Genomic DNA, 72089 nt, shown 5'->3' with positions numbered 1-72089 from the left:
ATTATTAACTTTACATGTAAAATAAACTATACTTGAATTTTCACTTTAAATTATATATGATGAGTACGAATTTCTTTCATTTTAATATTCAAAGAAAATCATTTGTGTTGTGTTCATAAAGAATCATAATCTTTTTTTTTTTAAAATAATGTATTAAAAATAAGTAATATTTTGTGTAAATAAAAGAATATTGTGTATAATCTCAAAGGACATTGTCGTAATTTAACCAGACAACTATTAAAAATATAGTTATTTAGTAAAGTTTACCTTGGGTTCCATGAACAGATTTTGAGAGTCATCGGCTGATGAATGATAAGTTATATAACTTAAATATTCTTATAATATTCATATCTAATGATTCCTTTTGCGCATGTTATTCTTGTTTAAAATAACCATAATTCTGTTTAGGCGCTTCGGATATTTGTTCGTTAGGAAGCAGCAATTAATTCTTAATTTTGGATTTACCTTTTTGTGGATAAAAAATTGGATATAAACTCGATTATATACATATTGTTTTTTAAAATATTGAACAAATACAAGGCACGGTACAAGAATTTTCTTCTTCTTCTTATTATTATTATTTATAGTAGAAAGAAAATACAAATACAAGGCACGGTATAAGAATTTTGTTAGATGATTGGGGCAAACCGAACCAATAGATTTTTCGAAGAAACGGTGGTGTGTATAGTTGTGTTATTTGTTAACATTGATTAGCACTTTTTCCCCTTTCATTTTTAAAATTTTGTTGCCTTGGAGTAACGTGATCGCTTGACGATGGGAACAATGTTGGTGAGGAACAAGGAAACCTAGCTAACTTCACATCAAAGTGATCCTGTTACTTGCAGGTTGGCAATGGCGGCAAATTGGCAATCATACACAAATTTAATATTTTGTTTATCTATTATCTCACTCATCTTTCGTAACCCAATGCAATTTTAGGTAGAGAGCCCTATTTTGGGCACGAGATCTGGACCAAAAGTTATAATATTCCTCATTATTATTAATCACCAATATTTTTTACTAGCTAACCGATTATTTTTCAGGAAAATATACTATTTGCATTTGTTTTAAAAAAAATTAATATTTGTACCACGTAATCCTATAAATTGGCCATCACAACCACCGTTTATATGATTTGTTATTTCTCTAATTTTATATAAACAATAGGACGGGAACATCGAAACAAAATCACAACTATGTAATCACTACTCTAGCATGGGTTGTTCCAACAAGGGATAGTGATATCAATAAATGTGTTATTGGCGTATTGCTAGATGCTACTCATATTTGTCTCATAAATTGGGTTAACAACTAACAGGTATCTCTTTATTGACTTATTGTTAGATGAAATATAATAATTATTTCATATAAATCCCATAATTTTATTAAATAATAAGGGAATAAATTAAAATTGACATGGACATGGATAGAATACAAAATGATTGCATAATAACCCAATTTAATTAATGTTTTGGTTAGACAATTAAAGTTAAATAATCTATAAACATTTAGCACAATTTAATGGTAAAAAAAGGTTGAATTATTAATATAGAAATCATATCGATTTAATAGAAAATGATATTTGCATATTTAAATAGATAAATGTTTTAATTTTGTACATTAAATTTACAACCATTAATTAAACGGTATATTTTTATTCACTTTTATTTATTTTATCTTTTTACTTCCAATTTAAGATAATATTTCAAATAAATAAACAAATTAATTAATAAGAGTATTGATGAAGATCATAATGTAACAAATCATAAAAATTGAATTGTCGTGCTCGCATATCAGATTTATTTTAAATACTATATTCATTCAATATTTACTTGTGTTTTAGTTTTGTTAACTATATTTTAATAAAAAATAAAAAATATTTTAAATATTTTAAATACATTTATATAAACAACATTATATTCATAAATTATATATATATATATATTAAAATAAAAAAAGTTTAACACAATAAAATAGAACAAAAAAATAAAAAATAATTACTGACAAATCAAAGTATAAAATAATTAAAAAATTTACTATTAATCTATTCATTAAAAAATGTAAAAAATTTGTTTATAATTTTTATCATATTTAAATTTTGATTTTTGAAGATTATATTTTTTTTTAGTTAAATTGTCTAAATAACAATAAAAAATCAATTAATTATTTTATTTATTTATTTATTTATTATTTATTTATTTTTTTTGTTAAAATATTCGTCTAATTTTTAAAGTGTTGCTTTAGTATATATTATTATAAACATTAAAAAAATTAATTTGACATTAAAATGAATGAAGTATCATAGATAAGTGTGTCATAGATAACATGTGGGTTCTCAATTTGGTATACAATTGGCTTGGCTGGTTGCAGGTGCCACTAGCCCACTATCCGTTATGCAAACTTTTTTCCTTTCTCCTTTTGTTTATTTATCATTGTTGATTTATTGTTAATGTTGATAAGTAAAACCGCCCCAAGTTGAAAGTGGACGATGATAGCGGGGCAAAACGGGAAATTCAGAGGGTAAAAAATTGGTGGAAGGAGCCGCCCAATCTGACCATGGTAGGTCGGTAGCTGCTCTCGTTTTCTCAGAGGTCATTTTCGTCAGCTCATGGTGACTGACACGTGTGCTTCCCACGCTTCAAGCACCTCCTCGCACAACTTGACCCTTTCGCATGGGGCCCACCCTATATGATTGTGATGGCAGTATATATAACCCTTTTTCTTTGTCTTATTATTCGTTTTTCTTCAAAATATTCCTTTTATTATTAGGTGCTTAATTGGAAATTGGTTCCTCCCAACAGTGGTATTTTTCTTTCATACATGTTAATTTTTAAGATCAAATATATGAGTCGCGTCAAAAAAGAAAAAATAAAATCTATTATTATTGTGTCTAAACAATTGGAAGTTTAACGTTATCATAACATAGGTTTAATTCGGCAAGGATGGGATAGATTTGAAAGTAATAATGTTAGAAGAATGATAAAATAATATTTTAATTACGTTTATATTTATAATATTTATTATTTGGGAATTTTATTATTTTAATTTAATGATAATTAATTGTATATATTTTTTTAAAATAATAATATAGTTTTAGAGAAGTCAGCTGTTTATTGTGATATGAACGAATGTTCATTTAGGCTGCGTTTGTTTTTAAAGACAGGACAAAACATGATACTAAAACAGAGACAATAGAACGAAACACTAAAAATTATCTTTTGTGTATTGTGTTTGGATACGATGGACAAGACACTAATGTAATGTTTAGTATTATGTTTGGATACACATAGACAAGACTAAAATATTATATGAAATGACTAAAATAGCCCTGTGATTCCAAATTTTCTACATCAATACAAATTAATTTAATAAAAAATAAGAGTATGTAAGAGTACAGACAGAACTTGAAAAAAATATTTGAAGAGGCAAAAAATTTTAATAACAAAATATATTAGTATTTATATTAAAATAAAATTTATAAATATAATTATTTTATTTTAAAATTTATTATTAATATATAGGAATACATATGGTTAAGATTAACAAAAAAAATAAATTTGAGTTTGATTAACAAAAAAATTTGTTTAAGTTAATAAGCCAAATTAATTTTAAATAAAAAATTAATTTAAAAAAATATATTTTTACATGAAAAAACAATTAGTTTTTGCATATAAAAATCTATTTTTATTTAAAAAAAACTAATTTTTTTATTTAAAAATTGAATTTTCTTTATAAAAAACTGATTTTTCTTTAAATTATATAAAATCAATTACAATTTATAAATTTTTTTTTAGTATTTTAAAATATCAATTTTACTTTTGATAATATTTATCTTTCAAAATTTTTAAGATTAATTATTTTTGTTATTATTTTTATTACAAATCAAATAATATAATATAAGGTTAAAATGGTATTGAAGTAAAACGATAAAAAGAAAAGAATTATCTACCCCCAATAAAAAATTCTATAGAAAGGAGAGAGTATATGGAAAAGAAAAAGATAGAAAAAGAACAAGAAGAAAAAAGTATCTCTGAACAACGCAATAGGAAAAATAAGAAGGGGGTAATAGTGGAAAAAAAGGAAAACAAAATTTATAAAATTGTCCGTGTCCATTCTTCTAAATCCCATATCCATCATTGTCCTTCGTGAAAGAGTGGACACAAAAGTATGAAAAACTGTCTCGGAGACAATATGTCTATTGTCCATGTCTCTGCTTCCAAACACTTTTTAAACAAGTGTTGTCCATGTCTCCGTGTCCTGCCCCCAAAAACAAATGCTACCTTAGTGACTTGTGATTACGAAAAATGGTTCAATTTTTTAATATTAACTAAACTTAATGAAGTTTAAAAAATAAATATTATACTTATATAAATAAAAAATATAGTTTAAGATACATATATATATATATATATATATATATATATATATATATGTATGTATGTATGTGTGTGTGTGTGTTTGTGTGTGTTACAATTAGGAATGATAAATGGGTCTAAATCTGTTAGGCTGACTCGAGTAACTTGCTAAAAAAGACGAGTCGAGTTAAAAAATTGGGACTGTTAAAGAGCAAAAATCCGTTTAACTCATACTGCTCGGGCTTTGGCAGGGCGGAGCGGCCTTCTCTGCCAAGCCTAATTTTTTTGACAAGGAGGTAATTTTGTAATTTTTTTTGCTAAAACTCAACTTCTTCTAACCTAACTTACAAGAGTATGAAAATGAAAATTGAGTGTTTTAGATTATGTTTATGTTGTTTTAGAAACAATATTTATAATTATGTTTTGGATTATGTTTATTTTACTTTAGAGACAATATTTATAATTATAAAAATTTTAATGTTTGTGAATATAAAAAATATAATTTTTTATGCATTTAGAAATTATATATATTATTTAGTGGTTAATAGTAAAAAAAAAAAGAATTTTGGCGGGTTTAGTCCGCCAGCCCACAGTTAGGCAGAGCGGAGGGGGATTATAGGACCATCTCACTAGGTGGGGCGGGGCAAAATTTTGGCGGGACAAGCCAGGCTACCCCGCTTGCCACCCCTAGATACAATATATAATATTAGTGAATTATTTTGATTATACAAAAATAATAATATTGGTGAATATTAATACTAAAATTTTTTATTTATATTTTTTATTTTATATTTATTTGTTTATTTATTTTACAATACGTTCTCAGTACAAGACTTTGATAAAAACTAAGAAATACACATATAATAAATTTTTATTATGTCAAAGTTTTTTCATAGTGAATTTAATGCTCTTGATATATCTAGAAATAACTATTTATCATGAATATTAGATGTCGAAATTCATCTTGATTCAATGAATTTTGGAGATACCATTAAGGGTGAAAATAAATCATCCTAAAAAGATAAAACCAAAGTCATGATTTTTTTTCATCATCATCTTGACGAAGAATTGAAAAATGAACATCTCACACTAAAAGATCTTACAGATTTGTGGAAGAACCTTAAAAAATGTATAATCATCAAAAGGCAGTAATACTTTCTCAAGTTCAATATGAGTGGACACATTTGCGTCTACAGGGTTTAAATGAATACAATTCAACAATGTTCTAAATTATCTCACGAATGAAATTATGTAGGAGAAATATAACTGATAATGACATGTTAAAAAAAATTTTCTCGACCTTCCATGTATCGAATGTGCTCCTGCCAGCAGTATCGAGAGAAAGAATTTAAAAAATACTCTGAGCTAATTTCTTACCTTCTTGTTGCTGAATGTAACAATGAATTACTTTTAAGAAATCATGAAGCGCGCCCAACTGACGCCGCCCCATTTTCTAAAGTAAATGCAGCAAATTATAATCCCAGAAGAGATAAATGGTAAGACTTTGGTAACAATAAAAAATATGGAAAAAAAAATTATTTTCACAAGAAATGATCTCACCAGAATGGGATAAAGAAAAAAATAATAGCAAAATAAATCAATAGAGGATAAATATTTCCGTTGTGGTGGAAAGAACCATTAATCGCTTACTTGTCGTACTCCAAGGCACTTAGTTGATCTTTGTCAAGCATACTTGAAAAAGGATTACCAAGAAAATGAGACACATTTTATTTTAAATAATGTTGAAAATTACACCACTCATTATGTAGTATCTGATTTCTTTAAAAATCTTAAAGAAAATATTGATGATTTGATCAACGCTAAAAAAGTTTAATATTTAGATTGTTAAGTTCTTATGTCAATAAATAACATAAAATTTTTTGTTAAGTTTTATCTTTTATGCATTTGAATTTCAAGTATGATGTATATAAATAATTTTCAATAAAATATTATTGTGTTTAATAAAATATTATTGCTTATGATTAAGAAATTTAAAACCATTAAATATATCAAGTTCTAAAATAATAACAATAACAATAGTAAAATTTTTAGTATATGATACTTTTTTTATATACAATTTTACTGCGCATATATTTTTACTTATTTTATGATATAATCTTATTATTATTATTTGTCTTTGAAGAAAATGACAAGTACATATAATGAAGATATTTGTCATGCGGATAGTACAAGTTCGCATACTATTCTCAAAAGTAATATATATTTTATTCATCTTGTACAAAAAAAATATGTTAATATAATTATCGGCTCAGGCAATGCGATAGAAGACTCCGAAAAAGCTATAATTTTGTTTATTGGATGAACCAAATTCATAATAAATAATGTACTATTGTCTATTAAGTCTCTAAGAAAATTGTTGAGTTTTAAAGATATTCGCAAAAATGGATATCATATTGAAATAATGAATCAAATGAGAAAAATTATGAGTACTTATATATCACAACTCATGATTCAAATAAAAATGTTATAATAGAAAAGTTATCCTCACTTTCTTCTGGATTATATTATACTAAAATTAGTGCAATTGAATCACATACCATTGTAAACAAGAAGTTTACTAGTCCAAATAAATTTATAATTTGGCATGATCGATTGGGTCATCTTAGAACAACCATGATGTGAAAAAATATTGAAAATTTCCATGGGCATTCACTAAAAAACTAAAAGATTCTTAAATTTAGTGAATTTTGTTGTGTTATATGTTCTCAAAAAAAGTTAATTTTAAAGTCATCACCAGTGAAGATTGAATTTGAGTCTCTTGAATTCTTAGAAAGGATTTAAGGTGATATATGTGGACTTATTCATCCACTATGCGGATCTTTTAGATATTTTATAGTCCTGTTAGACGCATATTCGAGATAGTCACATGTATACTTATTGTCTTTTCACAACCTAGTGTGTGTTTGGATTCACGTTGATCAAACTGGAGTTTGAATGAAAGTGATTTTGTAGAATTGATTTTAGGTAGAAGTGAGTTTGTGCCAACATTATTTATGTTTGACTATTTTTACTAAAATTGATTTTGATAAAATAAATATTGTTTGGATAATATTAGTTAAAATCACTTCTAGATAAATAATTAATTAATTACTAAAAAAATATAATATTAAATTATAATATTATTTTTTTAAGTATATTTAATTTTTTTATATTTTTTAGTATTTTTAATAATGTTTTTTCTATAATATTCTATTTTAGTATATTATGATTTTTATTATTATAATAAAAATTAATATTTATTTATGAAATTAAAAATAACATATAACAATTGACAACTTTTTAAGTATTTTTTTATAGTAAAAATTAATATTTATTTATTAAATTAAAAGTAATATATAAAATAACATTTTAGTACTATTTTTAAGTACTCTTTATAATCTTATTTTTATTATTATTTTAGTCTAATTTTTTATTAGTTATATTTTTGTTATTATTCATAATTAATTTTTTATTTAATTTATTATTTCTAATAGAAATAATAATACATATTATAAAAAATTAAAATAATAAACAAGGTACAAAAATTAGAATAATTATTTTAATACTTTCAGTATTTTTTATTTAGAAAAAATTATGAAAAAAATCAATAATAATTAGCAACAAACTCAAAAGTAAGTTGAGTAAACGCAGAAGTTATAATTTTTTGCTTCTAGTAAACGAGCTTTTGGGATGCAAAATCACGTTAGCGTTCACAGAAGAAAAGTTATCAAACATCAAAGAACAACGTTCAAAATATTTAAACGCACTTTTATTCTCTCCAACGTGTTTCACAAACACACCCCTAGTGTTTGCGAGATTACTTTCTCAAATTATTTGATTAAAATCACAATTTTCAAAAAATTCAATCAAAACAATTTGTCATGATAATACTGGTGAGTTCACCTTTCAAACTTTTGATGCTTATTGTATGGTCAATGATTTAAGTTTTGAACATCTAGTAGCTCGTGTTCATGCACAAAATGAACTAGCAGAGTCACTTATTAAATGAATCCATTTGATTGCTAGACTCTTACTTATGAGTACAAATCTCCCAATCTCTGCTTGAGTACTTGCCATTTTACATGCTGCTGTATTTATTCGTATAAGACCAATAAGTTACCTCCAATTTTCTCCTCTACAATTAGTTTTTGGCTAGCAGACAAATATTTTCCATTTAAGAATATTCGAATGTGTGATATATATTCTAATTTTTCTGCCTTATCGTATCAAAATGGGATCCCAAAGAAAATTAGAGATATATATGTTGGATATAATTCTTTCTCTATAGTGAGGTATCCAGAGATACAAACTAGAGATGTATTTAAAATCTGATTTACAGATTGTCATTTTGATTAATCAAAATTTTCAATATTAAGATGAGAGAATAAACTTCTTAAAAAGGAACTTAATTAGAATGCATAATCCTTGATGCATTTAGATTCTCAGTCAAGGCAATGTGAACTAGAAATTTAAAAGAATATACATTTGCAAATAATAGCAAATGAATTGCTTGATGCATTTTTTGATACAAAGATAATAACTAAATTCTATATACCAGTTGAAAATGTCCCAATTCGAATTGATGTCCCAACTAGACAAATAGTCACCGAGACAAATTCACGCCAGAAGTATGGTAGGCCTACGATTCCAAACACAAAATATCCTCGAAAAAGAAAAAAAGTAAATACTATTCCTGTTAAAAAATATAAAGATATAGTAAAGACATTTGTAATTGTCTAAAATTCTGATATAGTTTTGACGCCAGAAGACGTTCAGAAACTTGGAAATTCTGAAAATTGTGAAAATGATGAGATCCTAATAAATTATGTCTTTACAAGAGAAAAATAGAACCAAAATAAAAAAATTGTCAATAAAATATTTGCATATAATGTGACATTACACATTATGCATGAAAGTAAGGATCTTGAGTAAAAAATAGTCGAAGAATGTTGACAAAGAAATGATTGATTAAAATAAAAAGAAGTTATGAAAGCTAAGTTAGACTCACTTGCAAAACGTGAAGTCTTTGAATTTGTAGTATGTACACTAGAAGATGTAAAACATGTTGGATACATATGAGTATTTGTGAGAAAACGAAATGAGAAAAATGAAGTTGTACGCTACAAAGCTCGACTTGTGGCACAAGGTTTTTCACAAAGATCTAATATATATTATGAAGAAATATATTTCCCTGCATTAGATACAATAACATTGCATTATTTGATCAGTTTATCCACAAACCATAAACTACAAATACATTTAATGGATGTAGTGACAAATTATTTAAACGGATCATTAGATCGTAGTATCTAAATGAAAATTCCTGAAAGACTAAATCATCTAATAAATATTCGCACAGGTTATACCCGGTCAAATTGCAAAGATCTTTATATAGTCTAAAACAATCTTGATGAAATGTGGTATAATCGTCTTATTGAGTATCTAGCCAAAAGGCATTCAAAAATGATTATATTTGCCCATATAGTTTCATAAAGAAATATGGATCTTGATTCATTATAATTGTTGTTGTACGTTGATGACTTAAATATTATTAAAACCCCTTAAGAAATTTCAACAATTATAAAAGCTCTAAAAGAAGAGTTTGAAAAGAAAGAATTCGGAAGGACTAAATTTTGTGATAAAGAAATAAAATATAAATAAAAAGATAAGGATTAAAACTTAATAAAAAAAGATACATTGAAATTGAATAGATACAAAAAAGATAGATTGAAATTGAGTACAAAGATAATCACTCTACTTTTTACTCAATTTTTTGACGCAACAAGAAAGAGACTCATCAACCTAACTTGTCAACACCATAGTTTGGAAATTAAATCGAAGGGACTCCTCAACCTTCTATCCAATTTTCTGATGCAAAAAGAGAGAGACTCCTCAACCTCAATTGTCCACACCATGATTTCATCACGAAATCAAAAAAAAGTTTTCAAACCTTTAAATCATTCTATAATACTACTACCCTAGTTTATGAAGTATTTATAACCTCTTATTAGGTTAAAATATAGAAAACCTAAACCCACAAACGTAAGGTCCAATCTAGTAATTGAATAAACAAAATCAAAATGCATCAAATTAAAATATTCTAAAAATATAAACTAATATCTTCTAAATAACACTTGAACTCTTCATATCACGAACAATTGAAGCATGTATCATTTTCCTCCTCTTCAAAAATGATTCGTCCTCGAATCTTGTAGGTGAAAAAAATATATGAAAAGGACAATAATTACAAAGAAGATAATTTTTTTCTTTTTATTTTTTTTTCTCTTTTTTTTACACTTTATGCTTTTTTATATTTTTTAAACAATTAATGAAATGCAAACGAAAAATAAGAACACAAGAACATAAAAAAATACATGACAAACAGTGGACTCTTTTTTTTAATTGATAAAAGAAGAACAGATATAGATTAATAAGAATTAATCTAATACCTGAGCTCTGATACCAAATGATAAAGAAATAAAAGATAAACAAAAAGATAAGGATTCAAACTTAATAAAAAAAAAGATACATTGAAATTGAATAGAAACAAAAAAGATACATTGAAATTGAATAGAAACAAAAAAGATACATTGAAATTGAGTACATAGAGAATCACTCTACTCTCTACTCAATTTTTTGACGCAACAAGAAAGGGACTTCTCAACCTAACTTGTCAACACCATAGTTTGAAAATTGAATCGAAGGAACTCCTCAATCTTCTATCCAATTTCCCGATGCAACAAGAAAGGGATTCCTCAACTTCAATTGTCCACACCATGGTTTCATCATAAAACCAAAAAAAGGTTTTCAAACCTCTAAATCATTCTATACTACTACTACCCTAATTTATGAGGTATTTATAACCTCTTATTAGGTTAAAATATAGAAAACCTAAACCCACAAACATAAGGCCTAATCTAGTAATTAAATAAACAAAATCAAAATACATCAAATTAAAACATTCTAAAAATATAAACTAATATCTTCTAAATAACACTTGAACTCTTCATATCACGAACATTTGAAGCACGTATCATTTTGTCTCGACCTGCAGATTGAGCATACAAACAATGAGATCTTTATTCATCAAACAACATATAAAGAAAAGATCTTGAAGAAATTTTATACGGATAAATCACATCCATTAAGTACCCCAATGATCGTAAGGTCTTTTGATGTAGAAAAGGATCAATTTCGTCTTAAAGAAGAAAATGAAGATATCCTTGATGCTGAAGTAATATATATTAGTGTCATTGAAACACTAATGTATCTTACTAATGATACACGACCTAACATATTATTTGTTGTGAATTTACTAGCAAACTATAGTTCCTCTCCAACCAGAAGACATTGGAATGGAATCAAACAAATCTTTTGATATCTTCATAGAATAGTTGATAGGAGACTGTTTTATCTATATGAATCCAAGTCACAATTAGTTGGTTATGTAGATGCAGAATATTTGTCTGATCCATACAAAGAAAGATCTCAAACAGGATACCTATTCACATATGGTGATACAATTATATCATGGAGGTCTACCAAATAGACGATAGCAGCAACATCCTCTAATCATGTTGAAATACTAACAATACACGGAGCAAGTTGTGAGTGTTTTTGGCTCAAGAGTTTAATCTAATATATGCTATCATCATGTAGATTCACTGATAGAAAAATAGCTCCAACTATTCTATTTGAAGATAATACAACATGCATTGCATAATTTAATGGTAGATACATCAAAGGTGATAAAACAAAGCATATTTCTCACAAATTCTTTTTCACTCATCATCTTTAAAATAAATAAATAATTTATGTTCAACAAAGTATATTTCGCCCAAATTCTTCTTCATTTATATTTTTTATGTGCTTTTAAAAGATAAACATAAAGGCAAAATTTTGTCATTTGTTAAGGAACTTAAAATAAATCTTATTATAAATTTCATCACACAATTAGCCATTTAACTAACAATCATGTTCGTTTCAGAAATCTTATTTAGGAGGCTATTACAGAAGAAAGATTAAAGTTGAATGAGAACAAGAAAGACATAAAGGTTGATTTTCTTATTTAGGAGGCTATCATAGAAGAAAGATTAAAGTTGAATGAGAACAAGAAAGACATGAAGGTTGATGCTGATCTCTTTGATATGAAAGCAAGTAAGTTTTGTTGAACCCCAATTTTTAGGGGTTAATATGGCTAGTTTTACTTCCTTGGAATTCGACACTTCCGTGGATGATTTTGAAGCTAATATTCGCCAAATTTATCCTGGAGTAAGGGAAGGTTTGTTGGATTTTCAGATGCATCAGAAGCTGAAGGATAGGGATGTGCTGAAGAAAGTTTCATATCTTGCGGCCAAAAGATTCGGTGTCTCAGGGTACACAAGTATATGCAACTACCTTCCATGAATTCTTTAATTACATGTTAATTTTTCATTTAAGATTGGAGTTTCATTTATTGTCTCTGACAAATGATCAGAAACCGAAATGGGTATTCACTAAAAAAATTTCACTCATTCAAACTCATCACCTGTATTTGCCATATTTTAACTTAAAAATAAGGTCCATCTAGCCATCTAGGTCACTACTCACTACATGAGGAAAGGAAATAAAACTGCGAATAAGATAACACAAGTTGCATAATCCACTGCCTTAGTTTTTTGTTTTTTGTTTTTTTGTTTTTACAGAAATCCACTGCCTTAGTTTACCACATTACTTGTTGATAAATGATAATGTAATCAGGGATCTTATTTCCCACATTCCTGCTTCTTTGGGGTTTGCTATAGAGTAAGCTCAACCGATCAAACAAAGATAATTTCTTTAAAACAAATAAAAATAATATAAATAAATAAACAAATACAAGAGTTCATATTCACTTTGGTGCTATAAATAATTAAAGGGTCTTGATAACATTGATAACAAGTATCGCTTTGAGGAAGTAAGAATTAATTTTAACTCACATTTATTTATGAATCTATGAATTATTTTAAGTTTTTGACAGCTTAGAACACCAAATCCCAAGATATGGCTACAATGTGTTTACTGGGACTAAAGGGAGCATTAGTTCAAAAATGAAAAAAGAAAAGGATCAAAATCAACATCCCCAAAGCACTGTCAATGATTTTCCTTTAACCTCATCTTGAGAGCACAGCAAACAAGAAGCCAATGGAGATCCCAAGAACACAAGCCATGGAAACCCCACGAACCCTAACAAACAACAGATTCATCTGCTTCGCAACCTGCATGGTAAGCGTCAGAATCTGCAACCTACCTTGCTCCTCCATCTTCTTGAAGAAGTACATTGGCTTCAGTGACTGTCTCAGAACGAACGCCAATGAAAATGGAAACGCAAAAGCCAGCGTGCTCTGAACAGAAACCTCCGAAAATGGTGAAGAACCCGTTTTGTAAGCGATCCAAGATCCAAGACCAAGTTGAACCAGACCTAGAACTGCAACCACCTTGCTCAGCTTGTAGACGTTCTTCATGATCGATTCCAAAACCTCTCGTGTTTCATTCGCCAGAGGTGAGACGTCACGCTCAACTGTGGGTCCTTCGATTTCTTGGTGCTTGAAATTAGGATTTTGGCTTGGGTATGGACTTTCAGGTTTCTCGGAATCATTGGTGGAGAATAATCTTGGTTTTGTTAGTGATGAATTGGTGAGAAAAGGGTTTATTGATTGGGAAAAGGGTTCTAAGAATAAGGGCTTAGGGTTATTGAATAACGGCTTGGTTGAAGAAGATGAAGAAAAAGAGGGTCTTAGGATTGTAGAGGCTAATCTTAACCTTCGGGAAATGATGGCAGCCATCGTTGTTGTACAATCACTAAAATCGGAGGCAGTGTAATTTGAAATATGACAAAGAAAATAGTTGGTGGCCGAATAAAATTTCTTTTTTTTTCAGTTAAATTATTTTTGGGGATTTGGTTATGTTATCAATAAATGGTGGAATCAAAATAGGTAGATTTGCATTTTCGAGAGGGGTTGGGAAAAAAACCTTCAGTTTTCCTCCTACCTTCTTAATATGCTTCTTATCCCCTAAAACAATACGAAAAATTCAAACCATGTGCCATGTTTTGACCAGCTACACTTTCTTTGCGCAGCTGGTTTGGTCTTCACTTGTCTTATGTTCCCACTGCATTATGAAGTCTAATGTTAAAAAATGGCACCTCAAATATTGAAATCTTCTCACCTAAATGCATTTGGATACCCAAAATTTTTCGTATAAAAGGAGATTCCTTCAAGTTGAAAAGGTAGAAAGATAAAATGAAAAATAAAAGTTTATATTGTGAATTTTTATTAGAAGAGTGTGTGAGAAATCTAAACAATTTTTCTGTTTAATCATTACCAGAACATCAAGTAAGAAATCTGGCATTGAATCTTACAACTCATTGTTTTGCAATTTTTTTCCCAGCTACTCATCATCATCATCAAGATGTCATACAATCACTCCATTGTCACTTACATTCACAACATGTATTGAGCATACATCAAAAACTATGTGTGGCTCCACATAACAAGTCACAAAGCATACCAGCGCAATCTATTTTAAAGAGAAAAGCATAACAAATTTCATATTATATTTATGCACATTCCAAGTGAACAAAAACTTGGTTTCCCTCGTAGGTTAACTTAAATAAATCAATAAGATTGAATGAAAAAGCAAATTAAAATACGCATTAATAGAAGAAATAGTTCAATTTAAAGTTTCAAAGCATTATGACAAAGATTAAGAAGTATATACATGTTCAGTGAAGAAGTAGAAATGGTGAAGACAAATAATCTAAGACAAATTTGTGGTGAAGACATGGTGGATGAATTTTGAAACTGGAATCAAAATTTCTGAATTTACCTTCTAGGGACATTGAAAAAAAAATTAAATAAATGTATTGACTAAAATAACCATCATCAACAACAGTGACAATTTCAAAACTAGCAGCAGCAACAACAACAAGCGTATAAAGTTTGAATAGCAGCAAAAACAATTAAGAACTGGACGCAGAAACCATACCAGGACTAGAACGACGACAGAGTGCGGCAAAGTTCGAAGGGCGGCGGTGGATCGGACGAGATGCGGAAAAGCTCGGCGGAAAACGGCGAACTGGAGGAGGGACTGGCGTCAGTGTCGCAGAGAAGAGGAATAGTGGTAACGGCGTGGAAGAGAAAGTAGAGTGGAAGAGTAATTAGGAATTGTTAGGGTTTCACTATATACACACATGTTACAAAGATGGATGCTCTTAGGCGTGAGTCGGGTTAGTTCGTGTTTGGGATGAAATTAAAACCGAACTAATTGAATTATAATGGATTCGGTTTAGTTTGAATTTACGTATTTTTATGTATGCATTTGAATTAAATTAAATTGATTAAGAACAAATTGATTCAGTTTAGGTAATTAAATACTCAATGAAATAAAAATTTATAAAAAAAATAAGAAAACAAAATTTTTATTTTAAAAATTTTCAAGTACAATAAATATAAAAAATCAATAGAAATAAATTAAATATGTTAAACACTAAATATATTAAAATCTAAACATATTAAATAAAATAGGAGTGATTGCATTTGAAGAAGTACTTCTAACAATAATATTATTTACTGATAAGATAAAGTTTGAGAAAGTTCTGCTAGAATTTACTTCATATGGCGAAGAAATTGTGGTTAGTGTAAGAGTTAAAAGACATATATAAATTTTTTATTTTTTATTTTTTTATTTAATTAATATATGGTCGAATCTACGAGTTGGTTCGGATTCAACACTCTCAAAATCGTTATGCAAAGCAATTACTAGAGAGAGGCATTAGTTTTGTTCGGGTCGGACCCGATTACCCGTTGATTCTAAAACCAATTTAATTGGCTCGGACGGGTAATTGGGTATTCACTACCTGTGTTCACCCCTAGATGCTCTCAAATTTTGTTCGGTTCAGGCTGTGTGTAAAACAGTAAAAATATAATCTTTAATTTTTATTTTTAATATTTTTTTAGTCACACTTATAAAATATATCATAAGAGATTATGAGTTTAATTTTAGTACATTAATAGTGTAAAAGTGTTTTATACAGTTGTGCAATCACAATTATTCTTTTGAATGATCATTCACGCAGTCAATTCAAAATATAATTATTTTTACTGTGACATTACGTAATTAGATATACGTGTAAAACTATTTTACTTATATCAAAATTAAATTCAAGAAATTATACCTTATTTTCTTAAATGAGAAAAAATTGAGAGTTTATTATACATTATAGACTATGTTCGAAATTGTACTCGAACACAAGTTTTTATTTACTAAATAGTCATTTTGATACCTAAAAGATTTTAAATTTTAATAAAAAGATATTCAAACAATAATAACGATAAAATAATTTTTATATAATTTGTTTTAATTAAAAAATAATTCAAATATTTAGTTAATAGTTAATTTATCCTGTCAACAGTTAAATTTTAATAGAATTATTGATTTAGCTTTATCTATTATCATTATCATTATTGCTATCATTTTTATCATTGTGCTAATATCCTATCTCGTTGTCCCGCCCCGTTGGTATCACCACCACCACCATCATCATCACTGACATCATCATCGCATTCTATCCTGTCATTACTAAGGGTGGTAATGGGTAGGGTAGGGTAGGGTTTGGATCCAACCCTATCTTATTCGTGGATTGAGAATATTCTAACTCTAACTCTATCCATTTTTAACATGCGGGTCCTGATCATGCTCGCGAGTTACCAAAAAGATGTAACATTATTATATAACTTGATCATAATTTAAAATAGAATTGATTTTTATGTAAAAAAAATATAAAAAAAATTACCAATTAATGATCTTCCATTAGTGACTAAGGATATTTTGTATTTAATGAGAGGTTTTTGGTTCAACATCTATTTGAAACATATTTTTATATAAGTATATAACATATACATATATAAAGTGCGAGTTGGCCGGATAGAGTTGAGGCTCAACCTACACTCTACTCTACCTGCACGATAATCCTACCCACACCCTACACTATCTACTACAGATTGGATTGGTAACCGTACCTGACTGGATTTAATCAAATTGAATACCCACGAATAAGATGTATGTTGCCATTCCTAGTCATTATTACCCACCACTAGTCTTCAATTTCTACCATGAAATGCCAAAACGTCTTTATCAATGCCATACATCCAAAATCATCATCAACAATCAAAATAATAGATCGAAATCATCAAAAAAATGATAGAAGAGGTAGGAATATGTAAAGAAAGAACGAAATAGATATTTTTATGTCATAAATAATAAATAGAGATTAAATATATTATTTTCTTTTTTAATAGGAGAGACAAAATATATGAAAAAAATTTAATAATTTTATAATTAACAACAATATATAATTTAAGTTTTAACTAATTTGTAATATTATTTAATAGAATATAAAGGTAAATATAATTAAACTCTACCGTGATGTACATTATGAAATTGTTATGTGTTTAATAAAGTCGTCTCTCAATTGTTATACTTCTACTTATCTTAAACTTGAACATTTTTTTGAAGAATTTGACAGTATAGTACAAAGTCTCTTTCCATGATTGTGATAAATCATTTTTCACATTGTCATACGTTAAGTTATGGACAAAATTTTTTGTATAAGTATTTAATTTATCTTTAACAATCATATTATGCAATATAATACAAATTCTTATTATATTATAAGTTTTTTTTTCTCCCAAAAATGCACCTATCCTTATATAACTGCAAGTGTGTATATATAACACTTCGAATGTTCGCTTCACGTACATCTTTTCTATATCTTTTTAGTATTTGGCAAATAACTATGATTTAAAAAAATAGATGTTTTTATCTTTAAAATCTAGCGATTTTACTTCAAATAAATTTTGTCTGAATGATTATTAGAAAAAAAAAATAAAACAGATGTCAAGTAATTGAATTTGGTTTTGATTTTTTATATGCATTTTTAAATACTTATTCAAATATTTTTACAAGAATTTAAATTAAATATATAATAATTTGCTAAATATAAAATTTATTTATCAGTGATGAATCTAAAAATTTTAAATCATGGGAACAAACATATAGCGTATAAGAATAACAAAAAATTTTATATAAATATATCGAGGTATATATAATTAAATAACATAAAAATATTAAATATTCAATAATATTTTATTATCTATATTTAATATTTAGGGACAAATCACATAAATAAATTATTAGAGTTTCAATTTTACATGAATGTCCTAAGAGTAATGCTACATGTATACCATAATCAGCTACCAAAGTCAATCACCAGTAAAAAATACTTGTTAAAATATAAATAAACATTGAAAATAAATTAAACCACATATGTATTTATACACAAATACATTAATGACTAATTTTAGTGTGCAAATAGCATTTTTGATATCCTAAATGTAAAGAACTAACGTGAAAGTCCTAAAACTATGTAAATCGAAGAAATATAATTCAATTTACCTTGATTTCATATAAATCGAAGCAATATAAATCGATTTACCTTGAATTCATATAAATTAAAACAGTATAATTCGATTTACCTTGGATTCATATAAATCGAATCCATATTATTTAATTTATTAAGAAGGCCCGTTAAGCAATTGATAGAACATGTTAAGTCGAATATAATTTATTCGATTTACTAGTACATGCATGAATTTTTATTAAATTGAGTTAATTTAATTTGATTTATTACGGAGTATGTGCTATATATAAATAGGATCAAAATGTGTAATATTTAATAGAGTGGATTTCACAATGGCTAGTGAAGATAGTTTTTTAGTTCTAGTGCACTACAGAGGGACGATAAAAAAATGCGAGAGGGAATAAAATTTACTGATAAGGATTCATTGAGTGCCTTTATCAGATCTTCTACGAGTTTTGTTGATTTTCAGAATACCATACTCCAGAAATTGGAACTGCATGAAGTGAAATGGATATAGAAGTTATTTTATAAAATTTTGATTTCTGTTGTTTGCAATGGGGTGAAGTACGACTCGTTTGTGATAAACAGCGATGACGATTTGCAAGTTTTATTTCATTGTCGTCGCCAGTTTTTCGAGGTGAGAACCCATGAACTATTGGCCAAGTTTGGGGATGTGGTCTCTAGTTCAAGAAGATTGAATTGGAATCATCAAGCAGTACCAACGGCAGCAACCTCTAGTTCAACCCTTGTTGTTGCGTCTTCATCTCTGCCTATAATGAAATCTGCGAGGGATTTGGTGGCATCTCCATCTTTCGCAACTAATTTACACCGCGATGAAATTGCAGAAATAGGTGATAATAGGAATACTCCTGTTATGATGCTGGTTTCTGGGGAAGTTCGAGAACCAGATGCCGTGAAAGATGTATTTGCGGGATGACGATAATGTGGAGCCCGCCATGATTGATGATGATATAGGGAAGAGTATTCCTTTTGGGGCTAATGGAGCATCGAACTCAGCAGTACTTCCTGCACTTTTCGACTATAGACTTAGAGGCTATGAGACAGCAGTAGTTCTCGGATGTAGAATCCAGTTTTGGGACCAGAGATTCACATGACACTGCAGGTCTAGCTGAGTTTCAAGTTGGTCAGCAATTTCAGAATAAAGAGGAAGTCGTGTTATGTGTGAAGACTTATAGCATCCGCTGTGGGATTGAGTACAAAGTGTTAGAATTGAATCAGACCAACTACTACAAAAAGTGTAAGGAGTTTGGAACAGTTGCAGATGATTGATTTGGATCACTCTTCGGTAGTGGAAGGGTATTTGGGAGGCCAGACGGTATAACAAACCTCATACATGTCTGGCCATGTCAATTGCCAGTGATCACAAGAAACTTGATTATCATGTGATATCTACTTTCATCCAACGACCAATGAAAGGCGTCAAATTTATCGGGCCTAAAATCCAAGAACTACTAGAATATCCATGTCTGTATGGACCGGCGAACTTAACCACATTCCTGTTGGTCACACAGCACAAGCATCAGTATAACCACGAGAGAGCAGCAGATCCACAATTGTATCTGCCCATATCCTCTAATCCCGCTACATACGGTAGCCACCAAATATGCATACGTGTACCGGACTTGTTACTGAAGAGTTACGTTATTGATAGCATCATGATGTATGCCCTCGCATACCTCATGATTGCCTCCTCGTATGTGCCTTGTATTGAATGTCTCCTGCATTCAAGTACACTTCACACTGAACTTGTCGATGCAGTTCGCCGGAGACAACACACCCAATAACTCCTCAAACCAGGCCCATACAGGTCGGCTGCCCTCAATGTATCGCTCAGAGTCTGGCAGACATCCACTAACGTACTCTCCGTCAATCGGGAGACCTAACAGGTACGCAAACATCCTGTAGCGTAATCGTGCTCTCCCCAAATGACATGTGAAAGGTATGCGTCTCAAGACGCCATCGTTCTACAAATACACTGACTAGTGGCTCATCTAACCTAAATTAGTGGTCGTTGAGCCTCGCGAGATGTGCTAAACTGGCCATTTGCAAATACAGTATGATCCTGTCGTCTAGGGATATACCATATTACCTCTTCATGCTGCTGATACATCGCTGGGCTGCATGATGATAAAAAAATTCTCTAAAAACCATAATAATTAACAAAACAATTTATTCACCGATCATTAAGTAATGGATGCCTTTTTGGACAAAATACACTAACTCCAAACAAATAATCTTATAATATCCATATTCCCAATAAATTTAAAAAAATAATATCCAAACTAAATAAAAAATCAACTAAAATGGAGAATTCTAATAAAAAATAAATTTTAGTGTAAAAATATTGCAAACCTGAATATAGTTAATCTAACATTTAATACTTAAATTAAATTAAATTAATTAAATTCTAACTAAACTTCTAGTGCCTAGTTAATCTAATATTTAAGGATTAAATTAAATTAAATTCTTACTAAATTTCTACTACCTAATTAATATAACATTTAAAATCTAAATTAAATTAAATTAAATTCTAACAAAACTTACCTATTTAAACGGTTAACATTTAAAATTTACAAATTCTAATAGAACCTCTTATTACTACTCTAACTAATAGTTACTTATCACTCCTCTAACTTGCATTTGTAGGCACAAAATTCTAACAAATTACTAAATTAATACTCTAACTATCATTTGTAGTTTAAAAAATCTAATAGCGCGTTTAATCAAATTCTAAGAAACTTAATATCACTAGCAACTCTGGTCTATATGAAAGAAAATAAATTTCATTTACTAACCATTTTATAGATACTACAACATGGACAACTTCATCTGACCAATAGATACAATTCGAGTCGTCTTCCATTTCTATACTTTGAATCTTGTGGTATGTTTTTCAAACTTTTCTCTGGATGGTACGTTTTGAGACGTGGGGAGATAGTAAAATATAATTCGAAACAAGTGAATTCGAATTATATATATAAACATATATATACTAAATCAACTTTAATGCATTCAATTTACCAGCAGTCTAAATTGATGTAAGCTGTTTCGATTTTTCATGGGTCCAAATTGAAGCTCCATGTTTCGATTTGATATGAGTAGCTCATTCCGAATTCCAAACTATACTAAATCGAATCTTATTATTTCGATTTATATATATACCTACTAATTTAAATTTTATTAATTTGATTTACTATTAGAATGGCTAAATCAAATTTATTACATTTCATTTATATATAGAAAATATCAATCAAAATATGCCTGTAACTTTTTTTTTTTAGGATATTGATGTAAAATTAAAACTCTAATAATTTGTTTATGTGATTTGCCTAATATTTAATATTTAATATATATAATGATAGTAAATGTAAGATAAATTAAAATAGTAGATGGATTATCTCTTCTAACTAATAAATTTTTTTATTTAAGTCTCTAAAATAGCGAAATACACTTTTTATGAATTATAGGTGATGAATGATATTTAAAAAAAAAAGTTAAATCTCTCATATTTCTGTTAGATATTTTATAGATTATCTAATAATTATTCAATTATTTAATAAAAAAGACCAAATTTAATTTTTATTATTTTAGCTAATTTTTAAATATTTTTTAGTCAATTTATGTTTTAGAATTAATCGTCAAAATACATTTGTAATTTACTAATAAAGATTAAAGTTGAGTAAAAAAATAAAAAATATAAACGTCAACTAAATAAATGATTAATAGAATAGTATCACAATGTTTTGTTTCTTATTAATTTGATTTTATATATAGAATTTTGCTAACATGTATCCTAAAAACATATTTTAAGAATATCGGACAAAATATTTTATTTAAAATAATAAAAAGGATAAACTTTTTATATTTCTAATGCATTAAATTCATCGAAAACTTAAAATTATTATTATACTTTTAGAATATATCTTTAGTATATAACATAACTAAATTCATTTAATAAAATATTCTTTTACACAAAATTTAATAAAATAATTTTTAAATTTAATTATTTTATTAATTTTTATAATTTTATTTTAATTTGTAATTAGATTTTTATAAGTTTTTTTTAGATTAAATTTTTACATTACTTTTAATTTTGTAATTAGATCATTCTCAGTATAAAGAATGTTAAAGTCAGGGGTGGAATCAGGTATAAGGAAAGGGGGCAACGACCCTCTTAATTTTAATTTTTTACATATAAATTATATGTAAATTTCAGTTTAGCCCCCCTTAAAATTTTATTTTAGTCTTATTTTATTGTGTAATTATTTTTTGTCCCCCTCTAATATTTTATCTAGCTCCGCCCCTGGTTAAAGTTAATTGAATATTTCTTTATAATTAATAACCTAATTAATTTTTTTATCACATAATTTTTTGAAAAATTTTTCATTAATTTTAATATATTTGATGTAAAAATAATCAAATTACAAAATAAAAAATAATATAAAAATTCAATTAAACAAAATAGAGACTTAATTATAATTTGATAAAATTATAAAGACCTTTATTTTAATATAGCGACAAATAGATTTTAAGAGGGCCACATATATATAAAAATGTATACTTTTTTGTAAATATTGAAAATGCTAGTCCGGGCATTTATTCTCACAAGAATCGGATTTTTTTTTAAATAAATAATTTAAATATTTTATTTATGGATATAGGTAGTTTGTAGTCTATTTATGAATTTATATTTTTTAGTGTAAATAAAATAAAATTATTTAAATCTTGTTTATACTATAAATAAACAAAATAAATAAATGAACACAAATTAATAAATAAATTATAAATTATCTATATTGATAAATAAAATATTTAATTAATTTATTTAAAAAAATCTCACAAAGATCTACATGCATGCATCTCATCCTTTAATATAAATATTAAAAAATATTTTTTTTATTTTTATTATATTTATAAATTAAAAAATATTATTATTTATATATTTTAAAATTATATTAATCAATTATTTAAATTCTTAATTATTACTTTAATAATTTATGCTTCTCTTTTTAGAAACTTTCCATGTTTAATAATTTTGTAATTAATATGGCGTTACTTGAATAAATAAACACGCGCAGAAAGAAAAACAAAAGGCGAAAATAGTAAACTTTACTCGAGTCGTTTTATTGAGCCCTTTTAGTTTTTACCCTCCTTTTGAAATACTCTCTCTCTCTCTCTTCCATTTTGGTATTGAAGCTTGCCCCAAAAATCTTTCTACTCGGATGACATCATCATCCATAAATAACTTTGTATTTTATGACATTGTCAATCAAAGTATTAAATAATCATGATAAACTTATAGACAAGTTTAAATTCAATTCAATTTTACAAGATATCAAAACGAAATTTTTTTCAGAGACTAATACAAAAAAATATTTTATAAATGCGAACAATTTATTTAAAGTTTAGAATAATTATCCAATTTCCAATTACTATAATTTGTACAATTACAATAATATATATAAAATAATCACAATCACAATTATGTGATGGCGATGGTCTCGTGGGAGTGAGTGAGATCTACTTGGTAGGAGTAAATAGATACAGATAGAAAGAAGAGAGCGCTTGAAATTGAGACAAGAGAAAAGAGAAGAAGAAGCTGAAGAAGAGGGTATAGATTTTCCTCTCCTTCAGAACCCTAACTAACTAGTTAACTATATACGAACCCTTGAAATTTGTGTAACTGTTTTCTTCTATCACCTGCTTCATCAGATCCAAGTCTACGTTCCCCTTTTCGTTCTTATCTTTTTCAAAAACTTGAGCTGCTTTTGAGCTTTTTCCACTGTAGGGCTTTGTTTTTATCCCCTTTCTCTTTCTTCATTTATTCATTTTAGATTTTTTGGAGCTGATAACTCTCTGATTCTCTGCTTTTATATTTTGTTGGCTTTAATTGTTCTTACTCTGCTTCGGTGCTGCAAGATTTTTTGCTATGATTCTGACGTGCTTATTTGGGGGGCTAATTCTTCATATAGATTTCGTTGCATCCTTCTCTTTTCTTTTTTTTTTCCTTTTTTCTTTTTAAATTTGGTAACACTTTGTTGGGGGGTCGAAACGCATTAGTGTCACTTTGTGCTTTGCATTCCTGGAACCTTTAATGTAATAAAATCGTGAAGATGATGCTTTCTTCGTTGATGGGTTTATTCCTCTGTTTTGCGCCTATTCTTTATTTTTTATTTCATTTTTTAATTACGGTAATAATGCTGTTTTTGAATCAATTTGATGCAGGATTCAAGCGGATTGAAGAGGAAGTGATTGAATTTATCTGTGGGTCTTTTCTTTGTCAGCTTTGTTGCGAACTGGATTCACTTTTGGTCATGATGAGTTCATGAATGAAATATTTATTTGGGGGTGTTGTAAAATATTTTTGTGATTGTATATCAGGGTTGACTTGATCTGGAACACTAACTAGATATGTATTGGATGATGATTAGCTTTTGTCTAAATAATTTATGCCAACGGCAGGGATATAAGGATTATGCACTTTGGTGAATTGTTTGCAAATCAATGTATCAGCTGGCTGGTTGTAGTTTATATGTGAAGCTGCTACCGCATTGATCGTTATCATGTAGGCGATGAAGTCTTTCCATATGAATATAGTAAAGTTGCAGTTATACGATTATCATTGGTGCAGTGAGTGTTTTCGCTACTTGATAGCATTCCTCTGAGTATTGCCTTTTTTGCGGTTGCCTTATTGTTGGTGTTACGATATCAGAGAGTAAAATGGAAGCAGGGAGATTGAATGCTAACCAGCAGCATGGCTTCCTTCATCGGTCGCTTCCTGCTGTTATACCTGTGCTTTTGATTTCAATAGGATATGTTGACCCTGGAAAGTGGGTGGCAACTGTTGAAGGTGGTGCACGTTTTGGGTTTGATCTGATGGCTTTTATGCTAATTTTCAATCTTGCTGCTATCTTCTGTCAGTATATATCTGCAAGGATTGGTATAGTCACTGGAAGAGATCTTGCTCAGGTTTCCTTTCATCCTTTTTGGGGTTTTTAAACAACTATTATAATTCTTTGATGTTGTTCAGCTTTTATTTTGGAAGTTTCTGCAGCTGCACTGCTTTATAGCCTGAAATATACTTTTTCTGAACGACTTATTTGTTTAATTTTATGCTTATTAGTGCAACACCATGCTGGTTAACACCTGTAAAAAGTATAGCTGTGTTTGGAAATTTTAACTTTGAAGGCTGTCATTATATGTCACTTTCAAGAGGAATTGAACCTAAACATAAGACTTGTTTCCTCCACGAGCTCCTTTTTTTTCACACATTCTCTAAGACAAGCCTAATATGAGCAAGGTCATGCATGCATGCTTACTTGGGCAGGTTCATATTAAACATCATGTGGACACTTAGGGTACGTTCCATGTAGAGTAACTTTACTTTCTTTCTCAAAAGATTTGCAGCGACGAGTATGATACAGGGACATGCATGCTTCTTGGGGTTCAAGCAGAGCTTTCAGTGATTATACTAGACCTTAACATGGTAATATTCTTACCCAAGATTAACCTTTTACATAACGGTTGGTTCAGCAAAGAAGTTCATTGACCTGAAACTATTATTTTACCTGTTTTGCAAGATCTTGGGAATGGCACAAGGATTAAATCTTATTTTTGGGTGGGATTTGTTTACTTGTGTTTTTCTTGCTGCCACCAGCGCTGTGTTTCATCTACTTCTTGCTGTCCTCCTTGTAAGTATTATTCCTTGTGTCCTTACCAACTTTTGTTAATCAATTGTATTTACTAGTTTCTCTTTGCCTAGGACATTGAGAAGGCCAAGATCCTAGGCCAATATGTAGCAGGCTTTGTCTTAGTTTTTGTTGTACTTGGATTACTTATCAACCGACCAGAAAATCCATTATCTGTGAATGGAATACAAATAAAGCTGAGCGGGGAGAGCGCCTTTGTGCTAATGAGTCTTCTGGGAGCAACTCTTGTGCCTCACAACTTTTACCTTCATTCCTCAATTGTACAGGTATGTTTCCCTCTCATTCTACCATACCCATGGAGATATTTGGACCTCTTGTTTTGCTTTTTTTTTTTTTTTTTGATATATATGAAATATCTGCCTCTTGTAATAGGATAGTGGGCTTGAGAGACAATCACCTCCCCACTGTAGATGTCTTGTCTTCAGTGAATCTTATGCCTAAGGAGATAAGCACTTTAAGCAGTGCTGGCCATTAGTTAATCTGTTTCCAAACCTATGACAAAATTGTTGAATTTTGAGTCCTTTAGACTTTATCTCACTATTGTTACATCCTCATGCATTATCTAGTGAATTTTTGAACATTATGTTGGTCAATGTTTAAACGTTTGCTAATTTGAATGGTCAAAAGCAAAATGTGTTTTGACTGCTTGTTCTTTCCCCTCAAATTACATTGTCTTTGTTTTGTCATGTATGGTTACGATATTTGGTTAATAGTATCCGTATGAGGGGAAATAAATGCAATTACAGCAGTGCTTTAGAGTTTAGATTGATATTTACATGTTTGGAAGTTGGCTCATTGGTAGACATACAGCAGGAATTAGCTTAAAATGAAACTGCATCTTAATTGCTACATCTATTTTTGATGTTGAAGTCATTCACTAAATAGGCTCTTATATTGACTTGACTTATTATTTTTTTTATTAGTACCATGATCTGATTCTAGACTTGCTGGCATTGTTCTAACAGAGGGTGCATTAACCATAGTTTCTCTTTAACAATGTTACTGTCAGAGCCAATGATTCATCTAAACAATGTTACTTACCTTGTAGCTTCTGTTTTCAGAGGGTTTTTATTTGATATTCTTACAGTGTAGTTTGATCCATCCATATTAGAAGGATGTTTCTGGTATCATGTGTGTGTCTATAAGAAATGCACTTTAGTACTCGTTCTCCTTCTTATAGTCCTTTTTCTTTCTCTCTTCCTTTCTCTCTTCTAACGGAATTTCCAAAAATACCCTTACTTCCTAACAAGCAAGTATTATGGGATAGGATTAGATGCCTAGCATCTATTTTCTTTTGTGTAGAGGATCTCTTATCCCCACTTTTTGTATTATTCATCTCCTCATTTTAATGAATTTCTTTTGTTATCAAAAAAAAAAAAGAAAGAAAAAAGAATATTAATCAGTAATTTCTTGGAGAAGAAATGTTCTTATTGCTTGCTACATGACAAAAGAAAGAAGGAAAAAATGTATTGCTAATTCTGTAGGTATTGGTCTTTGCATGCAGAATTTAGATGATGTTCCCAATTATGTTTCTTATAAGCCATATGGCAGTCTCCTGGTTAAGGTAGAGCTTTCTTGATGAAGTTTTATGTTGCCTAGGTGTTGGGGGAATATTGTGCATCATGTTCTATGTCATATTGTTAGCAGTTATTAGTTTTGCCAATCTGAATTGACGTTTACTTTTCTGCAGTGGCATCAGGGACCAACAAACATTTCTAAGGATGCCTTATGTCATAACCATTTTTGGGCTATCTTATGTGTCTTCAGTTGTCTTTATTTGGTAAATAATGCTTTGATGAGCACCTCAGCAAATGAGTTCCACGCTATGGGCCATGTTTTGCTTACTTTTCAGGATGCATTATCACCAATGGAACAGGTTTGTTTACTTCAGAATATTTACCTACAGCAAGCACCCTGTTATCTGCACATTCTTAACGAATATAATTTGAATATTCTTGTTGCAGGTGTTGCGTAGCCCAGTAGCTCTGTCTGTTCTTTTTCTCATTTTGTTTCTTTCCAATCAAATGACAGCATTAAATTGGGGTTTTGGTGGAGAAGTAGTTGTGCAGAGTTTCCTAAAATTGGATATTCCAGGTTGGCTTCATTATGCTACAATTAGAGTGATTGCTGTTCTGCCTGCACTTTATTGTGTTTGGAGTTCAGGAGCTGAAGGATTGTACCAGCTACTTATATTCACTCAGGTTTTGGTCGCTCTGCAACTTCCATCTTCTGTGATCCCCCTTTTCCGAGTTGCTACGTCTAGATCAATAATGGGTTTACACAAGATGTCTCAGTTTGAGGAACTTTTGGCACTGATCATATTTATTGGTATGCTTGGCTTGAATATTGTCTTTGTTGTTGAAATGATGTTTGGCGGTAGTGATTGGGTGGGTGATTTGAGATGGAATGCAGGGAGTGGTATGTCTCTTTCGTATTTATTTATTCTTACCATTGCTTTTGCATCATTAAGTTTGATGGTATGGTTGGCTGCCACTCCGTTAAAATCTGCCAGTGTCCAATTAGATGCTCAGGCATGGAACTTGGATATGCCAGAGGCTGTGCCAAATCCATTAGTCGTTGGTGAGGAATCAAATGTTGCTGAAACAAGGTATCATGGAGATGCAGGTGCTCGGCTGAGGGAGCCAACCCCAGCTCCAGCAAGGACCTTGGACTACACAGATGTACCGGTTCATTCTACTTTACCTGAAACTGTACTGGAGCCTGATCTCCATGTGACTGCTGTAAAGGAGAGTCAATCTATTACTTCATTTCCCAGTTCTCCTAAAGCTCTTACTAAGGAGTTGGCTTACAAATCAGAGTCAGAAGCAGTATCAATGGTAACTGATGACACTTCTGTTTTTAGAATGGAAGATACTGAAACTATAAAAATAGAAAGTAATGCCCCAGTTGAGGAGGTTGGGGAAGATTCGACTGCTGAAAGGGATGATGATGATGATGGAGACTCATGGGAAAATGAAGAATCATCCAAAGTGGTCTCTGCAAGTCCGTTATCTACAACATCAGATGGCCCTCCGTCATTCAGGAGTTTTAGTGGGAAGAGTGAAGAAGGTGGGAATAGCATTGGAAGTCTCTCAAAATTAGCAGGCTTAGGGCGTGCAGCAAGACGTCAGCTAGCTGCTATTCTTGATGAATTTTGGGGGCAACTTTATGATTTCCATGGGCAAGCAACCACAGAAGCAAGGGCAAAGAAGCTGGATGTTTTGATAGCAATGGGATCAGATTCAAGGCTCACTGGCTCCATGCAGAAAATAGATTCCTTTGGAAAGGAATATCCTGATTATTTAGCATCTGTTGGAGGTAGCGGTTCCAATAGTGTACTCAACTCCAGTCCATATGACACCTCCGATCAGCGTAGGATGCAAAGTAGCTTGGAGTTCTTCAATGCAAAGGAATATGGTATTCAAAGGAGTTCTTCAATGCATGCGAATCCCATTCAATTAGTAGATGCGTATGTACAGAACTCTGGCCGCAATCTCCTCGAGTCTGGCGAGAGACGCTATTCGAGTGTGCGTAATTTGCCTTCATCTGGTGATACTGGCGAGAGACGCTATTCCAGTGTGCGTAATTTGCCGTCATCCGAGTCTTGGGATTATCAGCCAGCAACAATACATGGCTATCAAACTCCATCCTATCTTAACCGGGTTGATAAAGGGAGAAATTTGGATAACTTAAATGGTCCAATGGAGTTGTCACAATTGAAAGCCGCTTCCATAGCTAATACAAACTACAGGGATTCAGTTGCATATGCTTTGGCGAAGAAGTTGCACAGTAACGGTTTAGGTGTGGGCCAACCGCCAGGGTTCCATCATGTAGCTGCCTCTAGAAATAGCCAGTTACAATCTGAGAGGATCTGTTATGATTATTCGTCTTCTGGACCTGCAGTCAACATGGCCGGTTCAGGTAATGCTAAGAAATACCACAGCTTGCCGGACATTTCTGGATATGCCATCCCTCACAGGGCTGGTTATGCATCCAATAAGAATGCTCCATGGGATGGTTCCGTTGGCTATGGATCTTCTGCGAGTAGGACATCTTATGAACCGTCATTATACTCAAACTCTGAATCAAGAGCTGGTGCTCCTTTGGCTTTTGATGAACTGTCCCCGTCAAAAGTCTATAGAGAGGTACTCTCTTCACAGCTGAGTTCTGGTTTTGATACTGCATCCCTCTGGTCTAGGCAGCCTTTTGAGCAATTTGGGGTAGCTGACAAAATTCATAATGATGGAATGGAAGGTGTCGGAAGTAGGCCTAATAATATTCCCCAAGAAAGTACTGCATTTGTGGATATTGAGAGAAAACTTCTTCAGTCTTTTAGACTATGCATTGTGAAGCTCTTAAAATTGGAGGGGTCAGATTGGCTGTTTAGCCAGAACGATGGAGTTGATGAGGATCTGATTGATCGTGTAGCTGCAAGGGAGAAATTTGTTTATGAAATTGAGACTAGGGAAATGAATCCGGGCAACCATGTGGGTGAAGCTCATAAATTTTCTTCTGATAGGAAATCTGCTTCTTTGATGAAGAATAATGAGGCGAATTCCTCTACTTTGTTGGTGTCCTCGGTTCCTAACTGTGGGGAGGGATGTATATGGAGATCAGAATTAATAATAAGCTTTGGGGTGTGGTGTATCCATCGAATTCTAAATTTCTCTCTTATGGAGAGCCGGCCAGAGCTTTGGGGAAAATACACCTATGTTCTCAATCGCCTCCAGGTAAATGTCTTGACGAGTTTGCGTGTTCTCGAGTAATCTAAACATATTTCAGCTGCTTTCTTCATTCACATTTGAAAATTAAGTGGATCTAGTTGTTGTGATGATGTCTCTTCCCTCTCTTCGGCGAAAAATAAATAATAAAAAAGAGATAGAAATGCATCTATGGTGCATTCGATTGTCGCTGATTGATCATATTGATAAATTGCTTGTACATGTTATACTTTTTTCAGTCATCGGTAGTGTAGACATGATATTGTGGGCGTCCTTTGCAGTGTCACCAACTTTTTCTTTTTATGTCTTCATCGCTGCTTATAATTTTCTCCATGCCACTAACATTCTTTTTTGGTGCTTTGAGCAGGGCATTGTTGATCCTGCATTTTCGAAGCCTCGCAGTCCTTTGGTCCCATGCTTTTGCCTTCAAGTTCCAGCATCACATCAACAGAAGTCCAGCCCTCCACTTTCTAATGGGATGATGCTGCCCCCTACTTCGAAACCAGGCCGTGGAAAATGCACAACAGCATCGACGCTTCTTGACCTGATCAAGGATGTGGAGATGGCGATCTCTTCGCGGAAAGGACGTACAGGAACTGCAGCCGGGGATGTGGCTTTCCCAAAAGGGAAGGAAAACCTGGCATCTGTTCTCAAACGGTACAAGCGAAGGCTATCCAACAAAGCCGTTCTGACTCACGAAGGAACCGGTTTGCGGAAGATGCCCACTTCGGCACCATACAACAACTTGTAGTACTTTTGAATCTAATAAAATCAGTGTTCCTTCGGCTATTTTATGAGTATTGTGCAGCAGCTCATGCTCTAAGATCACGGAGTGATCTGTCTCCATCTGTGTATCATAATCCTTGTAATGTTATATACACATAGGGCAAAGAATCTAATTGTATTTTCAGCGAAATCAAAGAAAAATTGGCTAGATGGGAAATTAGTTTCATGTTATTTCTTCATTTTGGTCAGACATGTTGTTTGTTTTGTTACGTTGTCCTGCCTAAAAGCTGGGTACAACAACTTGCGAGGACAAAAAGGGAAAACAAAAACAACTTTAGACACTTTTTTTTTCTGTTCTCCAGAACACGTCTTGGTTTTCGGCCGGAAAACACGTAGACCTTAAATAGCTTCTTTTTCCGGTTAGTTTTTATGAATATATGGTAAGCTTTGGTATAATGTTCCATTATTGGATGTTGTGGCGTTTTGCATATAGCTGGGGGCTAAGAATATGAATGAGGCGAATTGCTGTAGCCGTTTTTTTTTAAATTAATTTAGCAACAGCAATACGTTGGGGTGTATTGTATTAGTTTAATATTAAAATCACAATACATGAGGAGCATATTATCAAGGGGGACTGATTTTATTTTTTAGATTAAAAAAAATATAACTGGAGTATTAGAAAAGGAAGAAGGACTTGTTAGATTGAATGCGAGTGTGAGTGTTTCATTTTCTTGAGAGAATAAGAGTATAAAAATGGAGAAAGATATTACGACTAAATTCTCATAGTGGTCCTCCAAATTCAGCTCGTGCACCGATTTAGTCCTTGAGATTCCAATTGCACTATTTATGTCCTCCAGACTGCACTTTGAGTAACATAATAGTCCTTTGGTGGAATTCCGGCGTGACTCAGCAACGGTCTTGCTTATGTAGCACAGCCACTGCCACGTTGGACATCCGAAACGACATCGTTTCATGGGGGAAATGTATGAAAGCCCAAACGTCACCGTTTTGATCACAGTGAATGTAATGGTTGCTTGGGTAAAGAGTTTGACATTTGTTACGTCTTCTTCATATTTTCTCATCTCTCTCAACGCTTGGTCTCCTCCTCCATAACCAGAGACAGTGGCGATAGCCTAGGGCACTACTGCTTGCTCGCTGCTTTCTTACCATTGTTGCACTAAACTTGGGGGAAGGTTCGTGGGAAGCCATTGAAGCAATGACTGAGGAACCGTTTAATCTAGTTTCAAGGTAATAATTTTTTTTAATTTTTTGGATCTTTTTGCATTCATCGGACGGGAGATTGTTAAAGTTACTCGTATATGATGCATCCATAATTTGTTGAAATCCATATGTTGTTAGGGTTTTACTTGTTCATATGTTCCAACCGGTAATAGATGCTCTGTTTCTTTTCAATAGAACAGGGGGACAATCTCTCATGGTGTATAAAGTGGGTGTTATTTGTTGTTTTTGTGTTGCATGCGTGTTAAGTTTATTTTTTTCTGTTATGTTGCAGATGAACGCCGAAGTATTAAACATAATGTTTCATTATGGGAGAAATTTTGAGAAGGATAAGGATGGAAGATGGACATATTATCCTAACAATAAGCATTATTTGGATGATCTGGATGTGGACAAGTTGGATGTATTCTATCCGAAAAATTACTTCAAAGAGCTAGGCTATGAGACGATGAATGAGGTTTGGTGGCAAGTGCCAGGGATGAGCCTGAAAGTGGGTTGAGGCGTTTAGACTCTGATAATGAGTTGAGGGAGATGTTTTCTCAGGGTGGAAAGAACAATGGGGTAGTTGATGTCTACATTGAACATGGTATTCCAGAACCTGAGATACTACAAGGGCAGGATGTTATTGTGCATGTTGATGACCAGGTGAGGGATCTTAGAGAGCAAGCTAAGTCGAATGCCAGGACTGTGAAAAACCCCCTCCGAAAACTACTACTGAGAAGGACCTTCCAATGAGTTTGAGCATAGTAACATACAAGCCCCAAGCTAAAGATGCATTACCGAAAAAGACCAATGTGAATTTGAAAATGGAATCCAAGCCTAAGCCTAAGTCAAAGCCTAAGCTTAAGACAATTCCCAAATCAAAATCCATACCCACCCAAAGGGGAGGAAGGACTCTGATGAAGGCACAAGTTCTAGCAAGAAAGCTAAGCCAGGTACAACCATAAAAAGACAACTTCGACAATTCACCTGTAGGTACTATTTGCAAAAAGATCATACCAAGAGAGGGTGTGAAAAGAAGAGAGCAGCTGATGCTGCTCAGGCTGCAGCTGAATGGATTAGATTTATGTCGGGTTGGCTTGATAATTCAAAGCAGCCAATTTCGAACATACGCACAATTTCAAATTATATAGATATATAATTTGAAGGAGTCAGATTTGAACTACACTTTAAATTGCTTCTCTCATGATTTGAATCAGTGTGATTCGAACTACTTAGGTCAACTTGCATGCGTAATTTGAATTTGGCTTATTCGAACTACCTATGACTTAATCCATGCATAATTCGAATGGATCAAATTCGAATTACTTTTAGTTTCCTAATTTGAATTAGCTTGATTTAAATTACATAGAAAAATACTTTTGGGTGATCTTTGTCGCGTTTTTCTCTTTAGTAGAATCCAATAATTTCTCCTACTATTTGGTTTAATGCTGTTATTTGGCCACAAAATTATATTCTAATTACTTCTAATCAACTAATAAGTATTTTATTTAGTATTTATTAACAGTTAAATAATATTAAAAAATTAAAACTATTTTTTATATTATTTTTAGCTTAAAACAAATTAATAATAATAACTAATAATTCAACAAATAAAGTAAGTATAGCTTACCGTAAAGTTAATAGTTGAAAGCCGTTAAATAAAAATTATTTAACGATTTCTAACTATTAATTTATACGAAGTAGACTACACCTAAATTTTTAGGTTGAAGAGCCAAAAGGGACCAAAGAAAAAAAAAGATAGGGTTGCTGCTGGCTAAGTTAAGCGAGGGGGAAGAGAGAAGCGATGCCACGGGTAATTTATGTAGAACAAAACGTGTGATTTATTGACGTTTTACTCAAAATGTTGCTGACATTTGCAGTTAACAACGTTGGCATTTTTTCTTCGTGTCAAACGGCGCTTCCCACAACAGTGTTAAACGCGACCTTGATAGCATAAGAAGTATGTTGAATCTTCTTGAACGCTGTAATTTTTGTTTAGTTAATTTTTTTTTCTAAACACGAACATGATTTTAAATTTGAACTTCCATTCACTAAAAGCAATAAATTATAACTTTTGCATTTAGCTTTTGCGTTCACATGATAGATTAAAAAATTAATTGATTTTCTACTAATTTTACCATTTAATCTCATTTCCAATAAAAGATACCAAAAACAATATTCAAAATTCTTGACCTTTTTTTATGGTCATGCTTTACAAACAATATTTTTTTAGTATTATTATTAGTATTTTTATTAAGTTTTAATTTTTATCAGTTTTTCATTTATTTTTTTTGTTAATAGTATGAATATTTTTGTTTAGAGGTTTTTTTATGTTCACTTGTGTATATTATTGTATTTTTTAATAAAATTTTTAGTAATTGTTCATATAAATTTTTTAATCATTTTTATTAATACGTACTTTTTTTATAGAATTTTATTTTTTTTATTTGACTTTGTATATTTTTTACTATATGTTCTTAAATTAGTATATATTTTATTTATTATTGTTAATTTTTATAATATAAATTTTATTAAAAAAATTTAATTAAATACAAAAAGAGTACTAAAGAAGAGTACTAACAAATTATAACTAAAAGAGTACTAAATTTTAACACATAAATTTAAATTATTTTAAAAAAAATTATAGTCAAAGAGTTTTAAAATAATATAATTTTGATTGATATAAATTTATGTCCTTTTTAGTAATTTTGAATGAATGTAATTCAAACTACGTTCATTTTATTATAATCTATTTTGGTACAAAATTATCAAACATAAATAACGTTAACACCAACTCACTCTTTATCAAAATCAAGTTTTTAAAATCAATTTTATACAAACTCTTATTTATAAACTTTAATCTAAACAGTGGATTCTTTTTTTTGTTGGAGAAATTCACCCAATGGACCAATATTAAAAAACAAATTCCAATAATAATTTTGATATTAAATTTTATTCATAAATAAATGAGTTAGTCTTTTTACATATTTTATTTGATGCGTTAAATAGATGCTGATATAAATTCTTAAATTGCATACCTCAACAAAAATTAATGTCATATACTTAAAAAAAAACTAATGTCATATTAACATATTATTCTTTTTATTTTTATAATATTTTTTAATTCGACATATTAAATATTAATCTATCGCAAATTTTAAATTTTATTTAAAGATTCATTGCTGATTAACAAATTGCGAAGGCCTTTCCTTCGAAAGGAGACCGGGGAAATAAAGAGCTATGCTATTGACCGACCCTTTCGTAGTGACTTCGAATCAAGAGTCCTATCCTTTCTTTTTTATCATTTTGTTTGAGGCGGGCCGAATATAGAATGATATGCAGAAATACGGCAAGAGTTCCAAACCTTTTTTTTGGTGATTGACCAAACAAAGAGGCCTAGATCTATGCCCCTTAATGAATCGAATGGTCCTTCGACCCCTTCATTTGATTCCGACGGCCGACATAGATTGCAATTAAATGAAATTTCAAATTCTCAATATTTATTTAAAAGATCGGATGAGTTAACCAAAATAATTAGATATTATATATATATATTTTCAGAAGATTTTAGATATTAGATTTTAAACTTATTTAAGTGTCATTAAATTATTAATTTTTTTATTTTTTAGTTTGTTGGGCAAAATCTTAAAAATAAAAATAAAAGTATTAGAAAATAAAAAATCTTTGTTTAGAAATAATAATTTACATCTTATTTAATATTTTTTACTTTTAAAAAATATTTTAACATAATAAATAAAAAATATTTTTATATTATTTTATTTAATATAATTGATAAATAAAAAATATTTTACGTTAATCTTAATATCAAATTATATTTTTTTTAAAGATCTTAAGAAAACTTAGAAAATAATTCTTAAAAAGTGACCTAAACAGACTCTTTGATGTAATTTTTTTGTAATATGTATTTTTTTACAAAAATGTTATTTGTAAATTAAAATTAGTTTCTAAAATTAACTATCAATATATTTATGTATAAAATATATGTGTAGTTTAATTTATTTTTAATATGTAACATATATTTTATATTAGTGATTGATTTTAGTGATTGATTTTGGTGTATATATAGTATAGTTAATTTTTTAAAATAAAAAATATGTATTTTATTTTTAAAATTTAGTGATTTTACAACAAGTGATTTTTTTTTAGCAAATGACCAAAATTTTTTAAAAATAAAAAGGATGTCTAATATTATAAATGAGCTATAACTCAAATAGTATAGTCTTTCTATACTCATTTAGAAGTTGCTGATTTGAGTCTCACTCCTAACTTAAAAAAAAATCTACTATTTATATTTTATTTCGACTTTCTTATACACTTATAAATTTTTATGCAAACATTTATACAAATCTTTAAATTAAATTTATAAATTATTTACAAATATAAAATTCTTTCGTTGCTTAAAAAAGTATTTTTATTATTTTTATTATATTTTTAAATTAATTATAAATTTATTCAATATTCGTGTCTTTCAAAATTATATTTGTCAGTTATATAAATTCTTATTATAGAAATTTATCCTTCTTTTTCAGTCAATTTCAGAAACTTTTCATGTTTAATAATTTTGGAATTAATAAGGAGTTACTTGATTAAAATAAACCACATGCAGAAAGAAAACAAAAGGAAAAATTTTAAAATAATTAAAAATTTATTAATCATTTGTGTCTTTTAAAATTATATTTATCAGTTATATTAATCCTTAAGTATTATTATAATAATAATTTATTATTCTCTTTTAGAAACTTTCCATGTGTAATAATTTTGTGATTAATATGGCGTTACTTGATTAAAATAAACCACATGCGGAAAGAAAAAGAAAAGGGGAAAATGGTAAACTCCAGGCTTTTTATTGAGCTCTTTTACAGTTTTACCCTTCGTTTGAAATACACTCACAGTTACACACACTCCCATTTGGTAACTGGAACTGAAGCCCCACACAATTTTCTTTATAATCTTCTCCCAAATATCTCTCTCTCTCTATACTCAGATGACATCATGATCCATAAATAATTTCGTATTTTATAACATTATCAATTAAGTGTTAAATAATCATGATAATTGATAAATTTATAGAGACTAATACAAAAATAATATTTTATGGACAAACAATTTATTTAAAGTCTCCAATAATTACTATCCAATTATATTAATATAATAAAATAATCACAATTATGTGATGGCGATGGTGTTGTGGGAGTGTGTGAGATCTGCTTCGTTGGAGTAAATAGACACAGATACAAAGAAAAGAAGAGAGCGCTTGAAATTGAGACGAGAGAAGAAGAAGCTGAAGAAGAGGTTATAGATTTTCTTCTCTTCAGAACCCTAACTAACTGGTTAACTATATACTAAGCCTTGAAATTTGTGCAACTGTTTTCTTCTATCACATGCTTCATCAGATCCAAGTCTACGTTTCCCTTTTCGTTCTTATCTTTTTCAAAAGCTTGAGCTTCTTTTGAGCTTTATCCACTGTAGGGTTTTGTTTTTATCCCCTTTCTCTTTCTTCATTTATTTGTCTTAGATTTTTAGAGCTGATAAATCTGTGATTCTCTGCTTTTATATTTTGTTGCCTTTAATTAGTGTCACTGTGTGCTTTGCATTTCTGGAACCTTGAATGTAATCTAATCGGGATGATGATGCTTTCTTCGTTGATGTTTATTCCTCTGTTTTCAACATGTTCTGTATTTTTTATTTTGTTTTATTTGTTCTTTCCATTTTTTAAATACCGTAATAATGCTGTTTTTGAATCATTTTGATGCAGGATTCAAGCAGATTGAAGAGGAAGTGATTGAATTTATCTGTGGGTCTTTTCTTTGTCAGCTTTGTCGTGAATTGGATTCACTTTTGGTCATGATGTGTTGATGAATGAAATATTTATTTGGGGGTGTTGTAAAATATTTTTGTGGTTGTATATCAGGGTTGATTTGATCAGGAACACTGACTACATATGTATCCGATGATAACTAGCTTTTGTCTAAAACATTTAGTCAAACGGCAGGGATATAAGGATTATGCACTTCGGTGAATTGTTTGCAAATTATTGCATCAGCTAGCTGGTTATAGTTTATATATGAAGCTGCTACCGTGTTGATCATTGTCATGTAGGCGATGACGTCTTTCCATATGAATATAGTTAAGTTGCAGTTATATGATTATCATTGGTGCAGTGAGAGTTTTAGCTACTTGATAGCATTCCTCTGAGTATTGCCTTTTTTTGCGGTAGCCTTATTGTTGGTGTTACGATATCAGAGAGTAAAATGGAAGCAGGGAGATTGAATGCTAACCACCAGCGTGGCTTCCTTGATCGGTCGCTTCCTGCTGTTATACCCGTGCTTTTGATTTCAATAGGATATGTTGACCCTGGAAAGTGGGTGGCAACTGTTGAAGGTGGTGCACGTTTTGGGTTTGATCTGATGGCTTTTATGCTAATTTTCAATCTTGCTGCTATCTTCTGTCAGTATATATCTGCAAGGATTGGTATAGTCACCGAAAGAGATCTTGCTCAGGTATCCTTTCTTCCTCTTTGGGGTTTTTAAACAACTGTTCTAATTCTATGTTGTACATCTTTTATTTCGGAAATTTCTGCAGCTCCACTATTTTATGGCCTGAAATTAACTTTTTCCAAACGACTCATTAGTTTTATTTCTGCTTATAGTGTAACACCTTGCTGATTAACACCTGTAAAAAATATAGCTACATGCTTGGAAATTTGAAGTTTGAAGGGTATTACTATTTATATATGTCAGTTTCAAGAGGAATTGAACCTAAACATAAGACTTGTTCCCTCTATCAATACATGTGGACACTTAGCTTACGTTCAATGTAGACTAACGTTACTTTCTTTCTCAAAAGATTTGCAGCAACGAGTATGATACATGGACATGCATGCTTCTTGGGGTTCAAGCAGAGCTTTCAGTGATTATTCTAGACCTTAACATGGTAATATTCTTACCCAAGATTAACCTTTTACATAACGGTTGGTTCAGCAAAGTAGTTCACTGATCTGAACCTATTATTTTATCTGTTTTGCAAGATCTTGGGAGTGGCACAAGGGTTAAATCTTATTTTTGGGTGGGATTTGTTCACTTGTGTTTTTCTAACTGCCACCAGTGCTGTGTTTCATCTACTTCTTGCTGTCCTCCTTGTAAGTATTATTCCTTGTGTGTTTACCAACCTTTGTTAATCAATTGTATTTACTAGTTTCTCTTTGTCTAGGACATTGAGAAGGCCAAGATCCTAGGCCAATATGTAGCAGGCTTTGTCTTAGTTCTTGTTGTACTTGGATTACTTATCAACCGACCAGAAAATCCATTATCTGTGAATGGAATACAAATAAAGCTGAGCGGGGAGATTGCCTTTGTGCTAATGAGTCTTCTGGGAGCAACTCTTGTGCCTCACAACTTTTACCTTCATTCCTCAATTGTACAAGTATATTTTCCTCTCATTTTACCATGTGGAGATATTTGCAGCTCTGTTTTGCTTCTTTGTATTTTGATATAATTATTATTTTTTATTAGTACCATGATCTGATTCTAGATTTGCTGGCCTTGTTCTAACACAAGGCGCATTAACATAGTTTCTCTTTAACAATGTTACTATTGGAGCCAATGATTCATCCAAACAATGTCACTTACCTTGTAGCCTCTATTTTCAGAGGGTTTTTAGTAGATATTCTTACAGTGTAGTTTGATTCATCCTATGGATGACTTTATTTAGAAGGATGTTGTAATATGCTGGTATCATTATGTGTGTGTGCGTAAGAAATGCACTCCAGTACTCATGCTCCTTCTTATAGTCCCTTTTCTTTATATCCTCTAACAGAATTTCCCAAAATACCTTTATTTCTAACAAGCTCGTTTTTATGGGATAGGATTAGATGCCTAGCATCTATTTTCTTTTGTATAGGGATCCCTTATCCCCACTTTTTGTATTAACCTTTCTCCTCATTTCAATGAATTTCTTTTCCATCTCGCAAAAAAAAAAAAAAAAAAAATCAGTGTCTTGGAGAAGAAATGTGTAAAATGAACTTGTTGCTTGATACATGTCAGATGAAAGAAGGAAAAAGTGTATTGCTAATTCTGAAAGCATTTGCAGGCAGAATTTACATGTAACTCCCAATTATGTTTCTTATAAGCCATATGGCAACCTCCTGGTTAAGCTATAGAGCCTTCTTGATGAGGTTGTATGTTGCTTAGGTGTGGGGGGAGGAATATTGTGCATCATGTTCTCTGTCATATTGTTGGCAGTTATTTGTTTTGCCAATCTGAATTGACATTTTTTTTTTCTGCAGTGGCATCAAGGACCAACAAACATTTCTAAGGATGCCTTATGTCATAACCATTTTTGGGCTATCTTATGTGTCTTCAGTTGTCTCTATTTGGTAAATAATGCTGTGATGAGCACCTCAGCAAATGAGTTCCACAGTATGGGCCTTGTTTTGCTTACTTTTCAGGATGCATTATCACCAATGGAACAGGTCTCTCTTCCTCTGTAATTAGTTTACTTCAGAATATTTACCTACAGCATCCTGTTATCTACACATTCTTAACAAATATGATTTGAATATTCTTGTTGCAGGTGTTGCGTAGCCCGGTAGCTCTGTCTGTTCTTTTTCTCATTGTGTTTCTTGCAAATCAAATAACAGCATTAAATTGGGGTTTTGGTGGAGAAGTAGTTGTGCAAAGTTTCCTAAAATTGGATATTCCAGGTTGGCTTCATTATGCTACAATTAGAGTGATTGCTGTTCTGCCTGCACTTTATTGTGTTTGGAGTTCAGGAGCTGAAGGATTGTACCAGCTACTTATATTCACTCAGGTTTTGGTCGCTCTGCAACTTCCATCTTCTGTGATCCCCCTTTTCCGAGTTGCTACGTCTAGATCAATAATGGATGTACACAAGATGTCTCAGTTTGAGGAACTTTTGGCACTGATCATATTTATTGGTATGCTTGGCTTGAATATTGTCTTTGTTGTTGAAATGATGTTTGGCAGTAGTGATTGGGTGGGTGATTTGAGATGGAATGCAGGGAGTGGTGTGTCTTTTTCATATTTATTTCTTCTTACCATTGCTTTTGCATCATTAAGTTTGATGGTATGGTTGGCTGCCACTCCGTTAAGATCTGCCAGTGTCCAATTAGATGCTCAGGCATGGAACTTGGATGTACCAGAGGCTGTGCCAAATCCATTTGTCGACGGTGAGGAATCAAATGTTGCTGAAACAAGGTACCATGGAGATGCAGGTGCTCGGCTGAGGGAGCCAACCCCAGCTCCAGCAAGGACCTTGGACTACACAGATGTACCGGTTCATTCTACTTTACCTGAAACTATACTGGAGCCTGATCTCCATGTGACTGCTGTAAGGGAGAGTCAATCTATTGCTTCATTTCCCGGTTCTCCTAAAGCTCTTACTAAGGAGTTGGCTTACAAACCAGAGTCAGAAGCAGTATCAATGGTAACTGATGACACTTCTGTTTTTAAATTGGAAGATACTGAAACTATAAAAATAGAAAGTAATGCCCCAGTTGAGGAGGTTGGGGAAGATTCGACTGCTGAAAGGGATGATGATGATGATGGAGACTCATGGGAAAATGAAGACTCATCCAAAGTGGTCTCCGCAAGTCCCCTATCTACAACATCAGATGGCCCTCCGTCATTCAGGAGTTTTAGTGGGAAGAGTGAAGAAGGTGGGAATAGCATTGGAAGTCTCTCAAGATTAGCAGGCTTAGGGCGTGCAGCAAGACGTCAGCTAGCTGCTATTCTTGATGAATTTTGGGGGCAACTTTATGATTTCCATGGGCAAGCAACCACAGAAGCAAGGGAAAAGAAGCTGGATGTTTTGATAGCAATGGGATCAGATTCAAGGCTCACTGGTTCCATGCAGAAAATAGATTCGTTTGGAAAGGACTATCCTGATTATTTAGCATCTGTTGGAGGTAGCAGTTCCAACAGTGTACTCAACCCAGGTCCATATGACACCTCCGATCAGTGTAGGATGCAAAGTAGCTTGGAGTCTTCATATGGTATTCAAAGGAGCTCTTCAATGCATGCGAATCCCATGCAATTACTAGATGCATATGTACAGAACTCTGGCCGCAATATCCTTGATTCTGGTGAGAGACGCTATTCCAGTGTGTCTAATTTGCCTTCATCTGGTGATTCTGGCGAGAGACGCTATTCCAGTGTGCGTAATTTGCCTTTATCTTCTGATTCTGGCGAGAGACGCTATTCCAGTGTGCGTAATTTGCCTTCATCTGAGGCTCGGGATTATCAGCCAGCAACAATACATGGGTATCAAGCTGCATCCTATCTTAGCCAGGTTGATAAAGGGAGAAATTTGGATAACTTAAATGGTCCAATGGAGTTGCCACAGTTGAAAGCTGCTTCCATAGCTAATACGAACTACAGGGAATCAGTTGCCTATGCTTTGGCAAAGAAGTTGCACAGTAATGGTTTAGGTGTGGGCCAACCGCCTGGGTTCCATAATGTAGCTGCCTCTAGAAATAGCCAGTTGCAATCTGAGAGGACCTCTTATGATTATTCGTCTTCTGGACCTGCAGTCAACATGGCCGGTTCAGTTAATGCTAAGAAATACCATAGTTTGCCTGACATTTCTGGATATGCCATCCCCCACAGGGCTGGTTATGCATCTACTAAAAATGCTCCATGGGATGGTTCCGTTGGCTATGGATCTTCTGTGGGTAGAGCATCTTATGAACTGTCATTATATTCAAATTCTGAATCAAGAGCGGGTGCTCCTTTGGCCTTTGATGAACTGTCTCCATCAAAAGTCTATCGAGAGGCACTCTCTAGTTCTGGTTTTGATACTGCATCCCTCTGGTCTAGGCAGCCTTTTGAGCAATTTGGGGTAGCTGATAAAACTCATAATGGGGGTTTGGAAGGTATCGGAACTAGGCCTAATAATATAACCCAGGAAGGTACTGCATTTGTGGATATTGAGAGAAAACTTCTTCAGTCTTTTAGACTATGCATTGTGAAGCTCTTAAAATTGGAGGGGTCGGATTGGCTGTTTAGCCAGTACGATGGGGTTGATGAGGATCTGATTGATCGTGTAGCTGCAAGGGAGAAATTTGTTTATGAAATTGAGTCTAGGGAAATGAATCCGGGCAACCATGTGGGTGAAGCTCATAATTTTTCTTCTGATGGGAAATCTGGTTCTTTGATGAAGAATAATGAGGCGAATTCCTCTACTTTGTTGGTGTCCTCGGTTCCTAACTGTGGGGAGGGATGTATTTGGAGATCAGAATTAATAATAAGCTTTGGAGTGTGGTGTATTCATCGAATTCTAAATTTTTCACTTATGGAGAGCCGGCCAGAGCTTTGGGGAAAGTACACCTATGTTCTTAATCGCCTTCAGGTAAATTGTCTTGACGAGTTTGCATGTTCTCGAGTAATCTAAACATATTTCAGCTGCTTTCTTCATTCATGTAAAAATTATGTGGATGCATCTATTGTTCTTTTGATTGTCGTTGATTGATCATATTGATAAATTGCTTATACATGTCATACCCTTTTCTGTCATCAATAATGTGTCCTTTGCAGGGCCACTAACTTTTTCCTTTTATGTCTTCATTGTTGCTTATAATTTTCTCCATGCCACTAACTTTATCTTTTTTGGTGCTTTGAGCAGGGCATCATTGATCCTGCATTTTCGAAGCCTCGCAGTCCTTTGGTCCCATGCTTTTGCCTTCAAGTTCCGGCATCACATCAACAGAAGTCCAGCCCCCCACTTTCTAATGGGGTGATGCTGCCCCCAACTTCGAAACCAGGCCGCGGAAAATGCACAACAGCATTGACACTGCTTGACCTGATCAAGGATGTGGAGATGGCGATCTCTTGCCGGAAAGGACGTACAGGAACTGCAGCTGGGGATGTGGCTTTCCCAAAAGGGAAGGAAAACCTGGCATCTGTTCTCAAACGGTACAAGCGAAGGCTTTCCAACAAAGCCGTTGGGACTAAGGAAGGAACTGGTTTGCGGAAGATGCCCACTTCGGCACCATACAACAACTTGTAGTACTTCGAATCTAACAAAATCAGTGTTCCTTCTTCGGCTGTTTTATGAGTATGGTGTGTAACAGCTCATGCTCTAAGATCAAGGAGTGATCTGTCTCCATCTGTGTATCATAATCCTTGTAATGTTATATACACATAGGGCAAAGAATTGCTAATTGTAATTTCAGCGAAATCAAAGAAAAATTGGCTAGATGGGAAATTAGTTTCATGAAATTTCTTCATTTTGGTGAGACATGTTATTTATTTTGTCACGTTCTCTTGTCTAGAGGCTGGGTACAACAATTTGCGGGACAAAAACCAAAAAGGAAACAACTTTAGACACGTATCTTTTCTGTTTCCAGAACACGTCCTGGTTTTTGACCGGAAAACACGTATGCAGTTAACTAGCTTTTCCTTTTGGAGTCTGGAACTGTAATAACTAGTGTTTTCTGATTTCAGAATAATTTTTGGTTGTTGATGTTTTTAAAATTTTTTAAAATGATCACCAACGATTAATATAATTTAATTTTATGTTGAACGTTTGAAATAAATATTAATTTTTTTTCTTTCTGTAATTATTTTGACAGTCAACAGTTTATTCTCTAATAATTCTTATGTAAACATATTAGCTCTTCCAGTATCATATTTTTGTAAAGTTTTTACTTTTTACTATGATATTCTTTTTATTATGGTATTCTTTCTACTTGTTCTACGTTCTTGAAAAATTATTGTTCTAAAAGCCAATTGTGTGATTGTATAATGTTTGATGTTTCCTAGATAATCTAAGACCTAGGTGGAACTCAATTATTTTTGTTGTCTATTTCAAATATTAAATTAGACAGTGATGACAGAATTATATATATATATATATATTTAGCTGCGATTAAAAAGAATTTTTGTCCTTTTCATAGTTAATCTTTAAACGCTTCTTATTGAATACTACACTTCTTGACAATTTTTTTTAGTTAAGAGTAATGCTCAGAAATTAATATTTTTTTTAATATTAACCAATTTTTTTAAAAATTATTTTATTTATTGTAAATTTTGAACTCTAAATCATAAATTCTTAATCTTAAATTTTAAATTATAAACGTAAACTTTAAAATTGACTAATGTAGACTAACTAAAATTTAGTTTATTATATTTTCTATTTTTGTTATATTTTAATGGTTGATATTTAAAAGAATAACTTGCTAATCAAGTTAACCATACATACATATACATATATATATATATATATATATATATATATATATATATATATATATATATAAATTTTTAAATATGTGTAACATATTTTTACAAAAATAAAAACTAAAAAAATAAAGTCCATAATCTATTTATTTTATTTATTATCTCTAATAGCAAGTTATTATAAAACAAAAAACCTGCACTTATTTACTTGGAGCGCACTAGCATTCGTTTTATCTTAATAAGCTTAATTTTGACCTTCAATTAGTGATTCTATGCGTAAAAGAAGATAACTATATTGGTATGTTTTTCAACTTGATTGAGAGAATCATACTTCTAATAAAAATGATGATTTTTTATATAAGAATTCAATATAATTTTAACTTTTTGAACATGAGAAACGCAAGGGCTTTACACAAATCTAGAAAATAGATCCATTTGACATGAAAAATGTTACCTTGTGTAAAGTTCGTGAAAATCATGTGTTCCAAAAAGTAGATAGGCACCACTCATTTGCAAAAAGAGATTATGATCCTTCAAATACATGCAAGAAAGAAAGATTTCAGGCGACTAGGATTTAAAAGCAGAAGTAGAAGCAAAATTAAGGATTTAAGCAGAAAATTTATTTTGTATTTCAAAAGTATTTTTTTTATCAAAGTTAGAAGTAATTAAATTATTTGGATATGACAAATATAGAAATACTTTTTTTTTAAGAAATTAAATCAAAGGTTATACTTATATTTCGATTAAAAAGTATATATTATATAATTTTTTTAAATAGCTAATTATTTAAAATTTTTCCAATTTAATATTACATGACAGAATAATTTATTTGTGTAAACAAACAATAGGAAATAAAATTAACAATTTTACATATTAAATATTTTAGTGACAAACTAATAATGCTACTATTTTAAAATAATATTAATATTCAATATTAAATACAAATATTTTTAATAAAATACAAAAATTTAATTTAAGCTAAGATAATTTTTGATAGTGCATGTTGTCTATATATACTACTAGTGTATAGTAATTAATTATTTAATTTATTAGATATGTATTATAACTAAAAATTGTGGTTAGTCTATATATACTACTAGGGTTTCGTAGCCTTGCAACGGAACTCATAGCTATTTGACATGGTTTGCTCATGTCCAGTGGCGAATTTAAAAAATTTTAACAGTAGAGATAAAATATATAACATAATAATAATAACTTTTATAATAAAAATATTATATATATATAAAAATAAGTTATTAAATTATTTATTTATTATTATATATTTATATATAAATATATATTATTTAATTATTTTTAATATGTATTTTATATTTTAATATATATTTTATACGAATAATTATTTTTTATGTATATATAAAATAATTATTATTATATTAATATTTTATTATTATAACATATGATTAGTCTTCAAATATATAATTTATAAATTAAAACACTAAAATAGTAATTTAAATAATAATATATAATTTAAAATTTTATTTTTTAGGTTTTATATTTTAAAAAAATTGAGTAATTTTTTTTATAAAAACAATCAAAATGTCTCTCTTTTTATATATATATCACTAAATAGTTATTTAAAAATTTACTTCTCATATAATTAGAAGTCAACTCTTACTAATATTTATAATTAAAAAAATTCTTTTAATTACTGTAGTTACTATTATGAAAAAATTAAAACTAATTTTAAATCTTATTTAAATTAAAAATTGATTATTTCAATAAATATGTAATGTGAAATTTTTATATTGACTATTAAATACTAAAAATTGAATAAAAAATTAATGTAAAATTAAATTTAATAATTTAATAAAATAAATAAATATTATTAGTATATGCTATTTAAAAAAAATTTTAAATTATAGCGAGAATAAATACCTCCCATAACTTACAGATCCGTCTCTGCTCATGGCATGGTAATTTAAGTACAGAAAGATGAAATGTAAAATAGAAGGTTCAGGAGTTCTTGTATTGATTTTTCAGCAAAAATTGCTTTTCTTTTTATTGACTTGCTTTTATTTATTTATTTATTGAGATTCTACATTTGTTCTCATGACCAGTCTTCTGCTCAATTCCAAATTTCAAAGGGTGTTTTTCATTCTAGAACTTAGTTAATTATTTGTGGCAATAAAAATTGTTGAGCCTATTCTGTATTTTTTTTTAAATCATGTTATATTGTATAGCAAATGGCAATACGCTCTCTAGAAAGTAAAAAGTATAGCATTCTTTGATTTCTAACCTATAAATTTTAAATATTAAATCTAAAATAGTAAACTTTAAAGTTTAAATTTTAAATTTTAAATTTTAAATATGAACTATTGAAAGAGTAAACTATTAAAAATATATTTAAATAATTTGTCGCTGACAAAATATATTCAAATTTTGTTATTAACAAAAATATTTTTAAATAATTTAAAAATGCGACAAAAATACATAATATTAAATATGTATTCTCAAAAAATATTTTAGAGATTGAATTTTATTGTGATATTTTGTAAGTATGATTAAAAAAAAGAAATATTTTTATCTTTAAAATTTGGTGATTTTTCGCTAAGTATATATTTTTTGTGTTTTTTTGTCAACAAACAATGATACTTTTAAAAAAATTACAAAAGATATATAGTTAGCAAAAAATCACTAAATTTTAAGAATAAAAAATATCTCAATTTTCTAATTATACTTACAAAAAACTGTATCAAAATTCAAGTTCTAAAGTAATTTTTTATAAATACATATTTAATATTGAATATTTTTATCGTGTTTTTAAATTATTTGAGGGATAACAAAATCTTGGTGGGGCTGGCAATGGGTAGGGTAGGGTTTAGACTCTACCCTAACCCTACACGCGGATTGAAAACTTTTTTAAAACTCTACCCTACCCTATCCTACCCTATCTGTGAGTTGAGAATCTCTCAACCCTAACCCTACCCGCACCCTAAAGTTCTAAACCCTATCCTACCCAACCCTACCCGCAGAAACAAAAAAATCAAATAAATATAAAATTCAACAATTTCAAATTTCATACATATTAATAAAATAGAAAATAAAAAACTAAGTTTAAATTAAAATTAAAAACAATAAAATCTTAAAGAAATCCAACATAAAATTACAAATAATAAGGACTTTTTTACCTAAATGCGCATGTGAAACACTTTAATTCCCAAAATGCGCATGGATTGAAATCTTTCTGAAAATGCACAGCTCCATTTCTTGGCCGACGTCTGCGAAATGGATTTTCATATCATTTCAAGCCAGGTGCCCACAAAATGGGCCAACCATATCAGGTGCAGCTCCCACGAAATGGCTACCCCCATTTTCTTGGTGGCAGTAGCGAAATGGAAGAAACAACTCAAGGGCACCAGGCGCAAAATGGGGGTACTGCGGAGGTGAAGACACTCCCATATTCACTCTATGGTATAGTCATAATTTGATGTAGAAAAGTGGATATTATTGCCCTTATATTGAAAAAGATTTTGTTTAAAATGTTATCTCTAGGTTACTTGTGTTTGTGTGTGTTGCAGAATTATTTGGACAGTTGACCATAATTATCTGGATGTACTTAGGAGTAAGAATTTTCTGATTATGTGTTGGTTTGAATTAGCTTATTTGAGTTAAAAAAGTATTTTTTATAAAAAAAATAAAATACTTTAAGTTTTAAACACATTTTGATACATCTTTTAAGAATAAGTATTTTTATTAAAAAAGTAAATTATTTGCTTTTTCCTAAAAGCCAGTAATACCTTGTTTAAAAAAAAAAAAGAAACAAAAGACGTTTTTAATATTTGAAAACTCTTTTTAAAAAGTCTACCCAAATGTAAAATAACTTTTATCTATAAAAAATTATTTTTTTTAAAAAAGATAAAAGAATAAATACTTTTTTTCAAAAGCCAATTCAAACTAGTCCTATGATAATTTTTTTGCAGGTCAATTGTATGATTTAGTTGTTGTTCATTATTATAGTCTCTCTATATGTAAGATGACATTTCTTGAGGTTTGTAGGTGAACATGAACTATTGATCTGATATTATGCCACTGCTTTCTTATAAAATTGTTTTATGGGATATCATCGTAGGCAGACAATCCATAAGAACTCAGAAAAGCTACTTTAAAATATTGTAATTTTGATGCTAATGAGCTTCCAGTTTATTACCTCTTATAGAAGTGACACATTTTTCTTATTATCATGGTAGAAGAGATTTTGGGTTCATTCATATAATTGCATTTTATATTTGCTAGTTCATGCACTTTCACTTAGTGAAATTCTTGCAACCTTACAACCAAAGGTTATTCCTTCTACTTGTATAGTTTCGGATAAGCTGCTTAACTTTTATGCTGCTATATGTTTTGTGGGTATTGTTGATTCATATTACTTACCATTCAAGGGCAGCAAAATTAATTAAGATATAGTTGAAAATCTAAGGTAGATAATATATTGTTGACAAATTTGATAATAACATTTAGTGCACAAAGAATGCTTTTTCAATTAGGTACTTTGTATTGGATTCAATTTATGTTCTTATTAGCAACTAAGTATTAACATTGTACAATATTAAGCTGACAAACAATCAGTGCCCCCATTTCGCGTCTGGTGCCCCTGAGTTGTTTCTTCCATTTTGCTACTGCCACCAAGAAAATGGGGGTAGCCATTTCGTGGGAGCTGCATCTGATATGGTTGGCCTATTTTGTAGGCACCTGGCTTGAAATGATATGGAAATTCATTTCGCGGACGCCGGCCAAGAAATGGAGCTGCGCATTAAGATTTCAATCCATGCACATTTAGGTAAAAAAGCCAATAATATGATCATCAACTAGCTTAGTAATTATTTCAAATTTTTATAAGAAGAAGATTGTGAGTACAAGACTCACTTTCTTCACTACATACATAACTTTTACATATATATTATATAATATATTAAGGATGCTGATAGGGTAGGTTAGTGTATATCCTAAATCCGTAACTTTTCCTACTCGCAGACAAATTTGCACCCTACCCTACCCTATCCGAACGGGTTGGTCCGGGTTGGATACCCGTGGGTAGGATATATATTGTCAGCCCTAAATTTTGGTACATTTTTATCAATGACAAAATTATTCAAGTGTATTTTTTGTAGTTTATCCTAAATATAATAAATAGAATTTTTTTTTTGATACCTAAACAATGAAAAAGAAAAAGTATGGAGAAGTAAGTTTCTCCTAGTGGGCAATTGTGTCTAACTCATCCCAAGGATAAAGCCACTTCACTTGAGAAAGACTATCCCTAGCAGCTAGCTTCGCCATAAGATTTATGGCATTTGTAGTGCGTTGAATAAGCGTTATATTTGCAATCCATAACCAAAGCCAATTATCTGTAACCATGCTAGTTGATCTTCCTCCTCACCAACTCATCATACCCATTTCTTGGATGAATTCGATTTTCAGAACCATCCAGCTTCCTCATCTAACTGCCTATTTAGATCAAAACTTTTCAAATGCCATTTTCCATTGTTCCAAATATCACCCGAAGAGAAAGAAGAGTATGATATAAGAGATAAAGCCGCCCTGCTCTGTTTAAAAGTCTCCCCTTTCAATCCATAAGTCTACTCTTCACCTTTTTCAAAATACTCATACAAGATGTCCGAAACATTATTAGGTGACCTAAGTTGACACCAAAAAAATTTGAGTAAAGCGGATATGAGACATCTCAAAGAGAACTTTCCTTCTCTAGTCACCTTCATCCTAAAAGCTTTATAAAACATAGAGTTAATGACCAACTGTGCTTGCCTCTTACTAGCTTTACAAAATAGTAATAAATCGTATACAAACATCAGCTGCAAGACTCAAGAATAAATAACTTAGTGATCAATGTTACTTAATTAATAAATAATACAGTATTTTTAATTAGTAAAGCATTTAAGAATAAACCTGTATTGGTTGATGTAATTTTTTTCCTATTAGATTTTTATCCCAAATCTCCGCCGGATTTTTGTCTAGAGAATTTTCGATCGAGCATAAGTTACATAGGCTAAGTGTTCATGTTGTCTACACCATTTCGGTAGAACAATGTATTATATTGGGTTAAGTACGGTTTTGGTCCATAAGATATAGGTCGAAAATTTTTTTCGTTTTTAACCTTTTTTTTGCATACAAAATTGTCCCCAAGGTTTAACTTAGTTTTAAAATCATCCTTATCTTAGGGATCAAAATCGTACAAAAGTGGCGGCAGAAGTGGAAGTAAAGGTAGATCGTGGACAACTTCTTCTTCCTTTCCCATTCTCTTTCTTCCCTTCGTCTCTCTTCATAGGAGCAAAAATACTCTTTTTGTCTTATTTTTTTATTTTATAATTTTTGTTATGGGTAATTTGGTCTAAAATTATAATATTTGAGTAAAAATAACGATTTTAAAATTTGGTTTAAATTTTAGGGACAATTTTGTATGTAAAAAAAAGTTAAAGATGAAAAAAATATTCAACCTATATTTTAGAAACCAAAATCGTACTTAACCCTATTATATTCACACGTATTATTTATTTTTTATGAAAGTATAAAATTTTACCGTTAGTTAATTGTCAATAATTATGTTCATCACTAACGATATACAGGAGATAGATAGCCTAGAGTTTTCTATGGAGAGTCCAGCTTTGAAAAAATGTATAGTCGTAGATAATAATGTAACATATGATAGCTCTCACTCTTGTTAGGTCTATTAGAAACAATAAGTTAGGCACATTATAGGAGAAATCCGTGCATAATGATGCATGTCTTTCAACTAGCTGGATTCTAATCATCTCATAGTGGCAATGTTGGAGAGACCAGGGTGTGGACGGTTTATTTTATGAATTTAATTAGGGAGCTAACTATTTTTTTATTAAAATTAACGAAGTTTTTTTAAATGATTATCTTTTTCTAAATTTTAAATCCTAACTTTAAATTTTTAAAAAATGCGGATTAAAAAAGTATTTTAGAATAAAAAATGAATTAATGTTGAATAATAAAAGTCGGTTATATATATATATATGTCTCTCAGCTGTCGCATGTTTGTAATGTCACTTTCTTGTGTATTAACAAAATCAACCAAACCGAAATCATGGCCTAAAACCATTGTCGTGCAACTGTATTTCACTTCATTAATAGCAGAAGCATCAATTACAAACATAAAGAGGTCCTTTGCGTTCTTGAACTACAAAGTGGTGGCATATCACATGCTTCATAACTCACGTATAAATAAATGAAAAATGTTACAAGAGAAATACCAACATACATATGTTCATGTTCATGTATAGATTAACATCCAATACATTTTGATTGGGACATAGAAATTACATTTTTTTCCCTCTAGATTAAATTAAAATATACTTTTTTTATGACTCAGGATTTTTTTCTACTATAAAATTAAAAAATTATTATTTTCTTAAAAGATTATTCGAACTTTAATTTTCGGAATTCATTTTTTCTTTTTGCATTTTAGTCAAATTTGTCGGACCTCCGTGCGAACTTCAATATATTAATAAGATTCGCTATACCCCAACAAACTCTACGTTCATTTTATATAGATTTCATCCTATCCCTGGAAAACTTCACATTGAGTTTGCCGAAATATAAAAAATCGTGGAATACCACTTGTTTCCAAACTGTTGACCAATCTCAAACTCATTCGTTGGATCTTTTTTGGGGACTCCATGACTGAATAAACAATCTGAAACCATTGCTTCGAGATTCAAAGTGAAAAAGTGATCCAGCCGGTCATATGGTCGAGAAATAGTAGGCTGTGTTAGTGTGATTTGTGTGTCACCATAGTAGTTCATCTCTTCCGCCTCACCATCACCAGGAATTTCCATTGGTTCATCCTCAAATGATCGAAATTAACTTGATAAGGATCGATCCTCAGATGTTGAAAGTCACGAGGGTTCTGCTATCATGTATTGGTTCGTCTGACTGCTCCACTTAAAGGAAAATCATCAGCAGTATCCGCAAATGATCCTCGTCCACCGAACTTAACTAGGAAGACAAATAATTTTAACAAATGGACATTTGTCCATCGGTTTTGCCACACCCTTATAAAACGTATATTCTCGTAATCATATAACCGATACCTAATTCAAACAAAATAAAATATTATCAAAACCTAAACTATAATAAAAATAATACAAAATAAACAATCACAACTATAATCTATGATATACCTTTTGTAAAATAAAAAGTTATCTACTTCCGACAGATATCTGTAGTAAATTTTTTTCACTCTTTCCATATGTGTTGGCTAATGAAATGCAATATCAAATTTTTCAACGCTATTAGACTGTTTACTTTAAGTCCCATGTATGCAATCACTGGTTGAGCTAACCTAAATACGATAGAACCTTCCTTTTTATACACTATTTTACCATCATAATGAATAAATAACAATGAAATTTCAGACACTGTAGAGAGTAAATAAAGAGAACTACTCTATAGTAATATAGAAGTTTGCCGGGGTACAACGAACCCCATAAAATTCATGAAGTTTGCTAGGGGTAAGGCAAACTTGGCCAAAATGCCAAAAAAAAAATTGTATTTCGAAAATTAAAATTTTTTTAATTTTTTTTTGAGAAATAACATTTTTTTTAATTTATAATAAAAAAATCCTGATATTATATCATTATTTTATTCTACAATAGATTGTATTTTAGCGTGAAGCATGTTGACGTGGTGCATTATAGTGTCAGTTTATATAATTTTTTCTTTTCATCCATATTTAAAAAAGAATTATGTAATCAATCATACACAAATTAACATTTAATGATTATTTATATTAAAATTTGTCAATAATTTTAATATTTTATTTTATTTCTTTTTAGTAATTATTATTATGATTCTTATATTTCACTGAGTTAATCATTAAGAATCAATAATAATTATCATCGTTATATTTTAGCAGCAAACATGCTAACATGGGTATTCTAGTGCTAGTTTACTATGTTTTTTTCTCAACTATTTAAAAAAAAAGTATTATGTATTTAATTACGAGTAAATTTTTATAGTAGTCCTTAAAATTTACGTTATTATTCAATTTGGTCCCCTCAAATTCCAATTTTATTATATATAGTGGTCATCCAAATCGATTTTCCGTTCCATATAAATTATTCTAATATTTTATTTCATATCTTTTTAGTAATTATTATTATGATTCTTTTTTTATATTTCAGTGAGTCAATCAACAATAATCGATAATCAATAATTCTAATTCTACAATAAGTTACGTCGGACACTAAGTAAGTTGACGTAGCAGGTATCAGTTTAAATACATATCTCTTCTCAACTATTTTTCAAAAAAGTATGATATAATCAATCATATGCAACTTAACAAGATTAATTATGTTGAGATTTGTTAACAATTATAATATTATATTTTATTTTTTTTTAGTAATTATCATAATTTTTTTATATTTTAGAATAAATTACATCAATAAATAAATTAAGAGTCAATATTACACAAATATCCTAAAGTAAATTGTGTTACATACTTGTTTCATTTGTAATTCTATGTAAATCAAATCAATTAAATTCGATTTATACCTTTTCAACGTAAATCAAATCAGCTAGATTCGATTTAGTATGTATATGCTGTACCAATAGTAAATTGAATCAATTAGATTCAATTTAAATCAAATCCAATTGATTCGATTTATTACTGTACAGTACAACATACATAGTAAATAGAATCAACTTGATAATTTAATATTTTAATTGAAATATTATTTTAATTATTTCTCAAATTATATATTATATAATTATAGTTAGTCTTTTTATATTGTATAATAATATGTTACTTCTGACTCTGAAGAAATCTAAGTTTTAACTCAAATGCTACATTGAAGGGCTATACTTTATAATTTTGTCAACATTAAAATTTCGATAATGATTTTTTAGATGCCAATGAGTCAAAGGATAATTTTTAATTAATATTTAGAAATCGTTTATTATTTCGTTTTAAATTCATAAGTTTATAAAAATGTAGATTTTTTGAAATTTGAACTAAAACACAAATTAAATTTCTATTCTTATTCATTTTGATTTTTTTTTTGATATTTTATTTGAATTCAAATAAGAGTATTTCCTTATTGATATTTATGTTTTAAAGTTAATGAACTTTAAAGTATGATGTCAATACTATATATCAGTAAAAAATAGAATCAAACTGATGCGATTTACATGTATACGTTGTATCAATAGTAAATCGAATCAAGTATCGAATCTAATTAATTTGATTTACATTAAAAAAGTATAAATCGAACTTAATTTATGCGATTTACATAGAATTACAAATGCGACAGACATGTAACACAATTCAATTTAAGATATTTGTGTAATATTGACTCTCAGTCTATTTATCCATTAATTTATCCTATATTTTATATGAATCAATAATTCTAATATTTTTATTTTATACTTTTTTAAAAAGTATCATTATTTTTTTATATTTCTGTAATTGTTATATATAGTATTACGTTTTACTATTTATAAGCGTAAGTTTTAGAGCCAAATATGATGTGGCGTGTTAGTACCAATTTACATGTTGATGCTATTTTTAAAAAATATTTTATATTAAATAATTAGATTTATTAACATTTAGTGATTATTTATGGTAAAATTTGTTAATAATTATAAGGGTAATTTACCCATTTAAATAAACAGGAAACCAATATTATCATATTACACATTATGCAATTTGGATACCAAAATGCATTTTTTTTCTAAACTATGTAAACCGCGACAGGGGTATCGCGGTTTATAATATGAACGTAATCCGCTACAGGGGTGTTGCGGATTACGTTGGCGTTGAATAATCACATAAACCGCTACAGGGGTGTAGCGGTTTATGCTTTGTAAACTTTGCCTATAAATACCAAGTAAGATAGGGAGTGAGTTATTTGAATAGAGTCATTTTCACACTTTCACAAATGGATAGAGAGAAAAGCTTGATGGTTCTAGTCCACTGTTCTGGTAAAATTAAAAAAAGTAACAGGCATGGTGTTAAGTTCACGGATAAAGAACCGCTGAGCATTTTTATCCGTTCGACTGATACTTTGTCGGATTTGAAGAGGAACATATTGCAGAAGGCATGGTTAGTTGGGGCTAAGTCAGTGAAGAAGATGTTCTACAAGATTTCGATGGCGGTCGTGTCGAGTGGTGTGCAGTATGAAACATTTGTCATAGGGTCAGATGAAGACATGGGGGTGTTGTTTCATTGTCGGCCGAGTTTTTCGGAGGTGAGAATACAAGAGTTGTTTACCAAGTTGGAAGACCGAGTCGACAGTTTCGGGGCTTCAGCACCAAATCCTCAGTCGACGACGGTGGGGGATGCTTCTACTTCGATGCCTATCGTTGCACCTAGGTGTCTCCTATCTGCACCTCCACCTGTTCTAGCACCGGCAGAGAGGTCACCCAGTTTGATTACTGGTTTTGTTGGGAGTGGTGAGCCGGATCACTATGAGAACGCGATGCGGGACTATGATTCAGACGATGAGCCGGATCACATATCAGGGGATAGTGAAGACGAGACTCCAGTGCCCCTACCTGCACCTCAGAGGCCATCCAGTTCTGGGTCCCACCAACAACCGTCGTATTTCTCGACGCTCAATCTGGAATCAGTGAGCCAACAACCAGATGATCGACACACCTTCAGCTACCAAGGATTACATGAGGGCAATGCTTCTGCCGAATTTATGATTGGTTAATCTTTCCAGACTAAGGAAGAAGCTGTGATGAGTGTTAAGGATTATACCATTTGTCGTGGAGTTCATTATCGGGTTATGGAATCTGATCATCTGAAGTATGTTGGGAGATGCAAGGAGTTTGGAAATGGCTACAACTGGATCATCCGCGTGGCACTTCGGCAGCACAAGGGTAACTGGGAGGTTAGAAGGTACAACGGAGCCCACACATGCCTGGCCACATCGATATCGAGCGACCACCGACAGCTCGATTACCACGTCATTTGTGCGAGGATCTATCCATTGGTTAGGGCGGACACAACGGTTACGATAAAGGTGTTGCAAGAAGCTACTGAGTCAACCTATAGATTCAGGCCTAGCTACAAGAAGGTATGGAAGGTAAAGCAGAAGGCAGTTGTGCAGATTTACGGGGATTGGGAAGAGTCATATGTGAAGTTGCCCCGGTGGATCCTTGGGATGCAAGCAACAATGGACGGCAGCGTAGCTTTGTTGAAGACTTCTCCAGTGCGTGTTGGTTGTGAGGTTGATGAGTCCACATAGTACTTTCATCGACTTTTCTGGATGTTCCCTCCATGCGTTGAGGCTTTTAAACATTGCAAAGCCACTGATCAGCATTGACGGAACGCATCTATATGGGAAGTATGGCGGGACTTTGCTTCTGGCTATTGCGCAAGATGGAAACTCCAACATATTGCCAGTTGCGTTCGCACTTGTTGAGGGGGAGAATGTTGAGTCGTGGACTTTTTTTTATCCCACTTACGTCAACATGCGACCCCATAGGAAGGCATTCTAGTCATTTCTGATAGACCCAACGACATTAAGGCTGCACTAGAGGTACCGGACAGTGGTTGGAAACCGCCTCATGCATATCGAGCACATTGCATTCAACACATTGCAGCCAATTTTGCCCTCAGTTTCAAGGGTCAGGATGCGAGGCGGATGCTCGTGAATGCGGCGTATGCGAAGACTGAGGCTGAGTTTGACTATTGGTTTGATATTATGAGGACTGAAAATCTGGCCATGTGTGATTGGGCCAATCGAGTGTGTTAACTCTGTACTGAAGGGGACACGAAATATTCCGGTAACTGCACTTGTGAAATCCATATATGGGAGATTAGTAGAGCTTTTTGTCGTCCGAGGGCAGATAGGAGAAGCGCAGTTGGGATCAGGCTAATGATTTTGCCAGGCCCTGGTCAAGGTGATAGAGCACAACCTGAAAGATGAGAGGTGCTTCACGGTTACTCTGTTCGACAGACATTAGTCTGAGTAAACCGTGGCTGAGACAACTCCTACCGAGAATTTCTCGCTCGGGACGTATCGAGTTTCCCTCAGATATCGCACTTGTGACTGCGGGTACTTTTAAGCTCTCCATTACCCTTGCTGCCATGTGATTGCATGCTGTGCTCAGTCCCGTTTAGACTAGGCTACGTACATCCATGAGGTTTATACCATAAGTAAGGTGTTCAGCATATACCTGATGGGATTTTTGTCACCTATTCCAGAGGATCTCTGACCACCATACGCCGGTCCTACTATCATCCCTGATCCTAACATGAGATGTGCCAGAGAAGGGTGACCAAGGTCAACAAAAATCCGTAACACCATGGATGAGGCTGATACTAGTCGGCCGAAACGATGTGGGCTATGCAGACAAGCACACTCGCAAGAGTTGCCCTCAGCGAGGATCCGCCCCTAGTGCTGAGGCATAGTTGTCTTTAGGTCGTCAGGATTAAGTTGCATTTTTCTCTCCTTGTTTGTGTTCTTCTCTTGTTTTAGTCGTGTTTACTGTTAAGTGAAGTTGTATTTGTTTATCGATTCTCTATGTACTAATGATTCTCTCTGGTTCAAATTTTCTTGATAATTCTATGAGTACACAGGCTAATTTCAATTAAATCAAATCAACAACCTATGTTGCGCTATACAGGAGTTAAACTTTCATCCAAAAACTCATCCTCCATGAAAAATGACCTAAGTACGCACTAAAGCATAAACTGCTACACTCCTGTAGCGGTTTATGCACGTATCACAATCACACATAAACTGCAACACCCCTATAGCGGTTTATGTGATTATTCAACGCCAACGTAATCCGCGACACCGCTATAGCGGATTACGTTCATATTGTAAACCGCGATACCCCTGTCGCGGTTTACATAGTTTAGGAAAAAAATACATTTTGGTATCCAGATTGCATAATGTGTAATCTGGTAATATTGGTTTCCTGTTTATTTAAATGGGTAAATCGCAACACCATCCCCCTCTCTCCTCTCTCTCTCTCTCTCTCTCTTTCTTTCTCTCTCTATCTCTTACCTCTTGAACATTAACATAGTCTAGTCATTATCCTCTTCAAAATCACAAAAAAGAAACCGATCAAATCGAAGAATAGAATACGTATAAATTCAAAATAAAACTCTAATTCTTCAGAATCTTCTTCACCAAAAATCGTCAATTTCTCAATCCCAAATAACTATTTTTATTGCAAATAACACAGAACACTAATTCGATTCCAGAGGTAATGGGTGGAGAAGATGACGAAGATGCATTGCCAAGAGGAGAAGAAGAGGACAATGACGCCGAGAGAAGAAGAAGATGAAGACATGACGTTTGGAAGAGGAAGGGACTCAGCGGTGATGAAGCTGTGGTTGCAGAAAATAAAGAACCCATAGTTGCTACTTCTTAAAGCCAAAAACCTCCCGAAGAAGAATAAGAAGAAAGAGATGGGAGGAGAAGATGGAGCTCGCAATAGCAAAAGGAAGTGCCACCATTGATGCACAGAAAAGAGCGAAGAACGACAGAGAAGAGAGAGATATTGGTAAGGATTGAAGAGGAAGGAGAAAAGTGAGAAGACGGAGGGAAGAGAAAGGAAGAGAGGATGATTGAAGAAGATAGAGGAGAAGGAACACCCTATATGCCATTGTTGGCAACCATCCTTCATAGAGATGGCTTTTTTATTTTGAAAGAGGAAGGGGGATTAGGGTTAAAAGTTGGAAATTTGGAAATAGGTTGATAGCTAGCAACTCCTTTTGTCACATCAAATATTTTCGTCAATTGAAAATGTCTCTCTTGATAACTGAGTATTTTGTGCATGTTTTTAAGTTATTAAAAGTTATTTTTGTCAATAACAAAAATGGGGTCATTATTGTCAGCATTTAAAAATTTAGAGATGTTTTTGGTGGTTAACCCTAAGATAAATTATATTCATACTTATTTTAGAGGTATTCTCAGACATAAATATATAAAAAAAATTGTTTATCGTACAAGTACATACACTAATTTAATTATATAATGTTTCAATTTTTAACCCCTTTTCTAAAAAAATTTTAGATTCGTCACCAATTATTTTAATTAAAAAATCTAAAAATTAAAAATTCTAATTTTATACTTGGCACATGTCATAACCGGGTTAAACAAAACGAGTAATATTAATTGCAAAATAAAATTAGCGTTTTATTTGAGATTTATATTTAAAAAAATTCTCATTTTACTTTCAAGAAAACATATCATAACTATAAATGTGTAATTTGATTTTTTAAATTATTGTTTTAACATTTAATTTTAATATATTATCAATATAAAATAATTTTATATATATATTTAATTATATAATAAAAATAATTATTTTTTTTAATTTTATAAATAATCATCTAAAAAATAAATATAATTAAATAAATATATAAAATATTTTACATTATCATGGATAAAGATTAAACTTATTATTTAAAGAGTTTGCTAACTTGAAACTATGAGCAGATGATTAGTTATTACAATTTTGCCGTATTAATTGAGTGATTGACATAATGAAGGGAAAGGTGGGAGGCTTTAATTACATGGCTTGTGAAGTTGAAAGACTAAGCAAAAGTGTCCACATTGCAGTGTCAACGAATCTTTAGCTGTATAGTGTAGCGGCCAAAGACCAACACAACACATTACAACCACACATCATTATACAGCACACAATTTTCTAGAGAGACAACGAGCATTCTAGAGAGAGAATCACCATAAGACTAAGCAACCAATTATGATACTTTAATCATTCACCAAAAATGATAATGGTACTTTAATCCAAATTTTGGTTTAAAATTTGATAATAGAGAGCACATCTTCTTTTTAAAGATAAAAAACTCGAACTCACGATTAAGAGTGGAAATAGGTCAGGTGGTCTATTAGGGGTCTGATGTTTGGTTTGGTCTAGATTTTTGAAATAGTCTGTTAGACTTGCAAATATATATAGAGAATTTTATTATATTAGTAAAAATGTTATTACAAGGATTTAAATTTGGGTCTTTTATCTTATAATAATATTTTTATTCACTTAACTATTTGTCTCTTTAATTATATATGTGTATTTTGTATCAATATTATTCATAAATTTATTATTTTATATTTTATAATTTTAAAAATTAAATTATATATTAAATTTAATTATTATTAAAAAAAACAGGCATATTGACAGACTTCAGGCCAGACCAGATTTAACAACAGGCCAGGCTCAATACTCATTAAAAAGCCTATACCAGACTACAGGCCAGGCTAAGGCCAATATACTCTATTACAGGCCTGGCCTGTTAAGAGTAAAGTCTGGCTTGGCCTGACCTATTTTCACCTCTACTCATGATCCATACTCCATATATGAGTATGAAAAGATTATATTATTTGAATTATTATAATTTATTGGCAATAAATAATATGCACATTTTTTATTATTAGTTTTATATCAAGATTTATTTTATAGGTCTTAAAATCTGAAACTAAGAATTTCTATGTTTAGAAATATAATTCACCTTTGTAAACACAAAAATTTAAGAAAATATTAATTTAATTATTTAAAATATTTATAGTAATTTAATATTAAACCTATAAAAAAATTAGTTTAGAATAGTATATCAATAGTTCCATATATCTGAACATATTTTGGATTTAAAATAGACTGAAAATTTAGAATAAAAATGCTTTGTAACAATGAAAGTATATTATAATTAACAAATAGGGATATAAATGAATAGAATATCTGAATATACATGATATATATTTGCAGTGCGACAGATATACTTCGTACATGTGTGCGTAATTGATTTTTTGTTGTTGTTAAGTTACATTATTTTTTAAAAGATAAACAAATATAACAAAGTATACATTAGATAAGTTTTATTTTGTTGTTTTACGTTTTATTTAAAGTATTATTATTATTATTATTATTATTATTATTATTATAAAGAAAAACATAGTGAAGTTTGGTATAAACCTGAAAAGGCTAAGTGGACAAACTACCATAACCAACAGGTGTATACAGGGGAAGTTGGTGGTTACATGCATGAAGAGCTATTACTTGGTCCTTCCCGAAAGTCATGAATTCCTTGCAATCTTGTTGAGGTGCCATTGGTACTTGGTAGTTGTCATTAACTCATTATAATAAACTATAAGGCTGCGTTTGTTTGTTTACCGGACATGATATTGAGACAGAGATATAGAAATATAAAATTATATTTAATAGATAAAATATAGATAGAGACATTATGTCTAAAAAAACTAAATTAGTGTATTTTATGTCCATATTGACAGAAAGGATATAAAGACGCTAACAAGACACGCAATTTATTTTTTATTTTTTTTTATTATTATTTGTGTTAATTTTTTATAATTATATTTTTTATTATTATATATATTTTTAAATTTTTTAAATAAAAATAATAATAATAAATTAAATTTTTACAATTTATTTTTAATTTATTATCAAATAAAATACAAAAATACTAAATTTTATGTCTCTATTTTTAGAAACGCAACCTAATATAATGATAATCGATTGACAAACTTTTATAAACTTTTTAAATTTGAAACAAGATATTAAAAACTTTTCAAATCTTAAAATTCGTATGCATTAGAAAATATTAGTGTGTATAAGTTCAAAAGCTTTATATGAGGTTCCTCAAAAAATATTTGAAATATTTAGATAGGTTATAAAGCATATTTTTTGAAGTTTAAATTGACTTAAAAAAAACTTTTAAAAATAAAAGGCTTATTGAGGTATTTTGAATAAAATTAAAATCCATTTTTACTCGCAATATAAATGATAAATTTTAAAAATAAAGAGATAAGAGTTTAAATAAAAAATGTATATAGACGATGTATACTAATTTGATATAAAACGTTTCCGTCTAATTCTCAAGTAATTTGAGAGTTTTGGTTTATTATTAGAATGAGTGTATAAATAATATTCTTTCGTCAAATCTTCTCAAACTAAGCATTTGATTCAAATTGAATCGCAACTTAACCCAAAAAATTTATAAATTCTATTGATCTTTTTAGACAATATAATACTTGAATTGAATGTTCCACCAACCTAAAAACGTTACATATTGTTTTTTCAATTCTTCTCACGCTTATAAAATAACTCAGATTGACTCATTACCAATTTAAAAATTTTAAATATTTTTTCTACAAAATTCTCAAGACTAAGCAATGATTCATATTGGATATCCACCAATTTAAGAAGTTTAGTTATTCAAGTGAATTTCTCAAGTAAGACTCAAATTAGATAATCTATTAATCTAATAATTTCAGATATTCTTTTTTTAAAATTATTTTAGGGTCAGAGATTATTATTGGATCAATTTATAAAAAAAAAACTATGAAGTACAAAGTTGTTTAACGCTTTCTCATATATATTTAGAATTTACTTAATTTGTTTATATTATTTAAAGAGAAACTCTTTAAGTATAATTAGATGACAGTTTTAAAATAAAATGCTAGGTGTTCAAGTATTTTCATTAATCAAATTAATCAAGTTATTAAAATTTAAAATTTCAGTCACATTTTTTCTCTTCTCCTCCTCTTTCAATATCGTTATCGTTATTGCCGCCACTACTACCACTATCATCGTCACTATTGTTGTTATCGCCATTGTCTTTTTGTTGTTGTTGTTGTTTAATTTTTTTTGTGAATTGGACGTATCTTTTTTATTGAGTGAAATTGAAAAAATACGAATACCTCTTATATTATTTTTTATGCAATTTGTGTACTATATGTGTGAATTTATTTGCTATATTGACAAAAATATGTGCTATGCTTAAATATTTGTGTAATGTAATAAATCAGAATTTGTGTAATGATTTTCTAACAAATTAGTATGAGTTACCAGGCTATTAGCTTCGATTACTTGTGTTGTTTTTCTATACTCGATATTTATGTGCTATTGTATATATATATTTTTTTTCTTGATTATGGTTATTTATGATGATATTAGTTTTCTTTAATTGAATTGTTTGAAAAATTAGTGTTATTCTATGATTCTAATTTTTGTGCTATATATATGAATTTGTGTGTTATGCTGAATTGTGCTATGATAAATCAGAATTTGTTTAATGATATCTGTCAAATTAATTTGAGCTACCAAGCTATTATTTTCGATTACTTGTATGTTATAAAAATGAAGGGTGTATGTTGTTTCATTTGTTTGATTTGCATATGTGATATGGTATGGTGTTTGCAGCGTTAATGGACAACTGCAAGAAAGATAAGGTAATTGCTGACATTGCATTCAAAGTTGATTTACACCTCTTGCATCTAAGAATAGCATTCTATGAACACAAAGAAGATGTATTAGTTACATTTGAAGATTGTCGTGCCACACTCTTTGTAGATCCTAACCACTAAAAAATGTTGAAATTGCACATAAAATTAATAGCGATGAGCTAGGATGACATACTTAAAGAGAATACCAATAATACCTTTTGGTATGTATGTGTTTTTTAAAAAATGAAACTTATAATGGAATATTGGCTTGTAATGAACGGTGATCAATTTACATACCACGAAAAAAAAGAAAGAAAAAAAATGTCTAACAAAACTCAATAAAAAATATACACATAAATTTTGGAGTAACAAAAATTTGTGTGCTGTGCTTCAAAAATTTATGTGTTATGATTCAAAAATTTGTGTGCTATATCGATAAGTTTGTATTACATTCTAATTTTTGTATGCTATATTTTAAAAATTTGTGTGCTATAAAAAATGTAAAAAAATTTGTACATATAGTGCAAGCTCTTTGATTTATACGCGAGTAGAACACTAAAGCACGTGTCACACATATCATTTTGAGAATAATTTTATTATAGTTGAACTAACTTAGTTGGATTTAATTGCTAAAAAATTTTTACATATAATATCATTCTTTAAAAAATTATTAAATTATATTTTTAATTTGTTAATCATAAAAATTTAATTTGAGATTTTATGAAGTTAAAGGATATAAATAAAATTTTGTACACAATTTTATTTTCTAAAATATTTTTTATGTATATAAATTTCGTTTGATAAATTTTCAAAAAGTATAAATATTTTATTTTATATTTGATAAATAAAAATATCATATCATTATTAAAAATATCATATAGTCTCGAATATTAATATGCTAGCATATATAACATCCTTAACCTAATTAATATTGTTAATTTAAAAAAAAAATTATACTTATGTAGATTGATGTATCATTGAATACCGGGTAAGCAACCGCCATAGAGGGTTCACGCGTGACGCGCCAACAAGACACGTTCCTTCCTCATGTTCATGGGCCACACCCACCCACCCACCCTTTGCCAGCTGTCCACGTTTCACTGGGCCCCACCCCTCCTACATCTCCCTATAAATACTCCTTCCTCTTTCCCTTTCTTTCCATCCCTCACACTCTTCTCAACATTCATTCTCTGTTCTTCAGCTTGGTTTCATTTTCTTTCACTTTCTCAAACTCAACTCAGCAATGGCATCATTCAGAACATTCGCCGTCGTACTCTGTGTTGCTCTGTTCGCACTTTCTGCTTCCGCACAAGACTTGTCTCCAGCTTCGTCTCCGGCGCCGTCTCCTGACGCCGGAGCAGCTGGATCCATTTCCGGCTCGGCGGCAATGATGGTTGCCTCGTTGGTGGTTTCCATGTTTGCCGTGTTGAAGAACTAAATTTGATTGACTTCTTTTTTACGGAGTGATTATCTATGTATACAGAGAGAGTTCGTTGTTATTATTATTATTATGATGAGATTTTCATGTATTATTCTTGATTAGCTATGATTTATTATTGTTAATTTGTTGTAGGTGATAGAGGGAAATAAGAGGAATTCTGATATGATCCTCATAGTGTCATTCATGTCTATATTTTATTATGATGTAATATATGATTATATATATATAAATACACAGCTCATTATTATTGATATACTTTTCATTCTTCATTTTTCTTCTTAATTGCTCCTATGCCACTGTTTGTTATCTCTCTTGATGATTCTGTTTCTTACAGTTTCATGTTGTATGGGCAAGATTAGAGTATGCTTAATTAACTTCCATAAATTTTAGGTAGAAGTCAAAAATTAATTTTGTAATATAAACAGATTAAATTAAAAATTAAAGAGAAAACTAAACTAAAATTTTTAAATAATTACGAAGGAAAGTTGAAGTTTTTTGGTTGAAATTTCCCTATTGAATTATTCAAATGTAGTGTTAGTAAGGTTGAAATGAATAAAGTGAATTAGATTGAATGAATTAAGAGGTTAGTGTGGTGAACAACTAGGTTTGAAAAGATGTAGCATTAAAACTAATAAAAGAGGGCATGGACTAGCATGTAAGTTTTTAGTAGAGAAAACTAATCACAAAAACAGAATAAATAAACTTCTAACTTCTTTTAAGACAGAATAAAGATTATAAGGATGAAAACTAAGATTCACCTATTTTAGGAATTTTTGTTGTATACATGCTACTGGAGACAATACAACGAATCACGGGTGTAAGTTAATAAAAGTTGAATGCTTTTTTTTTTATTTGTTTTTCTTTTTCCTTTTTTTGGGTGGTTGTGTTTTGAAGAAAAAGAATAATGGGAAAGGAAGGAAAACCAGTAACTTGGACAATAAGATACGTCACTTTGTTGTTGGACTAATCTTTCGGCAGCATGAATGCATTGTTTGTTTTCATATGGTTTCGTAACAGCTTTAGCCGCAATAAAGTATCGTTCTTTTCTTTATAAAGTTCAAAACAATGCCATGACCAAAATAAAGACGAATGTTTATTAGCCAGCTCATAAATATAACAAAAACTGAGAAACAATACACATGATGATTTAGTTGGAGACAGATATTCATAATTTTCTTAATTAGTAATGTCATGTTTAAATAAGGCTATTAGTTAATTACAACAATGTTGGTGTAACTGATAGAACGTTTACTTCTTCCACGTTAGAGGTTACATTAGCTGCTATTTGGAACAAACCCAAATGATTTCAGAATTGTTGATTTTGGCGGAAACCTTTTTCACATTAAGATTTAAGGTTTAGAATACTTTACTATTTCTTTCGAGATTGATTGTATTTTACTGTAATTCTACCTACTTTTATTTAAAAGTGTTTACTTATAGTACCTACAACTAAGATGCCTAAATCAAATATAAAAAAGTGAGTCTCATTCCACATATAAAATGTTCAATGCTCAATCGTTGTAAGATTGTACTCAAATTTTAACGGGTTATTTATTCTATATAACTCATTCAAGTTGGCAATGAGCCAATGAGTTTAATAATCAACTTGGGTTTGGTTTATCGTTAGAAAAAAAAAATTGTGAAAATAACAAAATAAGATATTCCAATACAAAATAAATATTGTTTTAAAAGTCTTATGCTTTATTATGAATTGAAAATTACAAGTTTTAAAAAGATTATGGGAGTGTTCCGTTTTTGGTCGGAGATTAAGCGTTTTTTTATTGTTTTTTTTTGGGACAAGATATTAAGTGAGTTTGAATAAGACATAAGACCCAATCAAATCAGGCCAGTAAGCGTTTATTGGTCAAACCGAGACAAAAGGTTTGACTGTTTCATGGACACCTGGCTACTGATTGAAAAAGAATTATAAAATCAACTTTATTGACTTCGTAATTGACCGTTACTGCTCAATAGAAATGCGTGTCGAAAAATTTTGTAATAAACTTATAGATGTATAAAAAATTAAAAAGTAAAAGTGTTAAAGAAATTTTTGAAAATATTTTGCAATGAACTTGTAATTTTTAAAAGAAAAAAAATACAAAGTAATTTTTTAAAGAACTACAATGCTAGACTTATGGATTATGCACCAATTTATATACACGTGGTGTTGGGGGCACTGGCTAATGCAGTTAGGCGATGTTACTATGAACTATTTGAACTTGGCCATGGAATTTAAGGTTGGGGATATGCATGTTAAGCTTTAGGGTGAGCGATTGTTCCAACCTGGAGCAATTGAAAACAGGGCTCTTAATAAGATAGTAACGATTGATGTGATTGCTTCCTTCCTCCACTTTTGTGTGCTTGAACCAATTGACTCTGCTTCAGAATCACCAAAACAAGATGAGCAAGTGCTACAATTACTACATGAATACCAAAAGGTGTTTCAAGAACCTAATCAGTTATTTTTACCACGGGATATCGAAAAACATTTGCAACAAGGTGTTGATCTTGTGAATGTTCGCCCCTATCATTACCCGAGTTAAACCCCAAAATGGTCTCTGAGATTCGTGTTTTGCACTGAAATCGTCCCTGAAATTTTAATTGCACCAATTATATCCATGAGATTGAAAAAAAATGCACCATAGTAGTCCCTCACCCATTTTCCATTAACGACGTGATGACATGGCATGATGACGTGGATTGTAAGTGACACGTGTCACTTCATGATTTAGCCACGTGTAATGGTAGGATGATGTGGTGACCAATGACACGTGGCATGCTGACGTGGATAGTTGTGCCACGTGTCACAATGTTATTTGGCCACGTGTCCAGTTGTGCCACGTGTCGCAACAGTATTCGTCCACGTGTCATCCATTATGCCATCGTTGTATATGCACCAAATTAGTCCCTCACTTTGCATTAAGTGACTCATTTTAGTCCCTGAAATTGAATGTCGTGCACCAAACTAGTCCCTTCACCAATTTTTTCTCATTTTTTTTTCTATAAATTCAAAATTCTCAATATTTTTGAATACATTAATTTCAATTCTATTTTTTCACATGTTCTTCAAATAAAAGTGTTTTTATAAAATGTTTTTTCTCTTGCGAATACCCTATTCGCCGACTTGGAGTTAACGTGAAAGCTTTTCAAGCACGTTCACTACCATCTCCAACCTCTTTCAGTACTTTTATAAAATATTTTTTTTCTTACGGATACCTCTAATAGCCGCCGTCTTAGAGTTGACATGAAGACATTTCAAGCTTCCCTCATTATCATCTCCGACCTCTTTCATCTAGACTGCAGAGATCAAAAGTGGTAGTGAGGGTGGTTGAAGTGCCTTCAATCTAGCTCATTTATACATAACGAAAATGTGTATTTCATAAGAAGAAAATATTTATTTTAATTATTAATTTCTTGTTAAAAACATATGTTTTTTTATGAAAAAAATGTGTCTAATAAATCATATAATTATTTTTTTTATAATAACATACTTATATATTACAAAATTTACCAATATTAAATTATTAAAAAAATTATATAATTAAAAATAAAATCCTAAATTTTTTTATAAAAGCACTTGTACCAAGATATTAAAATTTTAAATTAAAAAAATGAGAAAAAATTGGTGAAGGGACTAGTTTGGTGCACGACATTCAATTTCAGGAACTAAAATGAGTCACTTAATGCAAAGTGAGGGACTAATTTGGTGCACATACACCGATGGCATAATGGATGACACGTGGACGAATACTGTTGTGACACGTGGCACAACTGGACACGTGGCCAAATAACATTGTGACCTGTGGCACAACTATCCACGTCAGCATGCCACGTGTCATTGGTCACCACATCATCCTACCATTACATGTGGCTAAATCATGAAGTGACACGTGTCACTTACAATCCACGTCATCATGCCATGTCATCACGTCGTTAATGGAAAATGGATTAGGGACTACTATGGTGCATTTTTTTCAATCTCAAGGACGTAATTGGTGCAATTGAAATCTCAAGGACGATTTCAGTGCAAAACGCCAATCTCAGGGACCATTTTGGGGTTTAACTCTTGGCCCCATTACCAAAAAGAGGAGATTGAGAAATTAGTGGCAGAGATGCTGTAAGCCGGGACATTCGAGAGAGTCATATTGCCTTCTCTAGTCCAGTGTTGCTGGTATAGAAGAAGGAAGGGAGCTGGCGTTTTTGTGTTGATTATCGTGCTTTCAATGCTATTACAATAAAAGACAAGTTTTCAATCCCCACCATTGATGAAATTCTTGATGAGTTGTGTGGTGTAGAATATTTCTCTAAGATAGACTTGCATTCGGGGTATCACCAAATTCGAGTGCATGACAGCAACATTCCAAAGAAGTTTTTTCAGACTCATTTAGGACCTTACGAGTTTGTTATGTCCTTTGGTCTCACCAATGCTCCTTCTACCTTCCAAGCCACTATAAACAAAGTCTTTGGCCCTTATCTCCGAAAGTTCATCACTGTATTTTTCGATGATATTCTAATTTACAGCAAATTCAAAGAAGAGCACTTACATCACCTTAAGACAGCCCTCGCTGTGTTGTAGCAACACCACTTCCTTGCCAAGTTCTCTAAATGTGTTTTTTGTCAACAACAGATTGAGTATTTGGGGCATATGGTGACTAAACATGGAGTTTAGGTAGATAATTCTAAGATTGCTGCCATCGTCGATTGGCTCAGGCCTTCCAACCTGAGACAGCTGCATGGGTTCCTTGGCCTCACAGGGTATTACCGTTGCATACCCCATTGACAGAACTTCTCAAGCACAACAACTTTCATTGGGGCCACACAGCTAACCTTATCTTTGAGAGACTCAAATCAACCCTGACACACACATCAATGTTGGCTCTTCCAAATTTCTCTCAACCTTTCATGGTCGAGATGGATGCCTCGGGTCATGGCATAGGAGCAATACTATTACATCAGGGACATCCTATAGCTTACTTTAGTAAAAAGCTTAACCGGCGCTTCTCAGTTGCTTCGCCTTATAT

General features: G+C 31.0%; 4 protein-coding genes across 5 annotated transcripts; 3 read left to right on the top strand and 1 right to left on the bottom strand.

The window, feature by feature from the left end:
- Positions 1–13297: 13297 nt before the first annotated feature.
- Positions 13298–15596, bottom strand: LOC130943565 (uncharacterized). The gene is made up of 2 exons (XM_057871491.1): positions 15360–15596; positions 13298–14483 (listed from the first exon to the last, which is right to left on the bottom strand). The coding sequence occupies exon 2, from the start codon at positions 14156–14158 to the stop codon at positions 13487–13489; it is 672 nt and encodes a 223-aa protein (XP_057727474.1). The 5' UTR covers positions 14159–14483; positions 15360–15596; the 3' UTR covers positions 13298–13486.
- An 8716-nt stretch (positions 15597–24312) lies between these two features.
- LOC130946483 (ethylene-insensitive protein 2.2-like) lies at positions 24313–32179 on the top strand. 2 transcript variants are annotated; one of them, XM_057875246.1, is made up of 8 exons: positions 24313–24424; positions 25039–25782; positions 26213–26299; positions 26394–26504; positions 26576–26788; positions 28213–28398; positions 28487–31252; positions 31611–32179. In XM_057875246.1, the coding sequence occupies exons 2-8, from the start codon at positions 25534–25536 to the stop codon at positions 31992–31994; spliced, it is 3996 nt and encodes a 1331-aa protein (XP_057731229.1). In that variant the 5' UTR covers positions 24313–24424; positions 25039–25533; the 3' UTR covers positions 31995–32179. The 2 variants fall into 2 exon arrangements, with proteins under 2 accessions (XP_057731229.1, XP_057731230.1); XM_057875247.1 differs by having other exon boundaries at positions 24395–24597.
- A 6199-nt stretch (positions 32180–38378) lies between these two features.
- Positions 38379–45433, top strand: LOC130945093 (ethylene-insensitive protein 2.2-like). The gene is made up of 8 exons (XM_057873761.1): positions 38379–38503; positions 38967–39711; positions 40058–40144; positions 40239–40349; positions 40421–40633; positions 41496–41681; positions 41783–44578; positions 44852–45433. Exons 2-8 carry the CDS (start codon positions 39463–39465, stop codon positions 45233–45235), a joined length of 4026 nt encoding a protein of 1341 aa, XP_057729744.1. The 5' UTR covers positions 38379–38503; positions 38967–39462; the 3' UTR covers positions 45236–45433.
- Positions 45434–57341: 11908 nt separating this feature from the next.
- On the top strand, positions 57342–60708 carry LOC130946071 (uncharacterized). Its single transcript, XM_057874756.1, has 5 exons — positions 57342–58031; positions 58128–58654; positions 58728–58842; positions 58896–59156; positions 60607–60708. Exons 1-5 carry the CDS (start codon positions 57342–57344, stop codon positions 60706–60708), a joined length of 1695 nt encoding a protein of 564 aa, XP_057730739.1.
- Positions 60709–72089: the final 11381 nt, after the last annotated feature.

Source organism: Arachis stenosperma, chromosome 8 (genome assembly GCF_014773155.1).
Source record: "Arachis stenosperma cultivar V10309 chromosome 8, arast.V10309.gnm1.PFL2, whole genome shotgun sequence".
Classification (NCBI taxonomy): domain Eukaryota; kingdom Viridiplantae; phylum Streptophyta; class Magnoliopsida; order Fabales; family Fabaceae; genus Arachis; species Arachis stenosperma.
Note: the sequence above shows the minus strand (reverse complement) of the source record. Positions and strands in the feature narration are given on the sequence as shown.

What these genes read in the sequence shown, in the direction of transcription:
- LOC130943565 (XM_057871491.1), bottom strand. Translation starts at nt 14,158, where the DNA reads ATGGCTGCCATCATTTCCCGAAGGTTAAGATTAGCCTCTACAATCCTA.
- LOC130946483 (XM_057875246.1), top strand. Translation starts at nt 25,534, where the DNA reads ATGGAAGCAGGGAGATTGAATGCTAACCAGCAGCATGGCTTCCTTCAT. An exon ending in CTGGAAGAGATCTTGCTCAG is followed by an intron (nt 25,783 to 26,212) that starts GTTTCCTTTCAT and finishes CTTTCTCAAAAG; the next exon opens with ATTTGCAGCGACGAGTATGA. An exon ending in TTATACTAGACCTTAACATG is followed by an intron (nt 26,300 to 26,393) that starts GTAATATTCTTA and finishes CTGTTTTGCAAG; the next exon opens with ATCTTGGGAATGGCACAAGG.
- LOC130945093 (XM_057873761.1), top strand. Translation starts at nt 39,463, where the DNA reads ATGGAAGCAGGGAGATTGAATGCTAACCACCAGCGTGGCTTCCTTGAT. An exon ending in TTATTCTAGACCTTAACATG is followed by an intron (nt 40,145 to 40,238) that starts GTAATATTCTTA and finishes CTGTTTTGCAAG; the next exon opens with ATCTTGGGAGTGGCACAAGG. An exon ending in TTCATTCCTCAATTGTACAA is followed by an intron (nt 40,634 to 41,495) that starts GTATATTTTCCT and finishes TTTTTTCTGCAG; the next exon opens with TGGCATCAAGGACCAACAAA.
- LOC130946071 (XM_057874756.1), top strand. Translation starts at nt 57,342, where the DNA reads ATGGATAGAGAGAAAAGCTTGATGGTTCTAGTCCACTGTTCTGGTAAA. An exon ending in CGACGCTCAATCTGGAATCA is followed by an intron (nt 58,032 to 58,127) that starts GTGAGCCAACAA and finishes TAATCTTTCCAG; the next exon opens with ACTAAGGAAGAAGCTGTGAT. An exon ending in TGTGTGATTGGGCCAATCGA is followed by an intron (nt 59,157 to 60,606) that starts GTGTGTTAACTC and finishes CAAATAACACAG; the next exon opens with AACACTAATTCGATTCCAGA.